Genomic DNA, 69,000 nt, shown 5'->3' with positions numbered 1-69,000 from the left:
CTGAATTCCTTCTGTGATGAGACATAAAGAACCTGAGCTTCATTAAGTCGTGAGACCAGGTGTGCGATTTCAGTTAAAAGACGGTGGGTTTGAGTCTCAGTCTGGGTTGTGAGGTTTCAGTAGGACTTACTGCAGGGTGGAAATGATCACCATGGAGAGCATTAATTGGGTGTTTACACTGAATACATTTCAGATATTCTCTCATCTAGTTCTCATTTGAGAATGGAGGTAGGAAACTTCACCCCTACTTCATAGGTAAGGGAATTAAGGATCAGAGAAGTTAAGTTCCTAGTTCATTGTCACACAGCTAACAAAAGGTAGAGCTAGAATTGAAATCCAGGTTGGACTACACTGCCTGCCAGGAGAGACAGAAGAGAAAGAGAGATGAAGAGGGAAAAGAGAGAGGAAAGGGAGAAAAGGAGGAGGAAATGGTAAGGACCACAGTCAAATCGAGTCTTTCTCACTGTGCATTGATAGCCTACTGTAACTACTGCTTCCAAGGTATTGGATTCATTGTATGTAATCAGCGCTCCATGCCCCTCTTCTCCCTTCCTCTACCAGGAGCCCTGGGGATAATAAGATGAGGTCTCCCGTCTCAAGCAGCGCCCCTGAGGTCTTTTGGCAGACATGGGGCATGTGACTGGCTGGGTTTGGTGTCCATAGTAACCATCCCTGTGGCCTCCATCTGAGCATCCAGGATGGAAAAGGCAGCATTATCGCTTGGAGAAGGCCAGCTGAAAGGAGCAACGTCAGATACTAAGGGAGGTGTAGCCAAGTTCACCTGGTAGAGGCAAAAGGGGAGGAGCTGGTGAACAGAGGGGGCATGAAAGTAACCAGAAAAAACCCAGCTTGACATGAGGGAAGCAGAGGTCCAGATATCTTGCTCATTGCAAACCTCCCTTTGTCCCATTTCCTTTCTAGAATGTGCAGGTTTTCTATTTTCCAACCCCATGGAGGTTTGGGGAGAGTAGATAAACTGACAATGCTCTGTGATTTCACCCCAAAGAAAATAATAAAAAAAGATATAGTGAGATAAATAGTTATAAAATACTAATATGATACATTTTTAATGGCTGGTCATGCTAACTGTCCAGTGGTTCTACAGCATTGTTTTAGGTAGAACAGAAAAAAAAAAAGAAGAAAAAAAATCAAGTGTTAAGTACTGATTTCCAAAATAGGCACTTTTTGGGGATAAGAGTTATGAAGCCCAAGGCTTCCATTTGCATGATTTGGATGTTGAGAGAACAAAGTTTTTATACAACCTGCTGTCCAAGGTTTGGAGGACTGAGGATTGTGTGTTTCACTCTAAGCCAGTGGTTCTCAGACTGTGGTCCCTGGACCTGCAGCATCAGCATCACCTGAGAACAGTTGACCTAAAATAATAAAACAGTTATTATTTTACCAGCAAAATGAGTTTATTCGAAACAGCAAAGAATTGCAACTTGGGACAGGCAATCTATGGCAAACCACAGGCAAGTCTAGAGAACAGAGAGGTCTTTTCTTTTATAGAGGAGAAGGGGGAGTTGGGAGGAGCTGTTATAAACAAAGAGTCCATTGGAGGAAACTGGGCGTTCCAAGTGTAGTGGCTTTTCATTGGCTGAGCTGTGACAGTCTCTCATTGGCTCGTACGTTGCCCAGCAAGGAGTTCTTCCTCCTGCTGGGTAGTAAAGTAGTAACCTTCTTCCTATTGGAGATGCAAAGTACCTCTCTTTCTGATGGGTCTGCAATTCCTCTAGTGGTCGGGCATGAGAGCACCCCCTTCTGGCCTCCTGACTCCATTTAAAATGAGGTTTCTCTTTATTAATTTCCAGAGAACCTATTAGAAATGCAGGTTCTCAGGAGCCAACCCAATGGTACTTTAGGTTCCTATGGCTGCTGTAACAAATCACAAAAAAACTTAGCAGCTTAAGACAACAGACATTTATTATTTTACACTTCTGGAGGTCAGAATTCTGAAACGGGTCATACAAGGGTAAAGTTGTCAGCAGAGCTGTGTTCCTTCTGGAGGCTCTAGGGGAGAATTCATTTCCTGCCTTTTCCAGCTTCCAAAAGTCTTCTGTATTTCTTTGCTTGTGGCTGCATCACTCTGACCTCTGCCTCCTTCATCTCATCTCCTTTGACTCTTACCCTCCTGACTCACTCTTTTAAGGAACTTCTGATGACATTGGACCCACACAGATAATCCAGGATCATCTCCCATCTCAAGGTCCTTCACTTAATCATGTCTGCAAAGTCCCTTTTGCCATGTGAGGGTCACATATTCACAGGCCCCAAGAATTCTTGTGCCATTATCATTAGCCATACATCAGACCATTATTCTACCAACCATACCTACTAAGTCAGAAATTCTGGGGGTGGGCCCAGCAACTTGTGTTGTAATGAGCCCTCCAGGAGATGCACACCCGAGTTTGAGAATCACTGCTCTAAGCCACATAGTAAGCAGGCTGCGGGATTTGTGGTCAGGTCACAGAAGGAGAGGGAATCTCTTTGAGGACAGTGGGAGAGAGCTGGAGACATCAAACAGGGTCTACTTTCTGTTCCGTAGCCTCCCAGGGGTTGAAATCACTGTGAGGCATGGGGAGAAGGTGCTGAATACAGACCCAGGTGGGTCTGAGAATCCTGGATCAGAGAAGCTTCTAGCTGGTTTCCCATAGGAGTGCTTCCACACTACCTTGGGGTTACCTCAGAGGGCAAGAAACCACAGTGTGGCCTATCTGGTTGGAGAAAGACTGACCACCTCTCACCAGCACTCCGGCCATGACTCCCCTGGGTTTGGGTGGGAGTGGGGGGTCTGGAATAGTTGCTGAGTCTCCTGGAGAGAGTAGTGAAGGGCTCCAGAATGAAGACCCAGCACACCTGTGGGGTGGTTCAGGGGAATACTGTATGAGAGGCCACTTGAGCTAGGGGCTAAAGCGAGGATAAGAACTCCAACCAGAGGCCAGTGAAGATGAAACAACGCTGCTTCCCTGGTGCCAGGAAAATACACCTGCTCCTACGAACCCAGATTCTTAGGATTAGGGCAAGGAAAAGAAGAAGAGATGGCAGGGGAGGGGATCTTGAATTCCACTGCATATTCACCTGGAAGCCCCTGTTTTAAGCCAGAAGAGACTAAGTTACCTGAAAGTATTAATAAGCATTAAAATATATTTCAGTTTTAGCACAATACCTATAGGTTCTCAGAAAACAAGAGACAAGTATTACATATGAAATCCAGGCCCTGACCATGTCTGCACAGTAAATGATGTCCCTGGTTTACTGTAAGAAACCAGTAAGAGCTAATGGCAGAGGGAAGCCCCCAATATATCCACAATTCTTCGTATTCTTGGCGGAAGGCATGATGAACAGGTAATTCAACAACAGGACTCCTGGCAAAAAGTATTTTATCTTCCCCAGTCCTGCTTTCTGCTCAAGGGCAGGATACAAGGTACATTTAATACCTGGCCACACAGCATCACATGCAAATTCCATGCAAACCCTCACCCACTCCCCTTTATCTCTTCCCTTTCTGTATTTTCCCAATGCTGGCAGAGGCAAGTGGGCCATCCTCACAACCCAGGATAAGAGGAAGGAATTAGAAAAAAGCATCCAGGGAAAATATGACTTCTTTTATTGCATAGGGAGCTGATAAAGGCCTACAAATAAACTTTACTATACTATTGAATGGAACATTAAATTTCATCAGTTTCATTATACTGGTGATAAAGACCATGTTTTGCAATGCCATTCTGGATGGTGTAATTCTGAGGAAGAGTAATTCCATGCAAACAGCTCTGACGAGGTGCTGGTATCTCCTGCCCAGTAAAATTTCCCAGGCCAACTCACACATAGTCGTCCACTCAGGGACTTAGGACCCCTGAACACCTGCTCTGGAGTGGCTCCAAATAACGTTTCTCTACTGATTTATCTTCTAAGCCAATATTTCCCTCTGGGATCTCAGGTGTAGTGGTGTCCATGGCAGGACCAGGTGGGTGTTTCAGAGTCTCAGCTTAATACCCAACTCAGAATTCCACAGCAAGAAATAAGAAGCAAAAGGAAGGGAGAGAGTTTGGGAACTAATGTAAAGGTTGAAGATATGTTTGTAGTCTGAAGTTGCTTACTCTTGCCTGCCCAGCATTCCTTTGGGGGAGGATTTTAGTGAGACTGTCATTCAATGGACTCTTCATCCCCATCATAGGGGTGGGCATGTGACTCAGGCTGGCCAATCAACTCATACCCTTGGCTCCAGTGACTTGTTCGGGGCAAGGGGGCACATGACCCAGGAAGAACCAGTCACGGCTCCCGATGGTGGGAGGATTGCTAATGGGCTCTGGGAGAAAAAGGGTATCCTTTTCCACTGTAATGTCCATGTTAAACTGAAGCCTCTAGAGCTCACAAAGAGGAGAGCCTGGTAGAGAATGAAACCAGGATAGAGGAAAGTGGGCCAGAATGATGAGGAAAAAACAAAGTTTGATGACATAGTTTGAGTCCCTTGATCTAGCTATACCTGCTGATCTACTGTTTGGACTGATTTCCAAATTATGTGAGCAGATACATTTCCTTTAAACTATTTTGAGTTGGGTTTCTATCTTTTGCAACAAAATTAATTTCTGACAAATATACACTCTAGGGAAGGATTCAGTGAAGAATGAGAAGTAAAATAATGCTTGATGGAGAAAATAGGCAATGCCACAATATCCTAGGAGAGGAAGAAAGACGAGACTAAAGAAAAAAATAAAGGAGGTTAGGGTGGGTGATATTACTGTTTAGTGGCCCTCTTCCATAGAAAAGCAATTTTTCTGTTAAAATTTCCTTTGGGGTTTTATCCCCAAAGTCTGCGAGCATGGTCCCTCTGGAAAAAGGTGACACAAAATCCTTGCTGAGGCCCATGGTGGAAATCAAAGATTTCAGCTGATCACTGGCAATTCTAGACTATTGAAATCACACTTGGCAAGAAGAACAGTGGTAGGTACAGTGCGTCTAGTGTGGTAAGACACACTGTCCTGGATCATCACAAAACTTATTTACCATATTGCAAAACATGAAGATGACGAAAGTGAGAATCCCAGCTTACCATGGGAAGCAGGAAGATCAACAAAGAAACTCAAAACTTTTGTTCTAAATTATTGGTTCTTCTCAGGTTATTCCATCCACGTGAGAGTGTTCTGGCCACCAGGTAATTGCCCTGGGAATTTTACCAGAGAGATAATTTTGTTTAGCTCTACTTTCTGTTCTTCCTCCTATTTTGATAATAGGTAATGATTCACCACTGGATATCATGTAACCTCTTTCTTTGACTTTGTCCTGTGCTCTCTCTCCTAACTATCCAAGATGAACTAATTCCATATAGAGAAGGTCTTAACTGGAAACATGCTATTTTTTAGACTGGGTATGATTTTTAGGTAAGACAAATGTTTGTGCAAGACATTTTCATTGATGAACACAAGAGTTACATTTTCATCTTGAATATTCATGGTATTCAAGCAAACTGGGACTGGAAAAAATCCTAAAAGGGCTACTGATATTAATACATGTCATTGCTATTGCAATGACTGGAATTTTCTGGCAGGAGTGGGGGTAAGGGGGACGTTGTGTGGTTCAGCATCCACTTACCTTCCTATTTGGAAGTCATTCCCCAGGTGTGAGATCTTGGTGGAAAGCAATGCTTTTCCTCCAACTATGGAAGCCAGAGATCTAAAGCCTGCCTCTCCCAGAATCTTAACCTTTAGGACTTGGGCATCGTGAACAAATGTATGACCTTCCTAGGATACGGAATGTCGATTGAGGGATGTGAAGAGTGATGATGGCAGTCTCCCACAAATGACAGTCGTTGCGTTTCCTGTTTCTTGACCCTTTGGAGGCACTTGGTCCCATCAATTCTATTTTTCAAACCTAGTCTTCCAGACTTGCCTTGATTAAGTGAATCTCATATATATATATATATAAACAACTCCCATTTTGTTCAAAGAGTCAGAACTCAGTTTCCATTGCTTACAGCCACAAGTATTTTAATTATCTCCTCCTCTTCCTCCTCCTCATCGCCACAGTGTTTTCAAAGGCCCACTCCCAAAACACAGTCCCATATTTTCATGGGTCCTCAGGGTGAATGGCTCCAAGAAGGATGCACCCTCTCCAAAGAGGGACAGAGTGTGCATTTCTCCTTGTGTACCATCCCAAAAGCCCGCTCCTCCTCTCGCTCTGTCTAGGACTCTGCCTCACCTGCAGGGACGCAGTCGCATGGGGACCCAGGCAGGCCCTGGATTCCCATCTCTTCTTGTTTGGTTTCTACTGAGAAACAACTTCATAATCCCAAGTCATTAGGTGGCCTCCCCTCGACGGAAGGCTTCAGGCTATAATGTAAGGGGTGAGACTAAGATTTGACCTGGGCATGTTGGGAGAGGAAAGGGAGACTGGTGTTTGAGAGAACACTTTTCCAGGGAAGCTTATAAGAAGAACTGGGGAGACTCTACTAGTCTCTCCCATTTTAAGGTCAAAGGAGAACTCTCTCCTCCTCCTACACAGTTATTCATCTTGTTTTGTGTTTTGAATTCTGGTTAATATTGCTCCAAACATGTCACACTCTTGGTAGCAAAGCAGCATGGTGGTATAATATGGGTATTTTGGAATTATTTTTAGAGAGTGTCATGAACTGAATGCATGCCCTCCAAATTCATATGTTGAAAACCTACCCCACAATGTGATGGTATTAGGAGTGGAACTTTTGGGAGGTAATTAGTTCATGAGGGTAGAGCCCTCATGATGGGATTAGTGCCCTTAGAAGAAGAGAAAGGAGAGAGCTTGCTTTTCTCTCTCTCTGCCACAAGAAGATGGCCATCTGAAAACCAGGAAGTGGGTCTTCTCCAGACACCATATCTGCTGGCACATTGATCTTGGACTTGCCACACTCCAGAACTGTGAGAAATAAATGTTTGTTGTTGAAGCCATTTCATGCATGGTGATTTGTTATTATAACAGTCAGAACTGACTAAGATGCGTAGACTTGGTTTCAAATCTTGGGTCTGTTGTTCAGCAGCTGGGTGACCTTAAGCAAGCTGTTTAACTTCTCTGCATCTTAGGGATTTTCTTCTTTTTCCTCTAATGCAGGTGATAATGCTGATTTCATACAGTTACCATGATAATAGGATGATAATGCAAAGGGTTTAGCTGGTGCCTAGCAGTTAATAAGGGCCCCCAAACATAGGATAATAGTAGTTGGTTTTTTCTTCTTTGTATCTGAGCACATTTGCTGTGGAGATGAGGTTACCTTGGTGTGTCCTTTCTAGGTTGAGGCTGGATGGTGGGACGGCTGATGATTGGCTAATGCTTCGTCCTCCCACAAGAGTACAAGGTAGTCTTTCATGGACAAACAATGAAGTTCACACCTCCTGTTCTTCCTGATAAGAATCTTTACTGCCTTTATTTATTTATTTATTTGTTACGCTAACAATCATTTCTGTCCTCCTACGTGCCAGGAACTCTGCTGAGCAATTTACTTGAATTAACCAATTCGATCCTTACAGCAACCCCACAACGCACGTACTGTTATCATCTCCCTTTTTAGATAAGAAATCAGGCTTAGAAGGTTAATTTGCCCAAAGTCACACAGCTAGTATGTAGTAGAACTGAGTTCTTTAAAAATTGTGGTAAAATATACATACCATGCGAATTTATCATTTTAACCACTTTTAAGTATGTAATGCAGTGGCGTAAAAAGTACATTCACAATGCTATGCAACTATAACCACTATCCATCTCTGGAACTTTTTCATCATCCCAAGAGTTGAGCTTTTTAAGTTGAATTTGTGCAACTTCTAATTTGTGAAAGGAGCCTATTGTGAAGTGGTTATAGCATAAATTCTTCCAGGGTTCAAATCTCAGTTCTGCCACTGATGAGCTATGAGATCTTGGGGGGAAGTTACTTGATTTTTCTAGTGCTCCAGTACCTTCATCTGTAAATGGAGAGGATGATAATTAATGGTGCCTAACTTATAGAGTGGTTATAATATTAAATGACTTAAGTTATATTAAGTACTTAGAATTTACCTGGTAAATATTATGCATACAATAAGCATTAGTTATTATTACTCCATATTGCTAATTATAGGGGGCTGTGGTACTGATGGGAGGGAAGCTGGAACATGAGAGCATTAGGAAAGATGTTGTGATGTGGAGAAGGCTTTGGACCAAATGAAGTTTTATTCAAGCTCACTTCTTTGAGCTGGGCTTGAGGTGACACATCATTTCCTTGCATAAGGTTGATGGGGTCTCATTAGGTCTCCAAAATCTCCCCTAATATTGAAAGGCAACATGATCTCTCTCATCACTAGATAACTGGGTGACCCAAACAGGCAACTGAATACACATATGTGTGTCTCTACCTACAGAGCTGGGTCCCTGGCAGATGGAGAGCCTGGGATGAACTGCAGAACAGAAGCCTGTGTAGGCAACATCCTCAAAGCCCTCTCTTCCTCTGGACTCCAGGCCACAAACAAAAAGCTCACAACTTCCATGCCACCTCCCTCCTCCTTCCATACTGTCAAGGAATAAGTTTCAGAAAATATTAAAATCTCAAACAAATGCAGAGTGAGCATGCACCAAAGTTTTATTTAACTCATAATGAGAGAACCAGTGGGATGGCAGAGCTGGCTTCAGAGAGGATATGAGAACTGATATATAAAATATAGCGCTCTTAAAATAATAGAAGGATGCTAGAATTAGATTGCTAAATGCAATACAAAACTGCAAGACTGGTTAAGGTTCTACAAACAATATGTTCATACTGTTTGGGTCTATATTCTCTGCTGATCAGAAATCATCTGCATCTCTACTGCATAAAAATATTGTAATTTGCACCCTCCAAGTTTTTTCCAAGTTACTATCTACCCCTGCAGAGCTGGGTCCCTGGTCAATACGTAAGTTCACATTTCCTTGGAGGGTCAGGTGGTTCTTAGAGGGCTTTTAGACAATGCTCTGGCCTGATACTAGAAAGATCACAGATGTCGTTGTGCCTTATTTCCAAGTTTTGGGTGACTTTTTCATAATAATAACCAAGGTAGGATTGATGAGCAATCAGAAATTCTCTTCCACCAAGCCTTAGATAAGGCCTCAGTTGGCTTCTCCAGAACTGTGCTCCATGTGGCCACTACCAGTTGATGGGAACTAGTGCAAAGGATGAAATTGATTTGCCATCCACCTTGATGATGACAGTGGCTTGGTTTAGAAGTTCCAGATAGTTTCTCCCACAGCTGGCTGAGGCTATTCCAATGACTCAGTCAAAGCTCTGGCTTAGCCACGAGGAAAGACCTAAACAAGCATCATCTCTCATTGAAAGAAGGCGAGAGGCCAAAGGAAGTGGGAGGTCAAAGAAAACTATTTTTTTTCATCCTAGATGAATGTTCACTTGTTCTTCCTAAAGTCAGGATTTCATAGATAAGCTACATGGCTTCAGAGCCATTTATGTCAGGCTGATGGGATGTTTTGAATGTTCCTAGTGTAGAGAGTTGTGTGTTAATGGGTGAGGAGCTTGGAAGGGGATGGGAGATTTGCTCTTCCTTACATTGGGTGCCGCTAATGACCTTACAGAGTGTATGGTCCATCCATCCAGTCAACGGACCTGTTGTAATCAAGAGAAATGGGAAGATTAGGCCCCTGAGGAGAAGCAATCATCCTTCATTCATTCCAAGGCATCCCCTGGCACCTACTATGTGCCAAGCTTTATTGAAGTCCATTGGAAGATGTCAATGAGTCTCTCCCCTAGAAAGACCATGAGATGCTACCATATAACAAGTTTCCTTTGTGAGCTACACCAAGGCCCACGTGCTTCTGGTCTATTTGCAGCTAGAGGGAAGACTTAAGTACTGTGTCAGTGTCCTTCGTTGAAGTGTTCTTTCTTATAATTACACAGTGTTTAAATTGTCAACAACAACTCCTGCTTGAAAATTACACTTGACATTTATATTTCTATGCAAAATTGGGAAGAAGGTGGTTCATCAATGTTTCAAATAAGGTAAGAGAACACTAATTCAGTGTCATCATAGGTCTTTCATTTCTGTCCTGAGTGAAATGATAAAAAGGGACAGGAAATTTCCCCTCTCAGGACAGCTGTGAATGGTAGGTGAAGAAAAGCACAAGGAGGCAGAGGCTGGAAGCTGAGCAGGTGATACCTGGCATTGTGATTTTTATGCAGTAAAGGAAAAGTGGAAGATGTGACCCATCTCTGTGTCTTGGTGTCCTGTGACTTCTGCTTCACTGTTCATTAAGAGTGAAATTCTTACCTTGTTGAGAGATGGGAGACAACCCCACTTTGGTAGACTATGAAGCAACTGCACTGGGTGAGAAGCTATGGGAGGGTGGGGTGGGTCCAAAGCAAAGAAGACAGCCCCTGCCCTCCCAGAACTCACTGACCCTCAGAAGGCTGATAGTCAACGTCCACAAGGATGTTGAAACTAGAGGGTGTCAACAAGAGAAACATCCTAAGATTGTAGGTAAGAAGATTAATTATACCATGCAAATACTAATCAAAAAAAAGTTGGCATAGCTATACCAATGCCAGACAAAGTAGACTCTAAGGGAAAGAGTGTTTCATACATTTTATATCCTGCACACCCCAACTGGAGCCGAAATGTTTCTGCTCTGTGACTCCTGGCCACTCTGCCTTCTCTGATCTGCCCTGGGGTGTGAATGTCAAGCCAGATCGTGGCTGTCCGCTTTGCCCATCCGTCCTACACCGTTAAAAGGAGGGAGTTCTGCCTCAACCCTAAACCTTAGGTTTTCGCTTTCATCTCTCACCCACGGCATTACCAACTCCTTCTCCTGCTCAACAAGTTTTTCTTGAGTTCCCACGCTGTTCCAGGTACATCTGGGAACAAGATAGATGGATCCCTGCTCTCCTGGGAATTGACAGTATAATGAAGAAGACAAACATGCAGCGACTAAAGAGTCTGAGTTAAACGTGTGGTCATTGCTATTACTTTTGAGTGCACAGGGAGCTCTACTGACCTATGACAAGGGGTTCCTGATTTTAGCTGTTTCCCACCAGGGCTCCAACCACCAAGCCAATTACCACTGGCTCTCCTGAAAAGATGCCAGTAGAGGATGAAACCCTTGACAATCAGCCCCAGGAGGTGTAAGAAGGATAACAGCCCTCTCCTGAATAATTCCTTGATGTTTCAGGCTGCTCAACTCCAACTCAGATGTCTGCTGCTCCTAGACTCTTGAGAAGTGACCACCATCCCCATCTGACACCTGTGGGGGACACTTGGCTCTGCCCAGGGCTGATTGTAAAGTCAGCCAATGTGGGGCCTCAGCACCCAGGTCTGCAGGCCCTGGGCCACAAGGAGGAAACTGTGTTCTGGCTCGAGGTGACAAATTGCAGAATCAGTTTGGTCTGGTAATTGATTTTGAAACACCTGGGTACAGGCCAGGTGGCAGAGGCCCATGAGGGAGTAAGGGCCTCTCTAGCTGAGTGGATGGATGGAAATTGTCGGGCAGGGGTTGTGGCTGATTTTACATCATGTAACTTGCTGAACATCAGATAACAGGCCTCATTGAAAACTGGCTCATGCCTTTAGGCGGCTTCTTTCATACCTTCTCAGAAAAGCCTGTAAATCAGGGCCCTGAATGGCTGCAGGGCTTCTGAATTCAGCCAAAGTCAGTTCCCTTCCTGTCTCCCCAGGCTAGGTTTCAGGGTGGATGCTAGACTCTTTAGTACCTTTTGCAAATTAGTACACAATTTTACTAATTGTCCACTAGACAGACACAGTCCCAGGGACGTATGGTTTGTTAAGGGGAGTGAAGGCTGGGTTTCAGGTCCCTCTTACCGCCTTAGCAGGATGTGTTGTGAAATGCACAACCTGTGCAACTGTGCATGTCAGCCTTGCTGAGCTTTATGATCTCCAAGGACAGTTTCTATCATCCCTCCTTAAAATATGTACCTTGCAAGGACAGAGTTAGCATCAGACCCAAGGGGATGAGCAAGCAGCAATTAGAGAACAAAAGGTAGTAATCCAGCTTCAATTCTACTTCCCTGGCGAAGCCTTCGGTTCTAGGGGCACCAGAAATGATTCTGGATCCTGAACAGGTACCGAATAACCACAGAGACTCTGATAGGACACCCAGAAGGCAGGGCAAGTTTGGGGTTTCAAAGTCCAAACGAACAACCAGGTGTGTTGTTATTATCTCTTACTTTGTGATCCTCAACATCTTGGAGGAGGCAGCCTGGAAAGCATTTCTAGGGGAAGAAGATGAGGAGACTGGGATGGGAAAGCAAGGAGATGATGGGTGGAGCAAAGGCTGGAGGTGGTGGGAGGGAATGGGGCAAACATATAGCGGAAGGGGAGCAACAAAAAAAAGAAGAGAGGGTAAGTGGGGGGGGTGGGGGATGGAGGTCGGTTGTAGAGCAGGGGGATGAGGAATCTTGGCTGGATAACATTCTATCTTTTTCAGGTTGAAGTCAGTACAATGCTGAAGGGACTGAAGGTCTAGAGTGGTAATGGAGGACCTCTCTGAGGAGGTAACATTTAGGCTAAGAGCAAAGGTTGAGAGGAATTAGTGGACATAATCATTTCAAACAGAGATTTTTTAAATTGAGTATTATTTCATGTATGAGAAACACACACACACACACACACACACACACACACACCCCTTAAGCACATGGCTCAAAGAGTTTTGAGAAATGAATAGAGCTGTGTAGCCCACGCTGGTGGGAGTAGAGATCAAGGTTCCCTTTTTTCCATATAGACATCCAGGTGTTCCTGAACCATTTGTTGAAAAGACTTTACCTTCCCCACTGAGTTGCTGTCATGCTTTGTAAAAAATTTACTGGTCATATAGATATGGGTCTATTTCTGGATTCTCCTCTATTCCACTGATATATTTGTCTATCTTATGCCAATACCATGTGCTTTTTATTTCTTTTTTCCCCCTCTTTTTCTGTCTTTTATTTTTGGCCTCCTTTTTTTAACTTGACCATATTCTACTTCAATTCCTTTGGTGGTTAGTCAAAATTTTAACAGGTACACTTAAGGGTTTTTTTTTTTTTTTTAAATAAATTTATTTATTTATTTTTGGCTGCATTGGGTCTTTGTTGCTGCGTGCGGGTTTTCTCTAGTTACGGCGAGCAGGGGCTACTCTTCGTTGCGGTGCGCGGGCTTCTCATTGCCGTGGCTTCTCTTGTTGCTGAGCACGGGCTCTAGGTGTGCGGGCTTCAGTAGTTGTGGCACATGGGCTTAGTAGTTGTCGCTTGCGGGCTCTAGAGCGCAGGCTCAGTAGTTGTGGCACATGGGCTTAGTTGCTCCGCGGCATGTGGAATCTTCCTGGACCAGGGATTGAACCCGTGTCCCCTGCATTGGCAGGCGGATTCTTAACCACTGTGCCACCAGGGAAGCCCCTGGTGTTATTTTTTAAACCAGATAATTAGACTATTTACAATCAATGCATATTTAAAATTTTTAAATAATTACACAACTTACAATCAATGCACACGTAGACTGTCCAATCAATTTTTGCTGATTTCTGTCCTCACTAATTCTTCTTACATGACGCAACCTTTGTCTTTATTTTCCTAGTTTCATTCTTTAATACTGTTTTCAGGGAGGGTCTGTGAAGAATAATAGCTCTTGATCTCTGGGTTTCTGAAAATGAATTTCAGTCCAGAGTTCTATGCTCAAATGAGCTGTCATCACGAGTGATTCCATTTCTAAGCATGAGTTCAAGGTGTAGTTCCCAAAGGATTTATCTTATGGACAGCCTCACATGAGTTACACAGCTGTTTTCTGTTTTTTTTTTAAGACAATTTTTTAGAAAGAAGTTTTAGGTTCACAGCAAAGTTCAGGGGAGAGTACAGAGATCTGTAATATAACCACCGTCCCCACACATACACACAGGCTCCCCCACTATCCATATCCCCCACCACAGTGGTACATTTGTTACAAATGATGAACCTACATTGACACGTCATAATCACCCGAAGTACAGAATTTGCCTCAGGTCTTACTGATGTCATACATTCTACAGGTTTGGATAAATGTGTAATGACATGTATCCACCACTGTAGTATCGTACAGATAGTTTCACGGCCCTAAAAATCCACTGTGCCCTGCCTATTCATCCACCCTTCCTCCCTCCCCTGGCAACCACTGATCTTTTGACTGTCTCCATAGTTTTGCCTTTCCCAGAATGTCACAGAGTTGGAATCATCCAGTATGTAGCCTTTTCAGATTGATTTCTTTCACACAGTAACGTACATTTACGTTTCCTCCCTATCTTTTCATGGCTTGATAGCTCATTTCTTCTTAGCACTGAATAACATTCCATTGCCTGGATGGATCAGTTTATTTATCCCTTCACCTACTGAAGGACATCTTGGTTGCTGCCAAGTTTGGGGAATTATGAATAAAGCTGCTGTAAACATCCGTGTGCAGGTTTTTGTGTGGACATATTTTCAACACCCTTGGGTAAATACCAAGGAGCGTGATTGCTGGATCAGATGGTAAGAATGTATTTTAGTTTTGTAAGAAACTGCCAAATTGTTTTCCAAAGTGGCTGTACCATTTTGCATTCCCAGGCCACATGGTTTTGATTTCTGCTTGTTACTGGGGCTAAGTTCCCCTGGTGGCCACGGGAACATTTTGTCTTTTGTTTTCAGGTTTCGCTATATGTTTTTAAACTTGGGGCGTAGTCTGTATCTGTTTAGTCCTCCATCTTGGGCAGACTTGTTTACACTCAGGAACAAGCACTACCGAGACAGAGGACAAAGCAAGTGCACAAACCCTACTGAGGCGAGAGGTTTGGAGAGAAGGCCGTCTGATTGTATGGTCATAAGAGACTGAGAGCTAATAAGGTGAGATTACAAAGGCAGGTCTGAACCACACAGGGCCAGGGTAAGGAGTTTTGAATTTATTCCCAGTGTGGTGGAAAACCATAGAAACATTTTAAGTAGAGAAAGTGACATGATTGATTTCGAGATTTAAAAAGTAATTTGGCATTTATTGCTGGCTTTCTCATTCTCTTTACTTATCTAGCTTCTGAGAGCTCCTGATTTTACTTTCATATACATATGGCTGTTTCCACAGCCTCCAAGCATTTACATTTTGAGAATGCCTTCCAAAATATAAATAAAAGTTTCCAACATTAGTCTGCAGAAAAGAAGAAATCATGGTAAAGAACTGGACTAACACTGGGTTATAAACTGCATGACTCAAAGGAAGCAAAAATGTAATTTGCATTAGTTTTAGCCAAATCTTAGTAAATTAAAATATATCAAGTAATTATTTAATAAATGCAGTGCAAGAAAAAGAGTGAGATGGAGTAGGGAAACTGTAGATTAAAAGAGACTTAAAAGAAATATCAATGAGTGATTATGTGGACAACTTATTTGGATCTTGATTTAAGCAAACTGTAAAAAAAAAATATGACATTTGTTAGATAGTTGAATTGGATATTTTATGATATTAAGAAATTGTTACTTTACATGTGATAATAGTTATTTTACAAGCCCTTATCTTTTAGACATATATACTAAAATATTTTCAGATGAAATGGTATGACGTGATATTTCATTCAAAATAATATAGAGTGGGGTAAGTGGATGGAAGTATAAATGTAACAAGATGTCTGTAAGTAAGTTGTTGAAGCTGGAAAATGGGTACATGGAAACTTATGATACTATTCAGTCTACTTTTGTATAGATTTGAAATTCCACAATAAAAATCTTTGAAAGAAATTTGCCATTTTTAAACATTCAGTAAGAAATATGAATGTAATCAATACAGATTTTCTAGATAAAAGTCTGTGATCCTTCTCCTTTCCAATCATTCTTTTCTTGATTTTATGTATTATCTATCTATCTATCTATTTATCTATCTATCTATCTATCTATCATCTATCTGTCTGCCTGCCAATCTACCCTTACATTGACAATAACAATTGTTCCAAAGTCTGACTCAGAGTTGCTGTCTCAATTTGGGTTCCCCCAGAAGCAGACCCTGAGATGAGGGTTCAAGTGCAAGCAGTTTATTTTGGAAGTGCAGGAAACATGCAAACAACGTGGATAAATCTCAAAACATTATGCTGAGCAAAAGAACCTGGGTACAAAAAAAAATGTACTATAAGATTCCATTTATATGAAATTTTAGAACAAGCAAAACTAACATAATGTGGCAGAAACAGATCAGTGGTTGCCTAAGACAGGAGATCAGGAATTGACCACAGGGAGGAATGAGGGAATTTCTAGGGTGGATGGAAGCAGTCTACGTCTCCATTGTGGTGATGGTTACCCAGGTGAATACTTTTGTCAAAAGTCATCAAACCATAGATTTAAAATGGGTGCATCTTATCACATACACATTATACCTCAATGTTGACTAAAAACAGAAATTCCTTTTACCAGTTGACAGAGTGTCAAAATAAAAGAGACATATAAAATGACCTGACCTTTTAAAAGAGTTACTTTCAAAATCTTCAGCTTGAAGCCAATCTCTTCCTTGGCCCCTTCTCAGGGAAGTTCAGTGAAGAAAGAGCTTTCCATACTTCCTCCACCTTTTCATTTTCTTCCTAAGGAAGAAAGTATTTATTCCTCATCAAGGAAATGAAGAGTGAATTTATATTCGATTTTTTACATTTAGAGTTGATTTAATACGAATTAGAATTTTTGGACTAAGACAGTACTAATTCTAACACTTTTAAGTATTAAAGCCAATAAGCTTCCAACACGCATAATTCACATTCACGAGACGGCTTTTCTTAGCTTCATAATTATTACTTCCTCACACCTTTGGAATCACTGGCATCTATTTCGTGTCTTTCTCATTTTTTGTAATCTCTTCATCTGGGAGAAGTAAGCTCAGGGAGACTTCAGGCATTTCTTAGTTTTGCTCTTCTGCTCCCAGGTATAAACACTTGGAAACATAGTTTCTGATTTGAAAATTACTGACTGCCAATCCATGGGTGCTGGAGGGTGTTTTGAAACCCTCTGCCGCCACCCAGCTGTCTCTGCCTCATCATGAGGACAGATGTTTCAGCCTCACTTTCTTTCACCAGCGAGCCTTCTGGCCCAGTGGCTTCCTACTCGATTCCTGCTGGAAGCTCTAGGGCTTCTGCTACTTTTGCTACGGAGGATAGAAGCCACCTCAGAATTGTACATTTGGCCATATGGATTGTAATGTCTAAAAATCCAGATGCCAGCTTTCCCAGAATCAAGGGCATAGAGGCCATAATCTGTTGAACAGTTCTGAAATCAGCTACAGTCTTACCACCATCTTGTGCAATAACTACCATCCTGCGTAATAACTGGCCAGCCAGCAACCTAACATTCTGGGATTATTTGCCTCCCTTCAAATTTCTCTCCAGCAATATCTGCACTGCAGTTTATCCCACAGAGTTGATTTCTCCTGGCTAATTCGGAGAAACATGTTTTTTCCCTTTCCAAACCTTATTATCCAATTTACAGCGGTAGGAGGTATTCACAGGGATTCAAGAAAAGATTCCCAACCCTCTCACCTGTTGGTGGGAATGTAAATTGGTGCAGCCACTATTGAGAACAGTGTGGAGGTTCCTTAAGAAACTAAAAATAGAGTTACCATATGATTCAGCAATCCCACTCCTGGGCATATATCCAGAAAACGTGAAAACTCTAATTTGAAAAGATACATGCACCCCAATGCATGTATAGCAGCGCTATTTACAATAGCCAAGATATAGAAGCAACCTAAATGTCCATCGACAAATGAATGGATAAAGAAGATGTGGTACATATATACAACAGAATACTACCCAGCCATAAAAAAGAATGAACTAATGACATTTGCAGCAACATGGACGGACCTAGAGCAGGGGTCCCCAACCCCTAGGCCGAGGACCGGTACTGGTCCGCGGCCTGTTAGGAACAGGGCCACACAGCAGGAGGTGAGCAGAGGGTGAGTGAGCGAAGCTTCATCTGCTCCCCATCGTTCCCGATCACTCGCATTACTGCCTGAACCATCGCTTGTATTACTGCCTGAACCACGCCCCCTCCCATCCCTGGAAAAACTGTCTTCCACGAAACCAGTCCCTGGTACCAAAAAGGTTTGGGACCGCTGACCTAGAGATTATCATACTAAGTGAAGTAAGTCAGACAGAGAAAGACAAATAACATATGATAACACCTACATGTGGAATCTAAAAAAACGATACAAATGAACTTATTTACAAAACAGAAATAGACTCACAGACATAGGAAAAATACTTATGGCTACCAAAGGGGAAAGGGGTGGGGGGGAAGGATAAATTAGGAGTTAGGGATTAGCAGATGCATACTACTATATATAAAACAGATAAACAACAAGAACCTACCGTATAGCACAGGGAACTACATTCAATATCTTGTAATAACCTATAATGAAAAAGAATATAAAAAAGAATATATATATTGATATATATAAAATATATATAATTGAATCACTTTTCTCTACACCTGAAACTAACACAACGTTGTAAATCAACTGTACTTCAATTAAAAAAAAAAAAAGATTCCCGGGACTTCCCTGGTGGTCCAGTGGGTAAGACTCCACACTCCCAATGCAGGGGGCCCGGGTTCGATTCCTGGTCGGGGAACTAGATCCTGCATACATGCCGCAAGTAAGAGCCTGCATGCCGCAATTAAAGATCCTGCGTGCCACAACTAAAACCCGGAGTAGCCTAAATAAATAAATAATAAATAATAAATAATTAAAACAAAAGATTCCCGAACTCACTAGCAGCCGGGGAAATGCAGATGAGAGAAACAAAGTGCCACACCTCTTACAGATAAGATTGGCAAACGTTTTAAAGTTGGTATTTTCATTAGGTATTGCTGCATAACAAAGTGCCCCCCTTAAGATTCTTGGAATCTCTCTTACATAACAAAGAAGATCTAGGAGACATACCTTTAAATCTGACAGCTCAAAATCAGAAAATGGTCTACAGCTGCATCCTTGACTTTGACGATTTACCTGAAAATTATTCTAAGACCAAATTTTATTGACAACACTCCAGATTTGATCTTTGCGTTTTCTTACTTTGAGGACCTTTTGCTTGCTAGAAAGACCACCCTTGTCCCTCACATTTCCTCTAAATTCTGCTACAAAACTAAACAGTTCCTTCTGTAGTTCATCTCTCTGGCTTTTTAAAACCATATTTACCTATTTTACCATAGGCAGCCAGAAGAAGCCATTTGTTGCTTTTAATTTTCTACCTGGGAATTTCCCCAGCCAGATCTTACCAGATGGGGTGGGCCCTGGAGTTAATTTCTGGGAAGAATCAGCCTCAGATGCCTTGCATCTTCTGCTTGACAGAGAGAGTAGAATCTGGTGCCTGGAACAAATCAGAAGGGAGAAGTAAATCCCAAACTAAGAATTTTATAATTCTAACCTCCTGGGGAAGGTACTGAAATTCTACTCCATTACTCTTGAAACTTCAACTAAAGACTTTGAGTTTGTGAATATATGCCTGCAGATAGAATTATCTTGCAAAACAGTGAAGTACGCAAAATCTTTGAGGAGCCAATATTTATTAAATAAATTCACAGAGAGTCACTAAAAACATTTATATGAGGCTAGGTAAACAGAAAAAAAATTTTTTTTCCATTCAATTCACTATTATCTTTAAATACCTACTTCTTTACAAAGCCCTACATGAGGAACTTGGTTTGGAACCAAAGAACAGTGAGGCATAATCCCTGCTTTGAAATTAGGTAATATATCATAGAATAGGACCTAAATGAATATGTGATGACACAGTTATATTCCAAGCAAGCACTCATCAAATAATTGCTTTTCCAATTTTTTTGTTAGCATAGATTGACACGTGAAATCTTTCTTAATATGGGATCACTAATATTGAGAATACCCTATTTATGAAATTAATCGTTTACGTTGAAAACAGATTATTAATGTGAATTTAACCCATACCATCTGGAAAAAGTAAATTTAGAAAAAAGGAAATATTAAAAAAATACCAGGTAGTACAATATAATTCTGTGAGATTCTGTTTGGGAAAAATTAGGGTCTTATGGGGCTAGGTTATTTTATGCCTGTTTCCCAATCCTAGTCTTTTGCTTTCCCCTGTAGTGTGACATGAGAGAAAGAGTGTGGGCTTTGAGTTCAGTAAATCTGGGTTCATATACTGCTCTATCACTTAAAAGATGTGTGACATCAGGTGAGTTACAGAATGTCTTTGTACCTCAGTTTCTTCATGGATAAAATGGAGGCAATAAATGATATCTCCGGCCCACAAGTCAGTGCCTGGCTGAGTGTCAGAACTCAACATTTGTTTAACAAACAATCGAATAATATCAGAAATATTCCCGGCACATGGCTGACATTTAATGACAAATCTTCGCATGGCTATTGCAGTGGTATGAGTAACTGCTTCTACCTTGCTTCATTTTCCTCCAGGTAACATCTGGGTCCTCCATTACCAGCTCCCTTCTTGGTTAAATACCTGCTAGGGTTTCTGATGATCAAGTGTGGGTTTGTGCTTTATACTCCTGAGGTAGCTCAGGTTTTCTGTTACCACGGACTCCAGAATCTGGCCTATGGCTCAAACAGCACACTTGTTGTTCTCCATTTTTAAGTTGTTGCCATCCCAATGAGGTTAAATGAGAATCTGAGGTGGGAGCAGCGAAGGTTCAAGGACCGATCCACTTGACATGGGTGTCACATGTGGTAAAGTGACATCAGGGACAATGGTCAGAGCAGAGGTCGGAGATGGGGATGTGGGTGTGACAGCCTGCCATGAGTGGGAGAGGAGGAAGACAAGTTGCTGGGAATCATAGTCTGCCAATATTTGTCAGGTTGTCATCTTCATTACCTGGATGGTCTTGTTTGATCCTGCTGCAATTTTGCAACAACACACGATTACCCCTGCTACTCATGGGCAGACAGGCTTTTCTCCCACCCGCACAATGCGGATGGAAGAGAAATTAGCAAGGGATACCATCCAAATTAAATATGCCTTAAGGAGAACAGTGTGATTTTGTACAAGCGTGTCCATGGACTCCTACTTTACAACGAATGTCTGAAACCAGTGCATCTTTTTTCCTGGGGCAAGTGAAAACACAGGGCCACATGGAAAACAAGCTAAAGGAAGGAAACTCCAGGATATAAAATTGAGCTGCTGGCTTGGAAAGTAGTATCCTCTCTGTGTAAATAGTTTCTTTGTCCAAAGAGGGCTAAACAGGGTCCATTTAAGTGTTAATGACTTTCATGATGATTAAAATTAAAATTAGAACTTACCGTGTAGTGAGAGGCTTATAGCTCTATAAAAACTTACAGAGACACCAAATAATTTTAGTAAACTGCTTATGGAAGGCTATGCCTACAGGGAGAGGGGAGGTCAGACCACAGACTCTCTTTTAAGAAGCTGCCAACACACCTTGGACTCAAATGATAAGGCACCTGTGTGTTCTCTGAAGCCAGGACTGGGAAAATGTATGAGTGTTTCCGTAGGCAAGTGGAGAAACTGGTATCTTCATAAAAGACATTAAACACTGGAAGTTCTCTGGAGATTTTCTTGCAATTACTATTATAGCTATATCTTCTCTCCCTCCCCAAATAGCCCACTTTGATAAAGTTCGTCAACCAACTTGAATGTCAGCGAATGGCTGGTTGTATATGCATGAAATGATGATTATCTTTTAAATTGAATTTTGTATCCATTAGCCAGTGGTATTCAGTTTTCTTCCCCAAGATCTGGGAGGGCAAAAAGTTTCAGTCGCCTGATTTGGTGGCTTTGTCTCTGTGGCATTAACCGCTGAAGGGTCTGCTTCCAGCACAGGCAGCTCCCTTAATGGCTGGAGCAAACATCCCTGATCCCACTGGTGGCATCCTCTTCTTAAGTTGGGTGCATGCTTCCTCAGAGACATGATCAAGTGGTTGTATTTTATAGTACGATTAGAAATAAACCTGAGCATTGTGAGACTGAATACACAAATGGACAATGGCCAGACCACATACAAAAACAGAATTTTGATTCATAACCTGCAGCAACCAGCCCAAGAAATCAAACTTTATAATAAACAACTCAGGAAGCCAGCCTGCTACAAGCCAGACTTGGCAGGAAGTCAGATGGTTATCTCCAGGGGCAATCCAGGAAGCTAAAAAATAACTTTGTAACAATCAGCCCCAAATGGTCAGGACTTGGTTAATAACTGACAACTTCCTTAATTTTTGTCCCAATTTCCAATTTGGGATCAACTAGAGAAAGTAAAATACGAGACCCTAACCAATGATTTAGGATACCCTGCTGCTAGCTGGCCGCCTATAGCTTTCCCATGCCAACAGCCTCCAATCAAGGCACGCCTAACCCTTCCCTTTCTCCCACTGTAAAGCTTTCCCACTCTCTGCCTGCCTGAGTCTCTGCTAAGGCACAAGTGATGGTGGCTGACTCCCTAGCTATGCAGCAAGCTCAGAAGAAAGTCTTTGTTTTTTCTCATTTGGTTGGTCATTACTTCCATAGCCGTGTGGTTTAAACATGCTCTGTAGGCCAATTGGTTCCCAAATCCATTCATTTAAGAAACATTTATCAAAGCCTTTACTATGAGCCATATCCCTTGCTAGGTGCAGGAGTCAATAAAAAAAGGTAAGATATAGTTCCTGCCCTAGAGGACAGTAAGTAGCTTGACAACTAAGGGGATGAACATGAATGACTCAGCAACCAAGCCGATGGGCATTACTGTGCTGGGCAGTGTTCTCCAAAAAGTGGTCTGCTAACTTCTGGTTACATGAGATAACTTCCAGGAAGTGGAAAGGGTTGAACGTCCTTACTTTAATAGTTGTAAACTTGAATGCAGATTAGAAAAAGCAGGGTTTCAAGCCGTACCAAGCCCATGATTTCAGATATTACTGCTTTAGGATGAGTCTGTATCTGTCAAAACCTAGTCAGGAGATAAAAGCCACCCTTATTTTAACAGGGGAAATCTAACATAAACAATTGTTAACGGGGTATTAAAAAGCTAAAAAGGCAAAAAGACAATGCTTAAGGTTATCATGCAGGAAGCTGCCACTCTCAGGGAAGAGGCTGAAATTGTTCAATTTTAGAAGCTTGGAGGGCCCTGGAGAGCTGAAACTCAAGACCTCTGACAAGAAGTTGCTGCTCAGGGTCTTGCCTGGCGGTCCAGTGGTTAAGACTTCGCCTTCCAGTTCAGGGGGTGCGGGTTTGATCCCCAGTGGGGAGCTGAGATCCCACATGCCTCAAGGCCAAAAAACCAAAACATAAAACAAAAGCAATATTGTAACAAATTCAATAAAGACTTCAAAAATGGTCCACATTAAAAAAAAAAAGAAACTTAAAAAAGCTGCTGCTCAGTTAAAACCAGTGTCTCTGAGCTGAGTAGGGGGCCCTGTGGGCCAGGGTACCAGGCAGAAATCTGAGGGGCACCAAGTGTTATCAACAACTGTGACTTGAATGAACGCCCGCCTTTGCTGGGGTGAAGAGGTATTGTTTGGGGGGGGGGGTGGGGGGTGGGCAAAGGAAGAGGAAGCAAAGAGGAAGCAGACAGGAAGGGCCAAGCCCTTTCTTACCCCTCTAGCTTTGCTGTCTCCTTCTGGGCTCCATTGGCTGATCCTAGTAAGGAGGCAGCTGGCGAATGAGAAATGGTGTTTGCCTAGTGCCAGCCCAGCATCAAAAGCTGAGTATAGAAGAGTGTTTGAATCTGAGAAACAACAGGTTAATATTTGCAACAGTCTGTCCCTTGGGCCATTCAGCATACACGCACGCATGAACACACGCACGCACACACACGCTTCTAAACGTGATTAAACTTCCCAGAAGAAAAACTCCGTTTCTACCTAACAAATTGCAAACATCCTTTGTACAAAAGATGTTCTCACTCATCCTCCAAAATCCCAGCAGACATTGTATCCGTTTCTGGGAAACAGTCACACTATTCATCTTATCTCCTGTCAGTTACACCTGGACTTTAGTCATAGACCCATCTGAATATTCTATTATCTCAAGGCTAGGAACAAAGTTAACCCTCTTTAAAAAAATGTACACAATAATAAGAGGAAGGAGGGGAGAGAAGTTAGTACACACACGCACCAAGGAAGAAAAGATGTGAAACTGCTCCGTAACTTGTTCCTGTAATTGGTCGCAAGGCTGTCAGGGTCCCAAGTTAATAACTTTCATTCTTTCCCTACACACTCCATGTTTCCTCTTTCCTCAGCCAGCATCTCAACTGCTCAGGGTTGACACCTGCCAGGGTGACCCAAGACTTCATAGCCTAAAGGGTTGAAATCGTTCCCACCTCTGAGGTTGTAGTTTTCCATTAAAATGTGTCACTGGACATGGAAGTGCTAACAACGATGCCCTGGAGAACGCTCTGGGTTTGACAGCCTTCTTCATCACCCATTGTGTAGGAACAACGCAAACGTCCCTGTGCTCCCAAGGTCACATGCACCAGCCAGGAGAGTAAACTTCTTTGCCCACTGACTTACTGGTAAAATGACCAGATTGTTTCAATTTCTGTCTTAATGGGACCACTGTTGTCCTCCCTGGTGGGAGCACACCTTCCTTGGGAACCCAGATCTCCAAACAATGGAGGTCAAAACTGTGAGTGAGAGGAGCCACTCCCTCTGCCTCTGTTGATTCCAGACCATACATTCTGACCATGATGAGAGCAACAGCCCCATCTGAGTGGTGAGTGGTTCAAAACATAAATTACATTTTGTAAGATGGAGTGTTGTACCCCACCTAGGGCTGTGACTGAATCTTCAGTAGACCCTTCCACCATCCTATTACACCCACCGCTCCTGGGTGTTGGGGTATGTGCTCAGACCAGTGAATTCCAGAGGCACAAGCCCACTGCTCCACTTCTTCTATTGGGAAATGGGTTCAGCTATCGGAAGTAAGGCTGTGCAGAATATCATGAGGGATTCCATAAATCCATGGATTGTGGTGCCGGCGAAGCACTGTGAAAAACTTCGAGCTTCTGCCCCAGGATGTAGGGAGCCAGAAGGTGCACTGTCCTCACCTTCACAATGAATTAGAGTCAGATTAACTTCAAAGTCACAACCTTTTCATAACTCACCAGAGAACTGAGGTCACAGAGTAATCTGAATCTAAGGAGATTCAGAGAAAGAGGAGAAATGCACCTCATTTAATTGCTGGGAACATAATTAGATGAAATCAGTATTTCTTAGATGTCCTAGGTACATATCTCCAGATGGACAGACACACTTACACACTTAATTCCATGGGCTTCTGTATTTACTACTTAGAATAAGGTTCAGATTAGGAGATGGTCTGCTTGGTGGTAAATTCTACTGGGCTGAACTATCAAAAATCGATAATTGTTTTTGACCCATAAAAGGCAATTTCTTATGGTTCCACCTAATACATCACCATATTCTAAATTAATGGCTGTTTTTTAGAAGTTACTAATTGGACAAAAGCTCCAATACTGAATTAGACTAAAATTATTATTTGAAAGTATAAGAGAAAGAAAAGTACATGAAAACAGGTATTTATGACAGAACAATTTTTTTTCTTAATTAATTAAAGGCTTTAAACAAAAAAACATAATTCCACACACTGACATTGACTTGGTAGCATGGAAATACTTCAGCCTCGAGAGGCATGTTTGTTCCTGATGAATTTACATATAACAAATTCTCATGACGTTTGATTCCGAAATATATGTATGAATTGACTTGACATGATTATAAACATATGGGCAATTTAAACACTGGTATTAGTTTACATGAGTCAATTCAAGGTCAGTGACTGGAGAACTATATTAAAAAAAATCTGAGATAAAAAATTCTTTAGGAAGCAACCACGTACCTATGTATGGTTGAAGATCAAGGGTTAAAAATCCACTCTTGATGAATATCATTAAGCAAAGGATGTATAACATCCATCACACATCTGTTCCAAAAACAGCATGTTTCCAAAATTATACATGTCTTTACAAATAAACATTACAGCATTAATAACTATAGAGGAACCAAAAGAATGAGTTCCAAAATGTGCTAATTCTCACAAGGCAACCCTGAGCCACATGTTAAGGCATCCGTTTTAATCTTGGGGCTTTAAGAACATCTTCCTTGTTTTAATTGGTTTTATGTCTCCATTTTCATCTTCTTCATAATTGGCACGGTCTCTTTTTTTGGCAAACTTTTTCCCAATTGTCCCCACCAAGGTCTCATATCTGTTAAGATGATATACAGAACAAGTTTAGTTTCAAATAAAAAAGGTAGGAATCAGACTTGTCAAGAATATCAAACCAAATACGCAACAAAGAATAAGAAAAATCAAAACTTTGATGAAAAGAAACCATCTGATTTAAAATTTATGAACTTCTCTATGAACGATTAAATTCTTCACTGTTTTTTTTTTTTTGGTTTTGCATTATCCTAAATAAATTGAGATGTATATTTTAGAATATGTATTAGAAGCAGCACTAGAAATAAGCCCTCAATTTGCCAGCCTTTGACAGGTATAAATCCGCCCCAGGCCATGTTAGAAGATGACTAAGCCAAGATGACCTCCTGCTGGGGTATTCCCTTCAAAGGTATGGCAGACCAGTCACCGTGTGGAACGAGTGCACATGTGAGAGCCAGTGAATGCTGGGCTCAGATTATAAAGCTGGTCCAAGGTAACAGTTACCTTCTAGCCATTTCTTCATCTGACACATCGAGCTCCACTGTTTCCTCTTCAACTTCTTCTGCTTTGTTCTTAGCATTCATCTGAAGCATTAATTTCTGAAAAATACAACAATGGGGACTAGCAGGGCTGGAAAAAGCTTCTTAAACGAACTGGTGTCAAACGTATTTGAAGGGAGAGACACAGAAGCCACAGAATCTACACGACTAACCAAAATTTATAAGGGATTCTCTATAATACTTTATTCTACAATATGCTAATAGAAGCCAGCTCTGAATTAAAAAAAAAAATAAGACAAAGCTCCACTAGATTAGACTTGCTGTTAATGAGTTTAAATGTATTTTAGATCATAAATTTATTAGTTACTTGTATCTAAAGCAGGCACAGTGCTGACACACTCTAGTGATTGGGGGAAAGAAGAAGTAAACTTTCAGATACCCTTTGAACTTCCCAACTTTGGGCCAAATGGGAGAAACACTACAGTCAAGAGTAATTTTAAATGCAGTTTTTGGTGGTGGTTGGGGAAGGGGAGCAGCAAACTGCTGGAAGAACTGGAAGGCTGGCTCTGGTAGAACTGGGAGACCTTCCTCACCCCTGAACACGCGGGCGGATAACGCACTGACTGCCACATGATGTCCACGTGTCATGGGTCTCTCCTTCATTTCTTTTTCTCACGTTAACCTTTTCTTGATAGTTATCCTCTGACAGACTTAAAAAAAAAAAGTACACTACCTTCTTTATCACTAGAAACACATAGATATTAAAAAATGTGTTCTAAGTTTACCCTGCTTATAATAAAGTAAGTACTCTCAAGTTGGTATCATTCTTTTTATAACCAGGTACCTTGAACTTTTCTCACAATTTATGACAGCTCAGATCTGGAAGCCAAACAGTTCAAAACCTTTTCCCAGAGAGAATATATTCAGTGTTACAGAGTGCCAGTAATGAAAGTCATTTTCTAATAACTTCCCACATCAAATCTGGAGGGCCAGATCAACTCCTTTTCCCACTGTATCAGACATACTTTGGAGTCCTTGCCCGCCCAATACCCTAGTCTCTGGGTATCATCCATTCATAATCTTTGCTATCTTTTTTTCCCTTTTACCCCATTGTCCTCTTTGTCTTCCTAATCTAAAGCTTTAAGCAGGCCCAAACAAGGAAATATATTAAAAACGAACACTTTGTGTTGATTCTGTGTAAAGTAAAATTAACACCTTAATGATCATATCCCCTCAAAAAAGGAAAAAAAAGAAAATCAACCTACAATCTTTAAATAAACCCTGGCATTTAGTTTGGTTAACTGTGGTTCCTATAAGCATCCTGAGAGAACTGGTTTTCAACCAGGTTATGATTTTGCTTGCCAAGGGACCTCTGGCAATGTCTGGACACATTTTTGGGGCCCACAGCTGGGGTGTATATATGTATCTAGTGGATAGAGGGCAGAAGCTAGGGACGCTGCTCAACATCCTACAGTGCACAGGAAAGCCCCCACCATAAAGAATAACCTGGCCCCAAACGTCAAGAGTGCCAGGGCTAAGAAACCGTGGCTTCAAGTGACAGTTACAAAACGAAAGCTTTATACCACAAACCTCCATGTGGTTGGTCAAGTACCTGACAGGATGGCTTTCAATATATAAGCCAGAGTTCTAATAATTACTTGTTAAACGAAGGTTTGTGCTTCTCTACAAACCCGAGGCAGGAAAATTAAAATGAACATCTCAGTTATAAGCTGAATATTTCGTTTCCAGACAAACTTTCCAAAGATTCATTTAAAAATCTATTTACAAGCTTGGATTAAAACCTGTCCATTAAAAAGTCAAATTACTCAAATTTTAAGTAACATTTTTTCCACTAGAAAAGATACATTTATAGATGCCAGAAAATAATTTTTTGTAATAGCATCATATGAATAAAATCCTGACATTCCTGCAAAAGAACTGAGGTAAAATTCTAACACTTAACAGTGGCACTGTCCAGGACTGTACACTGCTATATTAAATTATCTACTCAATTCTATCATAAGACTAGACTGCAATGCCTATAATTTCTTTAAATAGCTATGGCAATATTTCAAGCTTGTTATTTTCTATATAATGAGGAGAAATGGTATCTGGTGGAGAAAAACCTAAACCCAATTATTAGCAGAAAGAATTCAATTGCAAAAATCTTAAATGTGAAGCAATTATATTTAATACCTCAACCTCAGGATTAAATCCTCTGAATGACATTCTTCCATAGAGAAGATCTTCACATAACAAGAAACTCTGCTCTTCTATTATGAAACTCCTAGACGAGAAAATAAACCTGTATTAATACCATGACTACTTATAACAAAGCACAGCAAATAAAAGTCAAGATTTCCAATGAAAAATAGATCTTATGGTTCTCAGCGGAATCAAGTAAAAATACAGTAATATTACTAACCTAGGATTAGAAACAAAAACTGATTAATTTGGTCAACAAAAGCATTAGGAGGCAAGAGCAGCAGGGCACCTGAGTTTTCCAAAAGTGAAGCAAAGGTTCCTTGACATTTATACCCCCCACCAAGTTTTTATTAAATCTGCAGAAATTAGTGTCCTAGGTGGCTTTAAAAGAGTGTTTTACTTGGAGCTCTTCGCTATAAATAACAACTGGCCCTGGATGACTTCAGCAGAGAAGTAATTTATTATAAGGATACTGGTATCTCACAGAATCAATGGGAGAGCTGGATGAGCAGAACTGGAGAATGGGCAGAAACAGGGTAGCTAGGTGGTTGACTCCAAACCACACTCATGCTACAAAACCACCCTGGTAAAAATGACACTGCTGCTGAGAGGGCATCCAGGAGGCACTGTTGCCCTGGAAATGTGATGCAAGTGTGAATGTTTCAGTCTCCAAAAGGGATTCTCCCGTGAGTCACCAGTTTATGACCCCAATTCCAGGTAAGCATATCCGACTACAGCCCGGCAATCAACCATAAAGCAAGCCAGGAAAGCAAATACTTAGCCTTTATGGCAGATTGTTCCTTGTCAAGCAATCTTGCCCTGCTTCTTGTCAAGATACGCTCATTCATTCACTCACTCCGCAAACACTTGTTAAACCAAACTGTGTGCCAGGTACTGTTCTAGAGCTGGGGAGACAGCCATTACTGAGAGGCTCTGCTCTCATGGAGGGTATATTCTAGAGGGGGGCCAGATAATAAATAACAGACTTATACAATGGATAAACATGAAGAAGGTTATTCCACTCCTGGCCACAATGGAGCAACTGGTACCAAACCAGGCCTCCGACTGTAACCAATGAATTTAGGCACATGTTCTCCTGAATTTTTTATTCAGCCTCTTCCATAAACTAGGGATTCCCTTTCAACTGGCCAATCTTGTTTCTTGTAAAGTACAGGTGATAAAACATCACCAATGTCCCCAGTAAATCATCTCCCTCAGGAAAGCACCATACATATGCATTTAAGCATTCACTTAAGTCAAGAGGTGGACCCAAAGGCCAGGAAAGGATTCATAGTAGGGCCACTGGCCCCTCAGAGGGTTTTCCCATGGGTTTCTATTGGCCCAAGAACTGTAACAATAATATAAAAAGGAGCATAAGTGCTTTGTTATCTACAGCATAGTTTCAATGATGAGCGACACTAATTCAGTTAGCAAATAAGGGAAATATTCATCTATTTTTGCAGATGAGAAACTACTGCTCAGAAAAAAATAAACAAACTTGCCTAAAGCCACAAATAATATGCACGGCAAAACAGGGCAAAAACTCACTGCTGAGAAACAATTCTCTATGGGTCGCTCTTATTTTAGCACACCTTGTGAGTGAGGCGCTAAATGCCCTTTTGTTCCGAAGTATCTTTTTAAGGATATATGCACAGTGAACAGCTTGGAAAGGCAGAGCTTTGCCTTCATTCTTCCTCTGGAGCAAAGCGCAGACTTGCTTAATGCCCAGTATAATAAAGATAATGCCTCCCTTGGAGCCAAGGGCAAGTCTGTCTGCAGTCTAGTATCAAAGACTCAGGTTTCCCTAAGCTCAGGACTTTGCTGTGATGCAAACCTACTGTGGGTGCCACATCCTCCTCCCTGGGATTAGGGGAAATGATGCCAATGTGATGCTCATGCTGCCTGCTGTACTGTGAGTAATAAAGTCCTCTGTCTCTGACTCAGGAATCTCGTACCTTCCACCAGTATCCATGAAACTGTGGCAGGCTAACTTGTCAGTTTGTTAAGTAGGGTCAATCTCAGACCTCACAGTTCTTGAAGTTCACCAGGCCACAATGCACAAGCACGAGAAGCACAGGAGGCAAAAATACTTTTTAAACAACATCTTATGGCAAAGGAGTAATTAAAATGGCTATACTCACATCCTCTCTACCAGGGCACATCCTTTGCAGAAAAACCATATAGCCACAACACAGCAAAATCTTGGATCTGGTAAATTCTATTCCTAGAAATTTACACCAAGTATTTTATGTCAGGTTCCCTGGAAACAGACTCTGAGACAGAGCTACGTGCAGAAGTTTTACTGGTGAGTGCTGCGTGGCAGATGCCCCTCTATGGAAACGAAGACCGCAAGGCTGGGCTGAGGGAGAAGCTAACTTGCAACGTGGCTATGCCAAGACCTCACCCCCTACCAGGAACTCTAGGAAGCCCTGCAGTTGTTCCAAGCTGAGACAAAGAAGCCAGATCCTCAGCCCCCTACATATCCTGGTCACTGGCTAGGGGTGTCCTATAAGGGGAGGTATGAACACTGAACGGCCCTCACAGTCACTGACTTATAGCCCAGTGCAGCTGAATGGCAACCTCTAGACTCCCAGAGCATATACACCATGGACTCTCCAGTGTCACAGATAGCAGTAACCCTCTGGTATAACTCAGATGACAATACCAAGTAAAGATTCACAGACACAAATGAGCAAAAAGAGTGGGTGAATTTCATAATATTCAAGTATAAGGAAACACATATACTGCTAATATTTCTTGTGCTTTATGCCGGGTACTGTGGTCACTGCTTCACATACATTATCTCATTTACTTCTCATAATGTAAGTGACAGATACTGTTATCACACCCAATATACAAATGACAGAAGACAGGTTCAATAACTTGTCCAAGATCCCAAGTAAGCAAGTAGCATAGGTGGGCAGCAAACCCAGGTCTGCCTGTCTCCAGAGCCCATGCACTTAATTAACCAATCCATTCTACTGTCTCCTTATTTGGGGTGTTAAAACACACACACCCCAGGGACATACCATCCATTGACCCCTCCAGATCTACTCCCCACTCTCCCCACCCCCCCACCATCAATGCCTTGGGAGGCTGATCTGAATGTAATACATGGAAGGGCTCCTTTGCTGTCTGGAACGGCTGGCTCCCTTCCTATGGGATTACTTGGGCTGGCCATGCCCTCAAGTAAAGGTAGCAGCTCTTGTAAGATGCTCTCTCCACACAGCCTGCCTTTAGATTCAGTAACCATTCCCTCCCCTTGATCCTCCAGGCCTGGAGTGGAAATTATTTCTACTATACAAGCCACCAAGGTGCTGCACTGTCCACAGCGGCTTCCCTACACCTGCTCACACTTTGGTGGTCTCTGTTATACGCTCCTCAAATTACCCAATTTGACAGTGTCATCTCTTCCTGCCAACATCCTAAACTGATAATTCGTTCCTATACATAAATAGGACACTGAATGAGGGCAAAAGGTTATTATTTACTGCTATGGCCTGAATGTTTGTGTCCCCCCCACCCCCAAATTCGTATGTTAAAATCCTAACCCTCAAAGATGATGGTACTAGGAGGTGAGGCCTTTGGAAAGTGCATAAGTCATGAGTGTGGGGTTTCATGAAGGGGTTTAGGGCCTTAGGAAAGAGACCCCACAGAGATCCCTAGCCACTTCCACCAGGTGAGGACACAGCAAGAAGGCGCTGGCTATGAACCAGGAAGAGGGCCATCATCAAAACATGACCATGCTGATATCTTGATCTTAAAATTCCAGCCTCCAGAACTGTGAGAAATAAATTTCTGTTGTTCATGAGCTTCCCAGTCTGTGGTATTTTGTTATAGTACCTGAACAGACTGAGACACCTACCTCCCTAGGAAAGGAATCTAGAGGTCATTTTTCTGGGACTAATATGCTGTGTTGGGGGAAAAAAAAACAATACTGAAAACAGGATACAAACTGTCTTGCTTTTCAATAAAAGTAAGTAACAAAACATGTGGCAAAACTTTGAGCAAGTTTAGCCAAGGCATAAAATTAAATTATAGCTCCTTACCAGTAATGGTCCCTTCCTACCAACCCCTGCTCCCAAATCCATACCATCTTCAGCATCATCTTCTCCTTCCTCACTAACATCTTGCTTCCTCTGAGAAGCAAGAGAAAAGCAAGTTGAGAAGCAAGCAGAGAAAACAAAGTACCTTCCTTCCATCCCTCCTGGTGGGACGTACTTTCTACCTTTAGAGAAGGATGTCTAACCTTCCAGAAAAGATTCAGAAAAAGTCTGCCAAATGAACCATGAAAAACAATGTGTTAAAAAGAAAAAAATAAATTATAAGGTATGGAAAGGAAAGACATAAATGGGCCTGGAGACAATCAGCAGCATCTTCAGTCATTTGACAAAATTTAAATAAAACTGCCATACCACAGAGGTTACCAAGGTAAGAAAAGCATCAAGGAGAAATGATAAATAGCTTCCAGAAGAATTCAGAAGAATTAATTGATGATGTGACCCGTCACTCCTTCATTCAAAATTTATCATGCATCAACCAAGCTTAGAGGTGGAAGAGAAATGATCTAGTGTGTTATCCAGCTTCAGTAACGACTAGCTGGTGACCCTGGCCTAGTTACCCTCCCTTAAGCTTCAGTTTCATCAACTATAAAATGGATGGAATGATAGTAGCCAGCTCTCAAGTTTGCTATGAGGATTAAATAATTAAGAGATGTAAAGTGCTTAGCCCAGTTCCTAGAACACACTATAGACTCAATTCATCTTAGCTAAGATGACTGGTATTAATAGCAAAAATTTTAAAAAAAGAAAATAAACAAAACATTCTTGACCTGCCTTTACAAAGCTCAGCCTAATGGAGAACTCTGTTACTGAAACAAAACTGGAGAGGCTTGAAGAACACATCTAATGTTCAGAACTTAATATGATACAGAGCACGTTACTGATTCTCATAAAAGGTCTCCAGTTATTACCAGAGACATACAGGCTGGATTCCTTTATTCAATGTAAAAAAAAGAACGATGTTTGTTATAAATGACGGCCGAGGACCAATAAAAATGTATAAATCAAACTAGAACTCTTATAGACTTAAGAATTAAAAAAAAATTTGCAAGGCTAGTTCAAGAAACTGAATAGATACTATTTCATGGGTTTTATGTCATGCAATGATCAATCGCATTTAAAGGGATTTCCCTTTGAATGTCCAAAGTGTCATAAAAAACCTACTCTTTCTCTTTAAGCTCGGGCAAATCCAAGTACCAGTGCTCTTCACTAATGATTTTCTTTTCTTCCTCTTCTAGTTGTTTCTTGGTTTCTGAGTCCAGTCCCCTTTGCATGAACTGTCAAAACGAAACAAAATCAGTGTCAGCAACTATTTTTCCCAACTTCCAGTTGAGGAAAACTCAACCTGCCCTCCCTCATTTCTCTGGGAATCCCGTCTCGTGGGTGGGGGTGGGGTGACCAAGCAGCTTAGCCCTGCCCTTGATGACATCACTTCAGGAGGGAGCCTGCGAGAGCACAGAAAAAGCAACATGTGTACTTCCTTTAGAAGACTTTAAAAGAGCTTTACCACATTTTAGTTTTTCTGATTTAATGAAACAGGCAAAAAACCCCAACTGTATTCAGTAAGTATCACGTTAAATATTTCAGTTTTACATAATAGCCAGTGAGCAAGGGCTAAGACAAAAGACTGATCCACAGAGCAGGACAGGCAGCTTGAGACAGAAAGTGAGGGGGGCACAAAGGAGAGGATGCTCAGTACTATCTGAATGTCTCTCTGACCTGGGAAGCCCATCGGCCTTCGCACCTGCTGACCTGGATTCGTAATGCCCTTCTCAAGTCCTTCCACCTGGCCAACTTCTAGCCTTCTGACATAGGTAAAGCTACTCCAACTCTGTAAAATTGTCCCTGACAGCTGCAGGCGAAATCAGCATCTCTTTCCTAGAAGCTTCCCATGGCAGCTTCAACTAGTCTCAGGACATTTTAATTTCTTGAGTATCTGTTTTTTCTGAAGACCTTCAGGGCAGGGACTGTGTTTGGATCATCTCCGTCAGTACCAGCACGACGAATGATGCATTGTAAGGGCTCTGTGAACACAGATGGCAGCAAAGCTGTATCTGTAACCCCGCTGCTCTTCACTTACATCTATCCTCTGAAACGCTCAACTCTATGGCTGCCCTTTACTCTAAAATCTGCAGAAACTCAACTCAAAACAGGCCAGTCCTGCTGTTAGTCTCTTCCTAGCACAAACAATAGCTATATTTCCTCAGGAGACAGATGAACAAACCAAGAAGTTAACTGCAGCAAAATGATAAAGTATCAATACGGGAAAAAATAAATTCAGAAAACATCCAGGAGCATCCCAGAAGTTAGGTCTAGGGTTCCACTGGTTTCCATTAATCCCCATTTATTTCCCTTATCCAGGCTCCATATTACTTTCCCCTCTACTCCAGCACTTCCAAAAACACAAGCATTTTTAGGCATAAGGGCTTTACCAATGGCTACAAAAAGAAATGAAAAAACTTGAAAAATGTTCACAAATAAAATACAGTGATAACATCAAGTTCTGATGATGATGTAGAGAAACTGGATCACTCCTACACTGCTGGAGGGAAAGTAAAATGGTATAACCTCTGTGGAAAATAGCTTGACAATTTCTTACACAAGTAAACATACACTTACCATAGAACCCAGCAACTGTCCTCTTGGGCATTTATCCCAGAGAATGAAAACTTACATTCACTCAAAAAGTTATACAAGAATATTCACAGCAGCTCTATATGCAATAGTCCCAAACTGGAAAGAACCAAAATACTCTTCAAGAGGTGAATGGTTAAGTATATGGTACGTCCATAGCATAGAATATTACTCACCAATAAAAAGGAACTACTGATTGACTCAATAACCTAGAAGGATCTCAAGTGAATTACGCTGAGTGAAAAAAGTCAATCTCAAAAGGTTACACATTGTAATGATTACATTTCTACAACATCTTTGAAGTAACACAATTATAGGAATGGGAACAGATCCGTGGTTGTCAGAGGTTAGGCATGATAGAAGGGAGTGGGCGTGGCTACAAAGGGGTCGGTCAAGGGAACTTGGTGGTGACGGAACAATTCTGTATCCTGAATGTGGTAATGGTTACATGAATCTACACATGATAAACACTCTCACATACACCTGCCCCCACACACGAAGGAGTGCAGGTAAAACAGTGAAATCTGAGCAGGCTCTGTGGATTGTACCACTGTCCATTTCCTGGCTTTGCACTGTACTCTAGCAATATAAGACAGGGAGGTAAAGTGGGCACGGCATCTCTCTACATCTTTTGCAACTTCTTGTGAATCTATCATTATTTTAAATAAACATAAAAGAAATGTTTGCAATCTATCTGAAGTGTTTTGTGGTCCTCATCCTTTCACCTCTGTGTCTATAGCCTCACCACAGGAAAGAAGAACTGGCAATTTCTGTAATGCATACCCTGTACTTCCCACTCCTTCTGCCTCTGCTACTCAACATCATGCTTCAATTTTCTGCCTGGCAAAATATTCCTCTGGGAAGGCCCAGAGCATGTGTCCTTTGGGCCTTCCCTGACTTTTTTGGCCAAGCTCTTCTCAGGTCTGTTCCCATAAAAGAATACCTTTCCCTACTTCTAAGACAGCCTTATGAACACTGGCTCATTATGCTTTTTCTGCGCCTCCCAAAAGACTAAGATTAGGAAGAGTAGACCATGTCTTTTGTTCATCTTGTATTACTGGTACTCAGGCATAACTTGGTACCTGAGAAGAACTCAATAAATTTTCTCTGAACGTGAGTCTAGACTTGTCTTATTTTTCCAGACTCCCTTTCTTGGATGGTTCTCTTTAAACCTAGATGCCTCATTTCATCACTTATACTCTTGGTGGCGAAACTCACCAATCCTGCCCAACTGCCCTTTTACCTCCTAATTTTAGTCAGGTAGATATTATTTATGGTATACAAAATACACAAACACACACACACACACATTCTGTACACATGGAAAGGACAGATCATCCTGTGAATATGAATCAAGCAACTCCCCAATTCTCCTGACTCTACAGCATCTAAGAACATACTCTAAAGATAGTGATTTAACTTTACTCACAACTGACGGCCTAGGGCAGGTCTCACAAACTAGTACAGTCCTTAGGCTGGATGTATATTGTTGTGAATAAAGCTTTACTAGAACAAGGTCATATTCATTTGGTTCTGAGCCACAATGGAAGAGCTGAGTAGTTGTAACAGTGGCCGTTTGGCCCACAAGACTAAAGTCTCTTTACAGAAAAAATTCACTAATTTCTGTCTTAAGAGTCCAAAAGAGCTAAAATCACAAGTAAGTACCCGCTCTACAACCATTCCATCATACTGACAGACCTTCCACCTACCTCCTTTACTTTCTACTTCTGGTCAGGATCACCCTCCAGCCCCCAGTAGCTGACCAAGACAGAGGAAGTCGAGTACACTAGAAAACAAATGAGTCAATATTAAATCCTCAGCCCTCTCATTCTTACTCTACAGTTAGCTCTGGCTGAACAGCTACGCTAGATAAGGAGACCTAATGCAGCTGCTCCATTGCTTCTCAAAGGATACCCCACTCTATCTGTATATATTGTGTCTCCTGCTATCCTGCCAGTAAGTTCTTTCTCATCAATGGCTGAAGTTGCTAACCCACATAGAGAACCTGGGTAATTTTTTTCTCTTTCCTTTGCTTCCAATGTCCAGTTGTGTCTTCCCCAATCACTCAAGTAGGGGTGGATAATTTTTTTTAAGTTAACTTCTTCCTTCCTAATTCCAGAGTCAGATAGTTGGTCTGAGCCCTAATTACCCAGCACATCTTCACTTGACTTATTCCAAGAGCTAAAACAACTGCTAAAATCTTTTCAGTGTCTGCTTTGCCAATCCACTTCTCTGAAGCTTACATGATGTTACAAACCATAAGCAAAAACAAAAACTCTGTTCAGTAAAGATTCAAATTTTGCTAATATGCTTGAAAGAAGTACTTTAGAAATGATAAATAATGCTATGATTTACCCTGCACCCTCACTCTCCCTATTCATCCCGAGTTACACCCTAGCTCAACTCCACTCATGTCTTGCACATGCAACGTTTACTCTCCAGTCTTTCAAAACATTATTCATGCCTTGCTTCCTTTCACTGGAAATTCCATTATTCTGTAAACATGACAGCTAACAGTCTGCATCTATGAGCGGTGTTCAGCGACAAGCAGTACAGATAGTAATTAAGAGCAAGGGCTTTGAAGCCAGACTGACTGAGTTTAAGTCCTGCCAATACTCTTTATTAGCCGTGTAACTTTGGGCAAGTTACCTACTTCTTGTTTCAGGTGCCTCAGCTGTAAGAGAGGGATAATAATCGTGCCCACCTCAAAAGGTTATTACGTGGATTTCACACGTTATAATATGCAAAGCACTGAATGTCTACCACATAGCATGTTTGCCACTACTATTAAGTTTTAAGGTTTGGGTCTTTCTCTTGTTTTAATTCCTGTATTAATTTCATACACCCTTGTCTTCCCCCACACAACTCCGAAATTATTTGGTTAAACTGATTCAATTTCAAATCTGAAAATCACTTTTCTTTCAAGTTGGGTGACATAATTCACTTTCACCTCAACTCTTAAAATTCTCTCCATTCCCACCATCACCTGAAACCCCTCACCCAGATCATCAGTTCTAGCTGGTCGTTTAGGACTGCAGTTTGGTCCCTTGTCGGGTCTTTCTTTCACCAATGTATTCTCCACTGGACAGTTAAAGTAACGGTGAAAAGTAAAAAGCACAGCTAATGATACTTTCCCCGGTGCTCAACTGCTTCCCAATGCTCACAAGATAAAGAAAAAAATCCTTAACCTGGCCTAAAAGTCCTTGCATCTTGTGATTACTGTCTCCTTTTCCAGGCCCATTTCTTGCTACTTGCTTTCCAGACATACTGAATGACCTCTAGTTCTTGGAAATAACGGATTTGGGGGGTTTTACCTCTCAGGGTTCTGAACTCGCTTTCCCCACAGTCTATGCCGCTATGCACCCAACCCTCCCTCCTACCCTCCAGTCTCTACTAGACGCCACTTTCCTCAGAAGCCCAAGTTCCAGGGGCTTCCGGCGACTCTAGCATCACTGCACTTAGTACACTGCATTCTAATTGCCTGCTTAGGCGTCTCTCCTATCCGGCCGCGGGCTTTAAAAGAGAATCCGACGGATTTCTAATCCGGTTCCCAGTGCCTAACGCAGAGCAGGCGCTAAGTGAATGAATGACCGCGAGAGCTGGAGGTCCTCCGGGGCCTCTCGAATGCCCCCATACGCCCGCCGCCTCGGCTCTAACCACGTCTGGAAGACCGGGTACTCCCGCCGCCCGACCCGCATCCCTCGCGTCCCCGCACCTTCATGCGCAGCAGGTTCTTGGACAACTTACTTTTGCGCTCGGCCGCCATACTGATCACCCCAGCCGCCGCGCTCCGCCACTAGGTCCGCCGCGCCTGCGCAGTGCTGCGTGCGCGTCGGCGCCTTTTACGTACATCACGTCGCCCCGCCCCGTGGCTCCGCCCCCGTGTCTCACGCTTCAGCTTGGCCCGCGCTTTTCGCGCGTAGCCTCCGGGAGCGCTCGCCTAGTGAAGAAGCTCAGGGGAGAGGCGCGGCCGCCAAAGCAGGAGTGAGAGTGACTTGACGCCGGGAGGGAGACCCCAAAGAGGCCTCAGCCGCAGAAGGCCGGAGTCCTGGCCGCTGTCGGCCTTCCCCGAGGGCTTCGACCGGGCCCCTCAGGCCGCGCACCGGCTGAGCGCCGCCCGCCTCACGGACCCCGTCCTGCCTCGCCGACCCAGTCGCCCTGGTGAGACCTTTGAGATAGTTGCCACACCAGCCGTCGCCCCCCCACCCCCCGACCGTTTCTTTCACGTGTTTCTGACGTGGCTGGCGGGCTTTTTATGTTCTGCATCACTTTACGTGTCATAAGTTCATTTTATATTCTCGATAACCCTATGGGGCGGTCATTATCCCCTTGTTACAGTTGAGTAAACTGAGGTACAGGCAGGTTCCAGAACTTAGCCCAAAGCCAGAGGGAGGGAGGGAGGTGGGGGATGCACCCAGGCGGCCTGGCCGCAGAATGGCCCTTACAAACAGTGTTAAATCCACCTGTTAAGTGGTGTGTGCGTCTCTGAACCTAAATGATCTGTGAACGAGGAAGAATAGGAAGAGGTAGATGTCAAAGACATACGAGCATGAGAACATGACCTTGTTTTAATCCGAGGAATTAAAAGAACGTTGCCAAGATGATACTTTTAATGCTCCGTGTACCACCGAAAGACAGTTGTCACACCGTTCACAGCTGCCACACTTTGGAAAACACCCAACCTAATAGCTTTTCAGCTGATAGCGTGCACTGTATGCCGAATTCTTATGCTGGGTATCCCACGTGTATTATTTTATTTAATCCTCATAAGAACTCTGAAGAAGGTATTTGTTTGGGAACCTGAGGCCCAGAGAGGTTAAGGGACTTACCAGAGTTTACACAGCTAGTAAGTGTTAGAGCTGAGGTTGACCAGAGAGCTGACACATGAATAAAACATGGCCATGCCCTGGCAGGTTTTCTCAGAAAGTCATGATAATGTGGTAAGTGGTTATAGAAACTTACTCATTCGCATGTGCATGTGAAACGCTGGGCTAATCTCTGAGCTACACTAGCGCGTAAAAACACATGACCTCCCTTTCCTGGAGCTGACATTCTGGTGAGTGCCATGGCAGAAAGAAAATGATGATGTGATAGAGTGACTTTTAGGGTTACATTAGATAAGGTGATCTGGGATGGCTCTTGTCAGATGATATTGCCAAGGCTTGAAAGCTGAGAAAAACCTGTTGGATGAAGGGTTGGAGGTAGAGTGTACTAAGAAGAGGGAATAGCAACGGTAAAGGTCCTGAAATGAGAACGAGATGAGTTGTCATAGAGTTTACCAAGTGGGAACAACAGAGGTGATCCCATGTTATGGGTTGAATTGTGTCCCTCCAAAATTCATCAGAATTTTGTTTCAGAATGTGGCTGTATTTGGAAACAGGACCTGTAAAGAGGTGATTAAGTTAAAGTGAGGCCCTTAGAGTGGGTCCCAATCTAATCTGACTGGTGTCCTTATAAGAAGAAATTTGAACACACAGGGAGATACCAGGAATGCACATGCACAGGGGAAAGACACAGTGAGAAGGTGGACATTTGAAAGCCAAGGAGAGAGGCCTCAGAAGAAACCAAACCTGCCTGTGTCTTCATCTTGAACTTCCAGCCTCCAGAACTGTGAGAAAATAAAGTTTTGTGGTTTAAGCCACCTGGTCATACTGTTTTGTTATGGGAGCCCTAGCAAACTAATATGACACAAAATTAGGTATTGATTACAATTATAATAAGAGCCCTACATGAAAAGTATGGGGCTCATGAGAGGGTATAGCAAGGGCACCTAAACCATTCTGGCCTGGAAGAGGGAAGGACTCTTAAAAGTGGGACATTTAAGTTGAGATCTGAAAGGGGAGGAGTTAGCCTGGGGAAAGGCCTTCCAATCATTTAGTTTTGTGCCTCTGTAACTCCGATATATCCACAGAAAACTTTTCATCTTGCAAAACTGAAACTCTACCCATTGAACAATAACTTCTCATTCCCTCCTCCCCTGGTAACCACTATACCACTTCCTGCCTCTGTGAATTTGACTTTTCAGGATTTTGAAAGAGGTTCTGTGGAGCAAAGGTGAAGAAGTGATCCATTCTGTAGTCTGCATCTGGGAAACAGAGCTGACTATGAATATGATCTTGAAGGATAGGCACATGTCTTATCAGCTTAAGAGGAAAACAATTCTTGACAGAAGTAAGAGCATATGTACACCAGCTAAGGATGCTGGAAGCTCCAGACCTTCCCTCTGGACCTCTGTTGTTACCAGTCTGCTTGCACACTGGATTCTGATTCCTTTTCCTGAAACATTGGCCTCATCATGGCCACTGACCTACTCCACAATTTACAATGACTGTCATTGTCTGAGGGATGAAGGTCAAATTCTTCAAACTTCAAACTTCTACATTTTTATTTGACATAGAAAATACTTATAATTAAAGCTAATCCCCAAAGTCTCTTTCTAGCCATCAAAATGTAATAAATGAGAAGTGATTTAAAAGTAATAATGTAATTTTAACTTTGAATTAAACTCCCAGACAGGGAAGATAACTCCTTGATCTCTCTATGCTATTGAATTGTAGAATACAGAGGATTGGTTTCACACTCAATAATGTGTTAACCTGTTTTAGTTACCCAGCCAAGCAAACATCATTTTGGGGGAAGAGATATTTTCATAGGTCTTCACACAATTCTGAATCCTTCATAATGGAATTTGTTGGAAGTGTGAAAACCTCCAATTCCTTCCAGTTACTAAATCCATCAAGAACACATCCCCTGAGTCTCTTCAATCTTGGAGCTGATCATGTCTAAGGCTGTGCAGCCCAGTACAGTAAGCCTAGTCATATGTTGCTACTGAGCACTTGAAAGGTGGCTAATGTGACTGAGTAACAGAATATTTAAATTTAGTAAATTTAAAAACTATAGCAGTGTAAAATATTTTCCTGTTATACACATTTCATTGTTTTGGAAGGACTGCATTTCACTTTAGCCTTGCAAATTTATTGCCTGCATTGAGATGGGCTGTAAGTGTAAAATATATACCACATTTCAAAGACTTGAAGAAAGTAAAATATTTATATTTTTTATATTGACTACATGTTGAAATACTGAGTTTGGATGTATTGGTCTAAATAAAACCTAGCATTACAATTAATTTCATGTTTCTTTTTTTAATGAGGCTGCTAGAAAATTTAAAATGATATATATATCTTGCATTTCTTTTTCTTCTCTTTCTCCTCCCTCCCTCCCTCCCGTCCCCCCTCCCTTTCCCCTTTCTTCTTTCTTTTTCTCTTTTTCTGTTAGCTTTTGTTCTTTTGTTCTTTGCAAGTACCAGAAATTGACAATGGCTTATTACATAAAATGGGGATTTATTAGAAGGACATTTCTAGTAGTTCATAATAAGGTTTGAGAACAAGGACAAGTTAAAAGCACAGAAACCAGGGCAGCCCAGGTATCTAGGAAGCAGGAACTAACTTAGTGCCACTGCAGGAATGGTGAGCATCAGGTGATTGCTCTTAGGACACTCAGTTTTTCAAAGTCAAGGAGAGAATCTCATTGAGTCTTAACTAAGAGAGGGCAGGACCTGATTTATAGTCCCTTTAGGACTATACAAAATGGGGGAGGGTAATTCTTTAAAGAGAAATTGGGTGCTATAACCAAAGAAGAGAGAATCATTTTACAAGCCAAAACAGCAAAGCCAAGGTTAAGTATCTATTTAAGGCAGGAAAGAGGAGAGTTCTGTTGACACAGCCATGGAGGACAAATAAGGAGCATCAGTTGGGAAACTGACATACAATATCAGATCTCCCTTTCTCACAAAATGTGTTCCCTCTTACTACTAAATCTTACTACTTTATGACTAACAGTCATAGACTCCTATTTTTTTCTGCCTTCTGCCTTTTTCATTCTTTAACAAATATTTTTAAGCACCTCTTATGTTCCTGGCCCTTTGGTAGGTGGTGGGGAAAATACCCCTTCCCTGATGGTATGCCACAGACAAGGATACAGGTCTTAAATGCTGTCAGGGATAAGACTTATGGCAGGAAACCTAATCTGGATTTGAGGAGCTTGGAGAGCTTTCCTTGGGGAAGTGACACCTAAGCTGAGACCACAAGATGAATTAAGTCTATACCAGACAAAAAAGGGAAAGGGGCAGGAGTAATGAAGGAGAATTTAATTCAGATGGATGACCTCCCTTTCCTGGAGCTGACATTCTGGTGAGTGCCATGGCAGAAAGAAAATGATGATGTGATAGAGTGAGTTTTAGGGTTACATTAGATAAGGTGATCTGGGATGGCTCTTGTCAGATGATATTGCCAAGGCTTGAAAGCTGAGAAAAACCTGTTGGATGAAGGGTTGGAGGTAGAGTGTACTAAGAAGAGGGAATAGCAACTGTAAAGGTCCTGAGATTTTGATTCGGGTTGCATTGAATCTATAGATCAAGTTGGGAAGAACTGCCATATTGACAACATTGAGTCTTCCTATCCATGAACATGGACTATCTCTCCATTTATTTAGTTCTTTGATTTTGTAAGAGTTTTGTAGTTCCCTCATATAGATCTTCTACATGTTTTGTTAGATTTATACCTAAGTATTTCACTTTTGGGGAATGCTAATAAAAATGGTATTGCTGGAGATTAATGTGAATTAAAAGAGATAAGGCTAGAGTGCTAGCAAAGGTAAGATCACAGGGTGCATTTTATGCTCTGTTAAATGGCACAAACTTTATCCTACGGAACTTGGGAACCACTGATTACATATATTTAAAATTTAAATGGAATAAGAAGACCTCAGAAAAGAAAAAGAAAACATTTCAAGTATGAAGAGAAATAAGAGTTTAGTTACATAGCAGTCATGAGCAGGGCGTTTCAATAATAATTAATAGAAAAAACATTTTAAGTTTCTGTGTATCCATTTTTAGTTTTATTTTTCTTGTGTACGTGCATTTTCTAATATGCATTTTGGAATGTACACTGATTACGTATTTAAAATTGATAGCTTTTATCAAAAAATGTAAAAGAAGATCTTTGCAAATAAATAATAGTTACTTAAATATAAAGGGCGAAGTGTAGTGATTTCTTTTAGTCCATTTTTATTTACTTGGAATTCAAAAATGGCCTGACATACCCTAAGTGAATGACTTATCTGCCTAATATTGGTAGATCTCCAAAAATTATATTAGTTCTCTGGGAACTTCATAACTATTTGGCAGTCTATTTAACTTTACATATCAAATACATTCTTAAGATAAATTTATCTTAAAGATACATTTCTCCATAGAAATAATTTAGGGAATGAAAATTTCATGTAACTGCCAATTATAAAGGAACACCAGAGTATAAGGATTTTTAAGATGACCTTGACTAAGCTTTTAGCTTTCCTATTTTCAACTGCTATCTTATAATATTTGGAGTATGCACCCCAAATTTTGTATTCCTTCATTGGTAAAACTTTAAGAACCGGTTTTGACTAGTCAGGTCCCAATAGATATGAACTGTTATAAGCATCAATGTTAGAAATATAGTCAATTAAGAACTGGGATTAAAACTAACTAAAAAGCTGTAGTGATGCAAATTTCCCAATGACTGATTCATACTTCATTCCACAAAAGCAGAATAAAAATTTAAAGACAGGAATAAAGTAGTTGTTCAGCTACCAGATCACATCAGCATTTTGATTATTCAGGGAGAACTTTTACTTGACTGCAAATTGGTCTTCTTTACTTCCGAAGTATGATCAATCACTATCACATATAATATCTACATGTTTAATCCTTGACATCTGCATTTTGTATTTGAGCTGTGTATGCCTGTGAGTGTGTGTGTGTCTAAGGACGGACTTTGGCACATTAATTTAGCTAGTTGAAAACTTTATTCATTTCTATTTCTATTGTACTAACAGACAAATTGGTTGCAGCTGGTCACAATTGCTTTTGAAAAGGATTCAATAACATACTGTTTCAAATACAAATGTATATAGTTGAGCAATGATTAAACAACTGTACCACTCTATCCATTCATAAAGTATTTACTGTGAGCATCAAGCAAAGAGAAATACGCATATACTAAAATTCTGAGTTTTATCTATACTGTTTATTAGATAGGTAGGTAAATTTGTGTGGCATCTGTAAATGAATGAATGTCAATACTTTTTCAAAACTTCATGCTGATAATGTATATATAACTTTGGTAAAAAAATATATATATAACCTTTCCTATTTTCATTGAAACTGAAACTCTCAAAACCCCCCCAAAACCCCACAGGCTTATTTGGCAGAAGTTGACAAGCTGAATCTACAATTTTTCTCAAAGGGTGAAGAAACTAGGATAGATAGAACAATTTTGAAAAAGAAGAAAGTTTAAGAACTCACACTAGTTTATTTCAATGTCACTATAAAGCTACTAATCAAGATAGGTTAATATTGGTGAAGCATAGATATGTAAATCAGTGGAACAAAATATAAATTTCAGGAGTACTCCCAACAATGATGAATTGACTTTTTCTAATTAATAAACTTTACTTTTGGAACAGTTTAGATTTATAGAAAAAGTAACCAGATAGTACAGAGAATTCTGATATGCTCTCCACCTTCCCCACGCCACATAGTTTTCCCTATCATTAATATCTTGTAATAGTATGGTACATTTGTTATAACTGAAGAACCAATAATGATACATTAGTATTAACTAAAGTTCATGATTTGCATAAATGCTCACTCTAAAGTCTTGCTATGAGGTTGGTGTTATCCTAAAAACAAAAGCAGAGAAAAACAATAGATGTAACAAAACTACAATTACAGACCAATATCCCTTAGGAATATAGACACACAAAAATAACAAAATTGAAAAAACCAATAAACAAAAACAAAAAATTTCATCAAAATACTACCAAAACAGATCCAGCAATGTATAAATGAATTGAACACCATGACCAAAAGAGCTTCAAGTATATAAAAGTTTCAAGATTGGTTCAACCTAAGAAAATTGATCAATGTAATATACCATATTAATAGAATGAAGGAAAAAAACAACAAATGATCATCTCAATTTGATGGAAATAGAAAGTATTTGACAAAATCCAACACATTTTCATGATAAACTAAAACTAAAGCCAGGAATAGAAGGGAACTTTTCAACCTGACAAAAACATTTATGAAAAATCCATAGCTAACATCATATTTAATGATGAAAGACTTAAGGATTTCCTCCTAACATCAAGAACAAGACAAGTATGCCCATTCTTACCACTTCTACTCAACATTGTACTGAAGGCTCTAGCCAGGGAAATTAGCCAGAAAAAAAAGAAATAAACGGCACCTGATAGGACAGAAGAAATTAAAACACTCTATTCAAAGATGGCGTGAGCTTGTATATAGTAAATCCTAAGTAATCCACGGGAAAAAACTATTTGATAAAAGAATTCAACAAGGCTGCAGGATACAAGATCAAGATACAAAAATCAACTGTATTTCTTACATTGGCAATAAACAATCAAAATTGAAATTAAGAAAACAGTTCCATTTACAATAGAATCAAAAACAATAAAAGCCTCAGAAATAAATTTAATAAAAGAAATCCAAGGTTTATACATTGAAAACTATAAAACATTGTTCAAAGAAACTAAAGAAGACCTAAGTCAATGGAAAAACATCCTGTATTCATGGACCTGAAGACTTAGTTTTGTTAAGATGTCAATAATCCCCAAATTTATCTACAGATTCAACACAATCCATATCAAAATCCAAGCTTCCTTTTTTGCTGAAATTGACAAACTGTTCCTAAAATTCGTATGGAATTTTTGGGACCACTGAGAAGCCAAAGCAAGTTTGAAAAAGAACAAAGTTATAGAATTCACATTTCCTGATTTTAAAACATTACTACAAACACACAATAATCAATAGGATGTGGTATTTTCATATAGATAGACATATAGATTAATGGAATGTAATTGAGATTTCAGATGTAGACCCTTACATTTATAGTCAACTGATTTTTAACAACAGTATAAAGACAATTCAAGGGAAAGCAGAGAATATTTAATAAATGTCTGTGCAAACCAGATCTCCACATACAAAAAGAATGGATTTGGACCCATACCTCTCAGCATTTACCAAAAATATATCAAACAGATCAAAGACATAAATGTGAGAGCTAAAACTATACAATTTGTAGAAAATGTAAATGCAGATCTTTGTGACCTTGAGTTAGGCAATGATTTCATAGATATGAAACCAAAAGCAGAACAACAAAAGAACAAAATAGATAAATTGTACCACATCAAAAAAATTTTTAACATGTGCTTTAAATTATACTCTCAAGAAAGTATAAAGTTAACCCACAAAAATGAAAGAAAATATATGCCAGTCATATATCTGATAAGGGATTTGTATCAAGAGTATATAAAGTACTCTTAAAACAAAACAATAAAAAGATAATATACAAAGGATTTGAATAGACATTTCTCCAAAGAAGATAAACAACAGGCACATGAAAAGTTACTCAATATCTTTAGTTATAAGGGCAATGTAAATTAAAACCACAACAAGCACCATTTTACACCTACTACTATAGCTCTAATCAAAAGGTCAGAAATAACAAATGTTTGCTAAAATATGAAGAACTCAGAACCCTCATATATGCTGGTGGGAATTTTAAATGCAACAGCCACTTTTGAAGAGTTTGATAGGTCCTAAAAAAATGTATGCATAGGGTTGCTAAATGACCTAACAATTCCACACCTAGGTATACACCCAAGAGAATTGAAAACATATAGCCACACAAAAACATGTACACAAATGTTCATAACAGCTTTATTAATAATAGCCAAAAGCTGGAAGCTATCCAAATATTCATCTCTTGATGAATATATAAACACAATGTGGTATATTGATGCAATGGAATATTATCCAGTCCTGAAAAGGAATGAAGTACTTATCCAAACTACAATATGGATGATATTCTTACACCGATACATACAGATAAATATATATATATGTATATATATATATATCTAGGTCTATATAGTTATTTAGATATATGGATATAAATGTACACTTGGTCATAAAGTAAAATATCTTTTTCATTGTGGGGTCAAAATAAAAAAACATTTGAAAATCATTGTTATATCCTGGCTGGTACAAAAAACAAAACACAAAAAAGGAATAATATTCATGGCATGTGAAAATTATAAGAAATTCAAGTTTTAGATTCCATAAATAAAGTTTTGTTGGAACGCAATAAGGCTCCTTTATTTACAGTATATACTGTCTATGGCAGTTTTTGCATTACAGTGGCTAAGTTGCGTTATTGTAACAGAGAATGCACAGCCTGTAAAACCTAATATTCACTATCTGTTCTTTTATAGAAAAAAAACAATTTTTAAACCATGGATTAGACAGTAAGTACTTGGCAGGAAAGTGAAGGAAAAGGTAGAATAAAACTTTGGGGAGTCTCTATAAGTATATGTGGATTTTAAAAATAATCAGATAAATTTAATTGTGAGACTTGAAACAACAGAAGACAGCAAATTTTAAAAAGAAGAATTCAGTTATTATTACACAAGTTCTTGGAATGTTAATGGTTAATTTTAAAATAATAAACACAAAAGGATAAATTTACAGTTTGTGTAAATATATAGATTTCTTGAGCAACTACTGTATTCTGAAAATTGTACTGAGAGAAATGAATAGGATCTATGCCTCAAGACTTATTTAATATGGTTGAAGAGTCAGTACTTGTCATTCACTATTACTCATAATTTGTAAATTTTGATAATTCCCAGGGACTGCAGTCACATGTACTGGTATTTGAGGTATGGAGTTACTTCCCCTTAAAACCAATAATCCCACTGAATTTCAGATTCACTTTACTATGTTGTTCTATACAAATGACTAATTTCTAATTATATGAAATAAAAATTATGGACAGAAGCCTATGAGTAGGAGTTATACACCCATATTCCCAGTAAGACTCATTCCCTGATCCAGGGGCCAAAGGAAGCTAAGTATTTTGAATAATATCGATTATGGTTCCCAATTTCTCAGTGACCCCTTCCTTCTCATGCTGTTGACTAACTGCTAGCTCTTTTGAAAGTCAGGATAGTTGTGGTCTCAGCAGGAAACATTTATTCCAAATCTTCTTCTCTGGTTCTGCCTTTCCAGGTTGGATGGAGACAGAGAAAAAGAGAAAGAATCCAGGAATCCAGACGATCTGCAGAGAACACTGTATTCTGTGCACATGCACAGGAGGTACATGGTGGCATAAGCCCTGGACTGGGAGGCAGGAAAATCTGCGTTCAGCTCCCTGATCATCATCTAACTAGTTGTGTAAGTTCCTGCACATTTAATTTCTCAGGACTTTAGTTTCCTACTGTAAAATGAGATTATGGTAAATGGTCTATATTTTTTAGCTTTAAATTTATTTTTGAGTTGACCATAAAAATATAACCCTTATGTTTTAACACACTTCATAAACAGATTCAAAGAATGTAACTTATCAACACCATAGTATACGGCATATGTGATAATGTTACACGGAGAAGTTTCTGCACATTGTCAGCTTATAATTCCAAAATAGTATAAATGAATTGTGAAGCACTGGTGGAAGTTTTCTAAGTATAAATAAAAGAGCTTTTATAAACAAATGAATGCATTGTGACAGGCTTGAAAGATAGGTTAACATAGGTCAAAATACCTAATCTGAAAGATTAAGTTTACTATCTTTAGACAATGATCATATTAGATGAATTTAGTTAGGGTTTTTTCTATTATCATCCATAGGAATATAAACTTTACTGTAATTTCTTGGTTCTAATTAAAATGGAGTACAATCATCCAAAATCCAAAGCTACATTTAATCATCTGAGCTATTCTTATTGTTTAAGGCATTCTGAGGTTCTGAGATCCTTGATAATAAACTTCTTAGGAATAAAAGGAGAAATATTAGCTTCTACATTTTAGAAAATTTGCTTCATGTTAGGCTATAGGAAAATTACTGGTATACATAATTTTCCCTCCATTGAACTGCAACCTTAGGTCATAAATGCATGTTTTATTAATAGTATTAATATTGACTAGATAAGTCTATATAATTAATTTGCATACTTAACTATTCCTTCCCATCTTTCTCCAAATTTTGCATTTTCCCCCCTTATGTACTACTTTGAAACCTTCATTAATCTTCATGATTTTTTCTTTTCTATAATCTTTGGTTGAAGATTTTGGTTCTTAATCTTTAAGAACTGTACCATGATATCTAAGATTGTCCATCTATTCTACATCATCTTATATTTTTTTCTCATGTACCTTGTTTTTAAATCCTTTTATTGCTTGCTACATATTTGACCTAGAATATAGCTTAAGTAAGTACCAACCTCTCTAACTACTAAGACATTTACTGCTTTTATTTGAAAATATATAAGAAATTTCTCTCTTCAAAACAGCACGTTCATTCAAATTTAAAACCATGGAAAATGCTAAATTTACACAAGTCCAATAAAGATGCAATGTTGTAAGTCCTATGAAAAATATGAATCTGATTTTGTAATGTCATTAAGGAAATACTATCACAAAAACAGCATCAGGTGTGGCTGCAAGGCCATTAAAAAAGTAATATGCCAGGAAACATTTTTAGTAGTTTCATTGTCTAAAGTTAAATTGAACACTTAGTCATCTTGTGCCAGTAATAGAATTGTTCAATTACTCAACTAGAAATACTTATATATATGTATACACACACATTGCATAGTTTACTGTTGTGCATTTTATTTTATGCTAATTATAGCTCAATAAAACTGATAAGAAAAAATATATGAAATTACTGGAAAACTAAATGAAATTAAAAATAATAATATACTAATTGTTAAAAAATCGCTGTGTAGTATAAACTTAGGAAGACTAATATCAGGTAGAAATTTCTTTTTTTAAAAAAATGGAATTTCAAAGACAAAGGAGTCTTCCACAAGACATTAAAGCAAATGAAAGGTAGGATTATATCTATGAGAGGGTAGTGAGATTTACAGAGGATAACACAAATGTTTAATTAAACTTTTATTTTACCTAAAAAGAAGTGAACCCACATATTTACTAGGTACTCATTATTAGCAGTTGACAGAATCGAATAAAAATAGTGTTATAATTTCTGAACTCAGCGTAATACAATGATTAAGAACAAGGTGTCTGAGGTCTGGTGACTTAGTTTTAAATATTTGCCCCAAATTCCCTAGCTCTGTGATTTTGGACAAATTATTTAATCTCTCTAAGCCTCAGGATTTTTATTTATAATATGGGAAAAACAGCAATACGTACTTTTGGGATTTGTGGTGAAGAGTCAAAGACAAAAAATACATAAACTACTTAGCACTGGGTTTGTTGAGAATAAAGGCTAACATATTTTTAATGGAAATAAGACACTGTGTTAGGTTGGGAAATGTTTACTAGCATAGTCTGTGTAGTAATATGATGAAACTGTATTTTTAAACATATTGCTTCACAACACTCCTCTATGCTAGGAAGCGATAAATGTAGCAGTGGGGAAAAGAAAAAGTAAGTAATTTCCCCATTAAGTAAAGTTCATATCAATGAAGAGGTAAATTTCAGTAGAAACTATAATATCTCTTGTGACATCAACTATGTGTGTTTTCAGTGGTATGATAGCCTCTTCCTTATGAATGATATCTAGGCCATGTTCCTTAAAATCCCTCTGTGCAGTAGCCCAGTCTGATAGAATGAAAAATGAATGTCAAACTGCCATGAAAAATAAGAGTAGTGAAGAAAATCTGAGCACTACATGCACTAGGTTTTGCTTAAAGGGCATATAGAAAATAATTTGACATAAATATTGATATGTGGAAAACATTGATATGTGGGGAACTGTATTAACACAAAGCATCAGACATAGGGCTGCTAGATTTAAACAATATTTTGCTTTAAAAATGAGAAAAAAGAGGAAAATTCTGAAAAGGGAAAAAAAGCCAAAGCAGAAACTGATCATTTTGGAAAAGGTCAACAAATAGTGCAAACAAGACCCATGGCAGACTCTGAAATTTCCCATATGGGAAAGCCATTCGTATGTGCAGAAGTATCAACAGCTTTGAAGTTAAGTAAGAAGGATAATTATTGCTTTAACTAGATACATCTCCAAATGAAATCTAGGGTGAAATGGAGCTATTCCTTGCCATAAATTATAGGGACATAGTTCTCCTAGAACTCATGGTTCCTATGACTTATTTTCAGGTTGCTTCACAGAAACAGATTGTTGAATATACTTACTCATTAGCAGAGGTCTCAACAAGTCAATTCCACAAAATAATAAATACACAGAGAAAAAAAATAAAAGAGTAAATTGAGTTTCAATTTTTAATGACATGCACATCCAACTTAGAAGATAGTTAACCATGCCCTAAAAATTCTGTGATTTCTTGATATCATTAATAAAGTCATACTCAAATAACATTTTCTCATTGAAATTGTTGTTAACCTGTCTTTTCTTTCATCATTACGTATACTTCAATGCCCATCAGGAACCCTGCTATCATCCACATTTTATAGTCATGGTGAACAGATTATATGGCAGTGGAAGATGATATACCATATACCAGCCTCCCTCTCCCTACTTTATTAATATATCGGAGACTAAGCTAGTTCTGACACATTAGCAGGCTCTCAGAACACATATAGGTTACTAGGTAGGTGAACATTAGATCTGGTGATTCTTCTGACATGTCAAAGCTTCTCTTTAAAGGCTTATTCATCTAAGTTTTCTCTCATAATCTATTTATAGGACTCAAAAGAGACTTTGATCAAAAGTAGTTGGATCATATCTTTAACAGTGTGAAAGTTAGATTTATTTTTTACATCTGCTAAACTGCTTTTTCATATACACTCCCCCAGTGACTTTCACAAGCATCACTCCAGTGCATATACCAGAGACTTCATGCTGCAAATACTGCTCCTTGTGCTTGAGGCAGAGATTCTACCACTAGGAGTCCTACTCAATCACTTGATAAGTATTAATATGTCAGCCATGAGAAGGCCTAAGACCCTTGCCATTAAATTCCAGGTTGTTTGTAAGGCACTATAGGGGGATGTATATCTTTTAAAGAATATGGGCAATATGTACATCATCTGAGTTAAATGAACACCATTTATACCCACGGATATTAGACATGTAGAGCCAGGAATATTAACAGAAGAGCTCTTATTAGATGTCAGAGTAACAATTGCCAAGTACCCCTGTAGTAGACCATTATGCCATAGTTTCCTGAAAATAGCCTCATGTCTTAGTTTCTTTCTTAGCTCTCCATTTTCCCCTTGTGAGCTATCTTCTATTTATTTGACACAGTTTATGTAATCTATCTCTACACTTGTTCTTGCTCTGTTGTCAGATATTAAGTGGCCTAAGCCACTTGACCTCCTAGTTCACTACACCCAACTTGCGACTATCTTATTTACTTGGACTAGTTTGGAGTATTTACTTGATTATTTACTTGGATTATTTACTTTATCCTGACACGACCAGTTCCATTCACCTTCACTTATTGCCAAGGTCCACTTTTTTTAATGTGGTTGATTTTTATCTATATTTCACAAGAAATGTTGTAGATTATAATTCATGGGGTAAAATGTGGAGTCTGAAAAGATCATGAAACACCATGGAGCATACCCAAAAGAGGAGAACAATTTTAGGTTTATACTGCTTCTGTGAAGGAACACTCTAGATCTTAATTGAGTTCACCCTAGGTCTTAAATACAAAGCCAGAGTTCCATGAAGAATGTCAGGGATACTGTTCACAAAAAAGGGGTAATGTATGTAGCACAGTCTGTCAATTTCACACTCTATCTCTTTGGCCTACACCTCAGGTAGTTTTCATAGAGGACTTAAACATACCAACAACTTCCTGCATCTCTGCTCTGGAGAGATCTCTGGCCATGGGAAGATGCTAGGCAGTCACACAAGGCAAGCTTAAAGTGCATGCAAGATAATTCACTGGAGCTCCTGGAGTCCCAGGGGTTGTAGGTAATTTCTCCAACTTTTATTTGCAGGGCAAGGGGTTATATATAAGTTCTTCAATTCCCTGCCCCTCAGTAGTCAAATTCTGTGGCATGTTTTGCACAGTGTTTTAGCGGCTTCTGGTGATATTAATCCCAATTGCCAACAGGGGTAACTTGCTCATTAACTCATCTTCTATTGACTTGACTCCATTCATTTCTCACTTCCCTTCTTTCTCAAGTAGTTCCAGGGTTCAACTCACAAAGAGATTTCTTGTATCTAAATTCCTGTGTTAGTATCTATTTATGGAAGAACCCAAATTAAGATAAAACAAGGATTTGTTCCCCAAATTGATCATATTTATAGTTCATGTAGTCTAAATTGTTACCTAGTACTAGGTACTTTATTATTTTGACCTCTGCCTCAAGAGGTTAGAAAAGTAGTTGGAATATACTTGTTTAAATTAATAAGATACCATGTATCTCATACTAATTATTTATATATATTTTGTTGAAAGACATTTAGTATTTCCTCTTAGCAGTTTAGAAATTAAATTAAGGTTGTACCAGATTATCTTCACCCCATTGGTCTATAATCAGATAACAAAAGGGATCTGATTGTCAGTCATACTCACACAATATCAGAGACTTTACCTGATGTTATGAGTTGAATTGTGTCCCCCCCCCCCAAAAAAAATATGTTGAAATCCTAACCTCTAGTACCTCAAAATGTAGAGACAGTGTCATTGCAAATGTAACTAATTGAGATTTGGTTATACCAGAGTAGGGAGGCCCTTAATCAAACATAATGAGTGTTCTTATAAAAGATGGCATGTGAAGACACACACAGAAAACGCCATGTAGTAATAAAGGAAGACAATAAAGCTACAAGCTAATGAATGCCAAGAACTGCCCACAAACCATAGGAAGCTAGGATGAGGCAAGGAATGATTCCCTTATGTCTCTACCAACACCTTGATTTTAGACACCTACCTTTGGAATATGTTTCTGTTGTTTTAAGCCATTCAATTTGTGGTACTTCGGCAGCCCTAGGAAATTAATATACTTACTATCAAGCTATATTTAAGAATTCAAGGATCCTAGTAATCACAAGGCACAGGCAAATAGAGAGAAGTCCAGGTCAGGTACTGTAGCACTCCAGGTCTTTTCTTTCCATATCAGACACACTTTGACCAGATTAATATAGAAGTATCTAAGAAATATATGGAGCCACATTCATAATAGAGAAGGGAGCCCCTCAGTCATCTCCATTTTATACTTAAATATTTAAATAGCTAATGTGATTTTTCCAGGGATCCATGCCACATAAATTCATGGATTCCAAGTGTATTTACTTCAGGCACACTAGACAAACTAGGTAAACCCTGCTAAAACGATTCCACAGATAACAACTCTCCTATTGGCAAAACCATTAAACAGTTTGTCTGCAGATCTGTCATCAGCATGTTTACAAGGTTTGATAGAGCTTTTCCCCCCAGCAAAGGGATAGAGGAGATTCCTGACCTGCTGCTTAACCATTTTTCTTCCAACATAATAAAAGTATATTTATAATGTTTTAAACTTATTTTTAGCTCTCTGTAGATTTTCAAGATAAATTATTGGTTAATTAAAGGAAATTATAAGGAAGATAGTATCTGCTGTATTTCTGCTGTATTCAAACTTTTTTATATTATTGTTTTTTAAATGCTTCATCTTTAGTCTTAGGGAAACATATGTTAGAAAGACATGATTTTACCACGCAGTCACGTAGTCTTGAACAAGTTACTTAAACTCAGCTTATACTTTCTAAACCTGAAATGAGAATAACTAGTCCACAATTAAATTTTAATTATCGGGTACCGTGAATCTCACTATAAATGCACCATATATTAGTCCCTTCTTTCTCACCTTGGTCTCATCTCAATAATTTCTAGCGTCTCCACTCTGTCGTTTTAAGGTATACTTGCTGGATTGTAGACAGTATTCTCAGTGTAGATACTTCACATTTTGGTATTGTGTGTTGTTTTGTTTTTAGGAATAAATTTTCATAGTGCTTTAGATTTAAACTGAGAGTGAATTTCAATGTCTTCTTTGCATGCTATGTTTAAAAAAGTGGGAAAAAGCATTAAAATCTTCAAATATAGCTTTAAAATGTTGTTTGATTCATGTTTAAGTACATATTAGAAAGATGCAAAGCAATATAAATAGAAATTTAATCCTGGGGATAATAAAGAAGGGCTTTAATTATTATAACAGATGATATGAAATTTAGATAGGTTGATATATTTTATATATTTAAAGTGTGCCATTTATAGTTCTGGATCAGAAGAGTGGCATCATTTTTTAACAAAAGTTAACTCTTGGGTAAGTATCTAGCTGGGATATAATATATCTATTTCATATGTTTAATATAATTTTTTAGTTTAAATTAAATTTCAAGTCTGCATACCACAGCATATGTGTGAATACATAGTGTTCATATAACTGTGTGACTCACAGAATTTTCACAAACACATCAGAGCCAATTTAGTGGCTTTCTCCTGGGCTATAGTCCTCAGTTACACCCTGAATAGAATTTAAACTCTTATGCTGTGTGTCTTTCTTTAAGTCAACATACCTATCCAATAACTCTCCAGGGATAATCACTTCTGAATTCTAAGAGTAGAGATTAATTACAACACTTTTTGTACATTATAAATAAATAATTATTAATAAATACTCTTTTGTACCTGGCCTTTTAACTCAAGATTATGTTTGTGAGGCCCCATCCATATTTTTAAGTGTAGTCACTGTTCTATGTGGAATGTTTTGTTTGTTTATTTTTGCCATAGTCTTTTCATGCTTGACTCATTCTTATCATTCAGGTCTATCATGAAAAGATGTGATTTCAAAGGAGATGTTTTTAAATTCATCCTCCTCCTTCCATTTGACTACTTTACAGTCCTTACTGTACTTACTGTTATTGGAAATCATTTTGTATACTTACTTTTTATAAATAATTTATTGAGGTGTAATTAACAAAATAAATTTCACATATTTAAAGTATAATTTTGACATAGGTATACACCTATGAAAACGCCGAAACTCCTCCATGAAAACATCATCTTTGAGGGGAGATAGTGATAGAGAAGGAACATGCAGGGAAGTTCCAAGATATGGATATTATTCTGTTTCTTCATCCAGTGTTGACTGCATACTTGCCTTTGTAGAGTTTCACTGAACTGAATACTGATTGATGATTTGTGCACTTTTTTCTAGTGTATGTTATATTTCAATTTTCAAAAATTATGCTCTGATTTGTCTTCAATCCCTATGCTTTCTTTACTTGAATCTTAATGTCTATTTTTGTGCAGTTCTTTTCTATACAAAAGTATTTTTCACATATTTATGAATAAAGACTCAAATCTTCCAGGCATTATAACAGACTCATGGAACTGCATGTTTAACTAACTCAAGGGTTAGATTTTCATATAAACAGCAATCTACTGTTAACCTAACTTAAAGCTGCATGATCTTACGTAGGAGTATCAAGAGTTAAAAGATTTTTTCCTGATTTATAAACTGAAGATTTCAAGTGACTAAAATTCCCTTAAAAATAATTTAAATTTTAGACAGTTTTTCTTTAAAAGACATACTAATTAGATCTCTAAAAAAGAACTAAAATACTGGTTATATTTTTCTTGCAAAATTCCTTATGTCTCGTGAAGAAATACCTTATGTTTCAGCATCCACTGAGTTCATAAACACCTCCTGAATGTTTTCACACTATGTAATTGTGTCATGTGAGAAAAGCAGTCCTTTTCACCCTTAATTGTCTTCTAATGTATGCTTACCATATGGCAAGCTGCTGAGTATAACAAAACAGTGATGCTAATGCTCTTTTATTTTATAGAAATCTGACAGTAAATAAGTCAATAATAATCGTAGGCATTCTTTAAGTAGAAGGGGTGTCTCCTGTCACCTCTCCAGAAAGACTACCAAAATAACCCACTGACTGAATATAGATTTATTGCTTACTGCAGAAAGGCAGTGAACTATCTTGACAGTTTTAGGAGTACTTGGAACAGAAAGGTCAGGACAGGATATTTATAAGATTTGGGGGATCCAATTAAAGGGGGTCCTTTCAGTGAGAGGGTATACTTGAAATTGGGTCAAATTTGTAAAATAATAATTTATTAGTAAGGGACTCAGTTGGGATTGTCGAAGTGAGCCTTGATGAGCCCATCTGAGAAGTCGATGGCTGTGAGAAGAGACTTGTACTTCAGGAGAGCTAGTGAAATATTCTATGCGTAGTGTCTTATTTCTGAGCAATTATTTTTTCCAAGTTTTCTACAGGAAAATTATTATTAGCACATTCTATTTTCCAAATAATTTGTCCTTCAAATTTACTGAGTTTAAGTACTTTCTTTATTAGTTTGCTTAATCATTTCATTCATCTTACAATCTAAGTGGAAGATACTTGAAACCAAAGGACTTAACTATATCTATTTGAGGAGAGATGACGGCTAGCTCAGTTCTCTTGGGTGTGAGCTCTGCATCAATCTTAGAGATTATTCCCTCTAATATTCACTTGAAATGGCTTTTACAGATAAGCAAATACCAGTAAAGAAATTCCAGGAATTCATTAGTTTGGTCTTCATGAAATAAATACATTATGTTTTAGACTTCAAATACTCATCTCATGCTCAAGTATAAAAATGAGTTTTTATCACCTCCTATCAGATGAAGACACATTTTTCCTTTTATTAATATGAGCAGTTGAGCTTTGACTCTAATATGTCTATTTTAGGATGTATACACAGCAGATAGTCTCAGCATATCTGTTCTATATTTATGTCTCTTCAAAGTTATCCAAATATTGTCACAGTGTATTTAACTCAAACAAATAGACATTTAAAATAAAATTGAATAGTAATTTTATAAATATTATGCTTAAATAATTTACAAAGCCTTAACTAATACAAAATTTTTTTAAATCAAGTTTTAGGCTTTAACTTGTCTAAATTCTGTTCTGTTTCTCTCCTCTGATTATGATTATAGAACATAAATTCTGTGGAGGGTATGTAAAGCATATAACTTATATGAAAGTTTTGTAAAAGGTTATTAAAAAAAACTCAGATAACAGAAATACAGTACTGCTGGACAAAGAGAATCAATCATACTGGTGATACAGAAACTGGCAGTTATCACAAAAATGTTAGGACTAGTGATATTTGAATTTTAAGGCATTTCATTCAAACCTATCCTCTTAAGATTACTGAGGGACAACTGCAGCAGTTTTCAAATGGCTTTTCCCCCTACAGCCTGTTTTATATACTATCTTCTGAAACAGTGCTCATTATACCACTGACTATTGTAGATGCTGAGTAGTTTTCTAGTGACTGGAAACCTAAGTACAAAGAACAAGTAAGGAAAAAGTATATAGCAACAGCTTACTTTTCCAGACACATTTCTTCAATTTCCTTGAACCCAGTTCTTCTCCTCTGCATTATTCAAAGTCCACAAACATACCCATCAATTCTCAGACTTGCTGCTTTCCTTCAGCACACAGTAATTTACATAAAATCCTACACTGGCCAACTGAAACCCATTTTGCCTTCACTTGCCATCTTACATGGCTTCTTCTATGCATGCATGCATTCCTTTATCACACAAACGCTTACTGAGTGCCAGCTATGTATCAGGCACCATAACCATCCTAAGTGGTTAGGATTTAGATGCATCAGTGAGCAAAATTGCCAAAGATACCTGGATTTGAACAGCTGATATTCAGGCTAGAGTAAACAGAGAATAAACAACAGGTATGATAAACAAGTAAATCATAATTATTAAGAAGGTAAAAAAATTCTATGGAAATTCCCTGGCAGTCCAGTGGTTAGTACTTGGCACTCTCACTGATGGGGCCCTGGGTTCAATCTCTGGTCAGGGACTTGTTGAATACCTCTGAATTAGCTGTTGATTTTTAAAGAAAATATCACCCACAAGCCACACAACGCAGCCAAAAAAAAAACACACTATGGATTTATATATATATAAGGGAAAAGTATAAGTAGGAGAAGGAGTGCTGAGGGAGGGAGGAAGCAGATGGAATTAATAAATCTGGATGTTCAACGCAGGTCACTGAAAATGAGACATTTGAATAAAATACAGAAGAAAATAAGGATGTTAACCACAGGAAGAGCTGGGACCGTATCCATGAGGAGGGAGCTTGCCTGGAATGCAAGAAAAGGCATATAGGCCAGTGAATCTGGGGTTGAGTTAGCTTACCAGGGTACTAAAAGAAAAAGCCAGAGGGGTAGGAGTGCAAATCTACAGACCAATGAGTGAAATGGGGACAAATGCACAGATTTATCAAAGGAATGAAGTTATCTGAGTTATATATTTAAGGGATCATGTAGGCTTCTATGTAATTCTTTGGGGAAAGGAAGGCAGGTAGAAGCAGTAAGGTATGAGGAGCTAGGAAGTTACTGACATAATCAAGAAGTTCCATTACCCCCACAAGAAGAGAGATATTTTGTATATAATGGGGAAGATGAAGAATAGTGGTACTGTAAATGTTTGGACAATAAAGCCAAGAAGATTTCTTCTATGAAATTTTCCCAAATTCTATAGATACACACTTCTGTAACACTTGTTTCATATTGCATTATAAAATATATCCCAGCTCTTATTTTTCTAAATATTTTTGTCACAAGTTTGTGTCTTACAAGGGCAAGAAATATCTAATGACTTGTTGAATACCTCTGAATTTGCTTAATATTTTGAAGAAAATATTACCATAGAATATTTTTAGAGCAATTGAAATTAATACTATGTAAACATTTCTGAAACACAATGTTTTCAAAAGTATGTGTATACATAGAAACATATATGTATATAAATATATACATACACATGTACATATACATGTTGGGGAAATGTATGTATATATATACATATACACAGATATGTATATACAGATATATATATATATATATATATACACACACACACACATACATATATACATGTATACGTGTGTATATATATATATATATATACATATACATATTGTTGGGACATATAATTTTTAAAAAATCTCTTCCCAACCTAGAAAACTTCTTCCATATACATAGAAGAGAAAGAAAACAATTTTACTGTTGAATAAGAATTAAACCAGAATGTGATGTACATCACAGGTAATCCACTAAGAGATTTTAGAGACAATTTTTATATAGCCAAATGGCCAACCATCACATATATGTTCTCAAGATAAATAATAAATAGTCCTCAAGTAAAAGGATTTCACAGCACTATAGGTCACACATAATTCATCTGGTAATTGGAATGACCATCTGTGTTAGGAAATTGGTTTTATCTAAAGGAAAAATAAATTTCTCATATCTTTATGACACTAATGTCATACCTAAGTAGTTTTGCAACTTGGAGAGAGGCATCTACCCAAATTAGGCTCCTTCCTTCTCACAGAAACTTGGAGATAGTGGGGCTAGCTTCCTTGAAGATTACACTTCAAACAGATGGCTCCCAGGTCCTTGAGAAGGCATTCCTGGATCTTAAAACTGGCAATAAGCTTAATTAGCTTTTACAAGATTTATATATATTTCAAAGAGACAGTGAAGAGTTTACACATTTTCTAAAGTAAATGAGCTCAGAAAAAGGAGGGGAGAAGTCTCTTATTTATAACAGGAGAATTAAGCATTTCATTTTTATTTGTATTTGCTCTTGTGGCACACACACAAGCACACACAAACACATAGACCAAAACATAACATTGTGTTACACTAGCTCCTTCAAGAAACAGACACCAAGATAAGATTAAGTGTGCAAAAATTTATTAGAAAAAATGAATGTGAGAAAAAAAGGAAGGAGCTTGGAGAGCCATGATTCTGAGATGCAAGTCTGATCTCAAATGCAGGAGTGAGTGAAAGATGGAAGAAAATTTGGGTGCAAGCATCTTAGACTGATCTCAAGTGCTAAAGAATTGTCATGGAATCTTGGAGTCAAAGTCATTTATGAGGTCACAGGATTTCCTCGGACAGGCCTACCATAATATTCCTACCATGCTCAGGCACTGGCTTGGAATAGCTCATCAGAAATCTAGTTGAGGCACAAACATGGTAATGGATTTCAGAATGCAATAGTTTGGAACGTTGCTCAATGATGTTTGCTGTGGTCAGAGATCTGAGAGGCATATTCTCATGGCCACAGCATTCATATATTCATTTTTCATACCATTTTGGAAAATCCTTTGAACATTTATATATTTTTTAGGCTTGGGAATCTGGATTCCATGATAGAGGTTATTCTCATTGCCAGATTTTTTAATCTGATTAGTCCAAAAAATGATAGTTGAAAGAATACTTGTGCCCTGAAGATATTTAGTTTATCGTTTATGTATGTTATATGTCTACTGAGAAGAGTTACTTGAAAGTCACGATTTATTTATTTATTTATAAAATAAACTTATTTATTTATTTATTTTTGGCTGCGTTGGGTCTTCCTTGCTGCGCACGGGCTTTCTCTAGTTGCGGCGAGTGGGGGCTACTCTTCCTTGCGGTGCGCAGGCTTCTTATTGTGCTGGCTTCTCTTGTTGTGGAGCACAGCCTCTAGGCACGTGGGCTTCAGTAGTTGTGGCACGCAGGCTCAGTAGTTGTGGCTTCAGGCTAAGAGTGCAGACTTAGTAGTTGTGGCATACAGGCTTAGCTGGTCCGCAGCATGTGGGATCTTCGTGGACCAGGGCTCGAACCCGTGTCCCCTGCTTTGACAGGCAGATTCTTAACCACTGTGTCGCCAGGGAAGTCTGGAAAGTCACTATTTAGAGTCAAGGAAAGTATCTGCTTTATTGGATGCTGTTGCAGAACAACAGTTTTCTTGATTATCATTTTTTATTCACATTCTTTTTTGCCCAAAACCATCACTTTAAATTTGTTCTACCTGGAAACATAAAGTAAATCTTGAATCTCTTGACAATTACAAAATCCAAAAATCTTTTAAAACTGAATGTATTTGTCAGATTAATGCAAAAATCTTTGGATGGCAAAACCTGACGTGTATTTAATGTGAACCTATTTAGTGTTTTTGTTTATGTCACTTGTCGATATTAATGTTTTGCTACACAAATAGTAATGTGTTTGTGTTAACTTTGCAAATTGTCAACTTGGCTTGACTGACCTATGTTTCCCAGAATTCCCACCAGTGGTTAGGACTCGGCCCTTTCACTGTGTGGGCCCAGGTTTGATCCTTGGTTGGGGAACTAAGATCCCTCATGCTGTGCAGTGCAGCCAAATTAGAAAAAAAAAAAAAAAGAAGAAGAAGAGCAGTTTAAAAGAAAAAAATGGATGAGCCACCAAAGGTGTTTCTCCACAGGATTTGAAGGGCAGAAGTGAAGCAGCAGCCGTTTTGTTTTTGTACTCAAGAGGTCAGGACAGAGACTATTTGTTGACTTTCCTCATTGGCCTGTGGCAGCTGCCTGGCCTGAAATTAAATCCACTTTTCCCAGAATCCTCCTTTCGTTTCTCTACTTCTGGGTCATATGTGCATTTATCTATATGATAAAAGATATCAGCTTCTTCTCTAAGATACTCTCTTCATCAAGGATGAAGGCCGTGTGAACTGACTTTGGTTCCAGTCTATTCTCATGGGTTCTTCTTCCGTTTGTGGGTTCCAGCTTATCCTGGCTTTCACTCACGTTACATTCATTTTTAATTCCTAACTGCCTGCCTTGTGAACTTTAAGCACATATAAAATAGGAAAGTATCACACTGTTGAAACAGCTCACAGAATTGTGTGAGGTCAAATCTCTGAAACAAATTCCTGCAAATATGTATGCATTTAAGTAGCAACACAAGTGATTCTATTTCTCTGATTGAACACTGACCAGTACAGAATTTGGTATCAAGAGTGGTTCCAAAGAAACATAATCTTAATTCATTCTATGTTACCTGTAATTGGGTCTCTGATCTTATTAGATTTAAATATATTAATACCTATGTTTTCAATTTTAATTGAATTGAATTTTATTTTTTTCCCCTCTGGTTGTGTAGATTTTTAAAAAAAATTTATTGTCGTATAGTTGATTTAATGTTGTGTTAGTTTCTGCTGCACAGCAAAGTGAATCAGTTATACACATACATATATCCACTCTTTTTTAGATTCTTTTCTCATATAGGTCATTACAGAATATTGAGAAGAGTTCCCTGTGCTATATAGAAGGTCCTTATTAGTTATCTATTTTATATATAGTAGGGTGTATATGTCAGTTTTAATTTCAGAAGGGACATTTATAGTCCACAATATGCAGAGGCAAAACAGTTCTGTAAGTTATCATTTGTAGATATTGTGAAAATAAATAAAGGTAAACCTCATTTAAAATGGAGTCAGGAAGCCCCTGAAGGGAGAGCTCTCATGCACATACCACTCATTGCAGCCTGCATAACCAGTAGGAAGAAGGAAAATAAGACTTTAACAAGGTCTGTTCGTATAGAATTCTCTGTATAAAGTTTTCTCAGTCTCAACTTCTTAACTTTGATGATAAGAATGTTACTTTTCTTCTGGTACAAGGGAGAACATTTTTCACAAGGGAATTTAATCTCCCGCTTTTAAGAAAAAGAAGGAAATGCCCCAGCAGCATTTCCTGCCCCAGCAGAAACGCACTAACCACCACTTGCAGCCAATAAGAAACTGCTGCAATCTTGAACTCTTGTTCTTCTTCAGTGAAATTTCATTCAAAACAACCCTCCCCAATTTCCTTCCAAAACCTAATAAAAGTAGACCTTCCCTCTGTTTCTTCAGATTTACCTGACTCACCAGCTTGCCTGTCTTGAATTGCAATTCTCTGCTATTTCTGAATAAATCCATTTTGCTGGTAAAATAATGGGCTACTTTATTTCTGTGGTTGATATTATTTGGTAATCAAAAGTGAGAGCCAAAGAAGACCCCAACAACTCCTAGGCACGTGAGCAAACAAACGCTAGTAACCACAAAGCTCATTGAGCTCAGGGCTTTCTCCCTAATCCTGGAGTTTGAGGGTCTCTCCTGGATCTGAGCTCCAGTCTCTTTGCATTTTGAGCTCGCCAGCTTTATTTGGGATCTGTTTTTATGAACCTTCTTGGTAAGTCACTCATTCTGTTCAAAAGAGGGAAAAACATGTGATTTCTGGTATTTTAGAACAGCTGTTGGAAAACAGGACCCATCATAATTAAGGTGTTTTAGGGAATCCAAAGGCAAGATAGGATCCACCTAGTCCTTGGACCAGGATCTTGTGCCTTTCTGAAAAAATGGATGAACTTTTGGATAATTTGGAATTATAATGGCCATTCTGGGGAATCTTTATTTTATATAAAATTTATAAGGGGCACCCTTAAAAAAGAGTATCCCAAACCTCTCAGAGACAATGGAATACATTCTTTGATTGGTACACAGAAGCTTCTAAGACAAAATGACTTACAGCATGCAAATAAAAAATCTTTAGTAAAAAACTTTGGCCATCTGAGCAAGTAAACTTAACTTACTGAATCTGCCAGAAACACAATTTGGCTGCAACTATTCCTTTGAGTTTTCTACCTGAGACATGGCTAAAATTATTAAAAACAAAACCTGTAAGATGTATGCGTCTGTCTGTATATTATGTAAGTCTATATGTGTATAAGTATATAATATTTTTCTACCACTAGGTGGCATTGTCAAAATTAATTTGTAAAGAACACTATTTAATTGGCCTAAAGAAACATTAAGTGTTTATATAAATCAAGTATACTCTCAGAAACACAGAAACTAACCCAAATGTTTTTTTGAGTTCATATGATCTGAGGTAATCTTTGAGAAATAAAAGTTAGCTTAAATTTGTTGGTTTAATGAAAAAGGCATGTCTTCAGAGTCATCAATATTGAATATAATGCAAATATACAACTTTTTCTACCTGGGTTTACTGATAAAATTAGGTTGTGCTATTTCTGTCACAGAATTTGTCAACAAGAAAAACAACTTAAGATGATGGTTAACTATTTAATATCTAACCGAAGCATAGTCGCTAAAAACAAGTGTTTTAAAAATTATAAATAAGATAAAAGTTTATACTAAGTTACATTAAATAATGGATATTCATTGACTATCTAAATCATTTCCAGATAGGATGGTATACTGAGATACTGATTGCTAAACATAAATTTGTCTAGTTTTGGCTTTTTAATTTTTGCAGAGACAAGGGCTATTTGGGGCTCTTAATAAACATGTTTTATGCCACATTGAAAAAAGATTATTATGAGGAAGAACATACTTCTAAAAATTTTTTAACGTATTTATAATTTTTCTAATCTACTGCAGGATCCTAATATATGAGAGATAGTTCACAGTTGCCTGCTTCCTAGTTTTCACTGGAAAGCAAAAATTACAAATAATTTAAAAGGTTGAGAAAAGAGCTCAGAATACAAAATAGACCAAAGAGAAAGTGTCAAAACATATAGAGTAATAAGCGTAAATTAACTCCACATAAACTGTATGTACTGATGATGAAAGAATTCAAAGAAAGCAGCTAGTGCCGCTTTGGAAGATGAGAAACAGTGGAACTCCCATGAAAGCATTTTCCTGTGAGAGGATTTACTATAACTTTTCCTGTGAGAGGATTTACTATAACTTCTTGTTTTTCAAACTGTGTTCACATACTACTGGTTAATTATGATACACATATTACCTGTATTTGTCTATATAAATAAATTGATAATATGTATCTTAAATTTTATCTATAATTTATAAATAGATTTGTTATAGATTTATTTACTATCCATATATATAAATAAAAGAGAGCAATTTCATAAGGTGCAAAACAGAATACATACATGGCATACACTAAAAATAGGAAATACATGTCAATTTATGAAACTTTTTTTGGTTAGTGTGTGATCTTTTTTTTTTTAACATCTTTATTGGAGTATAATTGCTTTACAATGGTGTGTTATTTTCTGTTTTATAACAAAGTGAATCAGCTATACATATACATATATCCCCATATCTCCTCCCTCTTGCGTCTCCCTCCCACCCTCCCTATCCCACCCCTCTACGTGGTCACAAAGCACTGAGCTGATCTCCCTGTGCTATGTGGCTGCTTCCCCCTACCTATTTTACATTTGGTAGTGTATATATGTCCATGCCACTCTCTCACTTCGTCCCAGCTTACCCTTCCCCCTCCCCATGTCCTCAAGTCCATTCTCTAGTAGGTCTGCGTCTTTATTCCTGTCTTGCCCCTAGGTTCTTCATGACCTTTTTTTTAGATTCCATATATATGTGTTAGCATACGGTATTTGTTTTTCTCTTTCTGACTTACTTCACTCTGTATGACAGATTCTAGGTACATCCACTTCACTACAAATAACTCAATTTCATTTCTTTTTATGGCTGAGTAATATTCCATTGTATATATGTGCCACATCTTCTTTATCCATTCATCTGTTGATGGACACTTAGGTTGCTTCCATGTCCTGGCTATTGTAAATAGAGCTGCAATGAACACTGTGGTACATGACTCTTTTTGAATTATGGTTTTCTCTGGGTATATGCCTGGTAGTGGGATTGCTGGGTCGTATGGTAGTTCTATTTTTAGTTTTTTAAGGAACCTCCATACTGTTCTCCATAGTGGCTGTATCAGTTTACATTCCCACCAACAGTGCAAGAGAGTAAACTTTTATTTTTGTTACTTAGATGGTTTTATATATGTAAGTATATATACACATATGTATGTATGTATATACATAATATACACTATGTTTCTTACTAAGGAATGATTCAGCATGATTGAAAGCTACTGCTCTTCTACCACAATGAACTGAGCCACAAAATGGTTTGTGCAGCCAGCTGAAAAGGTCAGTTCAAAAACAACCACCCTTTCTGCCCTGTTCAAACTCAGTGATAATTCCTCAAGGTCAGTCAGACTGCAATAATTGTTTAATATGCTCATACCTGTTACCTGATCTTTTCAGATTTGTAGCCAGGCAGCAACCTTTGTATAAAAGAAATTCTCCCATTTCTTATAATTACTTGCAAGGCTGGGAATTCTGGTAGTGGTTTCCCAGATTTATAGATCTGCCATCAATTTGGAAGTTGTCTTCCCATTTTTCAAATCTTTATTCTGTCTACTCAATTTAGGACAACGCTCTTCGGCAGTAATGTGGGGATCCTGTTGCCTCTGTCTGTTCATTCATTCACTCTATCAGAGCAATGTCAGGATGAAACTGTAGACAGAGGTAAGACAGTGAATCTCATACTGTAATTTCCAAAAGTATATGCTTTATTTTAACTATATTATGTAGAAGGAATTTACATTCATTTAATATAGTGAATAGACAGTTATTCTCTCCTATAAGAGTAAATCTGTAATTATTCTATAACAACTACCTCGCATCATTTCTTTCCTAGATAAGCTTTGTAAGTTTTTGAAATTGAGAAGATAACATTTGAACTAATGAAATTGAAATTGTCAGCAAAAAAAAGGAGGAAAAAATTTTAAATACAAACCTGATTTGTAAAAGAGCTAAAAGGTTTTTGTTTTGTT

General features: G+C 38.8%; 1 protein-coding gene and 1 long non-coding RNA gene across 5 annotated transcripts; one reads left to right on the top strand and one right to left on the bottom strand.

Annotated features, from left to right (window-relative positions):
- Positions 1-25,394: 25,394 nt before the first annotated feature.
- LOC309622268 (M-phase phosphoprotein 6-like) lies at positions 25,395-39,327 on the bottom strand. Of its 3 annotated transcripts, none has more exons than XM_082409386.1 (6): positions 39,213-39,327; positions 34,028-34,140; positions 32,852-32,941; positions 28,794-28,884; positions 26,602-26,696; positions 25,395-26,143 (listed from the first exon to the last, which is right to left on the bottom strand). In XM_082409386.1, exons 1-6 carry the CDS (start codon positions 39,261-39,263, stop codon positions 26,011-26,013), a joined length of 573 nt encoding a protein of 190 aa, XP_082265512.1. In that variant the 5' UTR covers positions 39,264-39,327; the 3' UTR covers positions 25,395-26,010. The 3 variants fall into 3 exon arrangements, with proteins under 3 accessions (XP_082265512.1, XP_082265514.1, XP_082265513.1); XM_082409388.1 differs by lacking the exon at positions 32,852-32,941 and adding an exon at positions 37,207-37,283 and having other exon boundaries at positions 39,213-39,302; XM_082409387.1 differs by lacking the exon at positions 32,852-32,941.
- A 111-nt stretch (positions 39,328-39,438) lies between these two features.
- On the top strand, positions 39,439-68,990 carry LOC309622266. Of its 2 annotated transcripts, XR_014240653.1 has the most exons (4): positions 39,439-39,658; positions 49,632-49,796; positions 68,228-68,311; positions 68,595-68,990. It is a non-coding gene; the product is annotated as an uncharacterized lncRNA (long non-coding RNA). The 2 variants fall into 2 exon arrangements; XR_014240654.1 differs by lacking the exon at positions 39,439-39,658 and having other exon boundaries at positions 49,272-49,796.
- The last annotated feature ends 10 nt before the right edge of the window (positions 68,991-69,000 follow it).

This window comes from Balaenoptera borealis (assembly GCF_965194805.1).
Source record: "Balaenoptera borealis genome assembly, contig: HAP1_SCAFFOLD_1966, whole genome shotgun sequence".
In the NCBI taxonomy this organism is placed as follows: Eukaryota; Metazoa; Chordata; class Mammalia; order Artiodactyla; family Balaenopteridae; genus Balaenoptera; species Balaenoptera borealis.
This window is presented reverse-complemented; position numbering and strand designations above follow the sequence as displayed.

Coding starts and splice junctions, on each gene's coding strand:
- LOC309622268 (XM_082409386.1), bottom strand. CDS start 39,263: ATGGCGGCCGAGCGCAAAAGTAAGTTGTCCAAGAACCTGCTGCGCATG. Junction 28,885..32,851: donor GTAGGAAGGGACCATTACTG/GTAAGGAGCTAT, acceptor TTTCTCGTCTAG/GAGTTTCATAATAGAAGAGC. Junction 26,144..26,601: donor GATGAAGAAATGGCTAGAAG/GTAACTGTTACC, acceptor TCATCTTAACAG/ATATGAGACCTTGGTGGGGA.